Source organism: Mustela erminea, chromosome 3 (genome assembly GCF_009829155.1).
Source record: "Mustela erminea isolate mMusErm1 chromosome 3, mMusErm1.Pri, whole genome shotgun sequence".
Taxonomy (NCBI): domain Eukaryota; kingdom Metazoa; phylum Chordata; class Mammalia; order Carnivora; family Mustelidae; genus Mustela; species Mustela erminea.
Window position 1 is genome coordinate 153,842,422 of NC_045616.1, and position 63,520 is coordinate 153,905,941.

At 37.7% G+C, this 63,520-nt stretch overlaps 1 long non-coding RNA gene across 2 annotated transcripts; it reads left to right on the forward strand.

Annotated features, from left to right (window-relative positions):
- The first annotated feature begins 12,256 nt into the window (after window positions 1-12,256).
- On the forward strand, window positions 12,257-57,918 carry LOC116587067. 2 transcript variants are annotated; one of them, XR_004284292.1, is made up of 3 exons: window positions 12,257-12,378; window positions 13,053-13,149; window positions 57,864-57,918. It is a non-coding gene; the product is annotated as an uncharacterized LOC116587067 (long non-coding RNA). The 2 variants fall into 2 exon arrangements; XR_004284291.1 differs by lacking the exon at window positions 57,864-57,918 and adding an exon at window positions 36,969-37,223.
- The last annotated feature ends 5,602 nt before the right edge of the window (window positions 57,919-63,520 follow it).

Here is a 63,520-nt window from a genome sequence, read left to right on the forward strand (position 1 = left end):
AATTTTATTTCTTAATTATACATCAACAGAACTTAAAAAATAAAGTAGAAAAAGAAAATAAACCAAAAAAGGCTTATTGTAAAAAATTATGCTTACTCAAATTTATAAACTTTTCTAGATTTCTTTTATTCACTAAACGTGGGTTACAATTCATCATTAATGGCATCACTAATATACTTCTAATTATCTTAACTAGTTAACAAAGACTATGCATATCTTCACAAAATTAAAATGTCACTATAACAGATTAACTTTAAAACCAGTGCAGAATCTCTCATTTGTCTCTGCAGAACTCGAACAACTTGTCTTAGAGGATTCCAGCCACTGTGGGGCTCATCTCATCCACTGCCATTCCAGTCGTGGCTCTTCTTACCACAACAGTCTGTCTGTTGGATGGAATATGCATGCTTTCTACTGTTGTTTGTTATATAGAATTCACTGACACTTACACTAACAGCTCTATTTAGGAGAGCGAAACAGTTTAGGTACATAGATAATACAGTCTGTTCCCACAAAAGCAGGCATAGCTGAGAGGAAACTTCTCAGAGTTCTGATCATTATCTTCCTTAGTAGCCTAACAGGCAGAATTGTGTGCAGGGAGTGGTTAATCAGCTAGACTCAATGGCCCCAATGTGACTCGTTTACTCATTGAAATCACCTAAATTCTGGATAATGTTTTTAGTAATTATGTTAAGGTATAAATTTCAGAGACTAACAACATGATTTGCATTCAAAATTATGAAAAGCATGTTTCAGATGGTTATTTAATATTGAAAAAACCAGTAGGGTGGTAAATCCCACTCAAAAGAAAAGTTGGACAGATTACTGTAGTCATTAGAGTAAATAATGCTAGAATAAGATTGCTAGATGAGATACAAAACTGGGGGCGCCTGGGTGGCTTAGTGGGTTAAAGCCTCTTCCTTCGGCTCAGGTTATGATTCCAGGGTCCTGGGATCGAGCCCCACATCGGGCTCCCTGCTCAGCAGGGAGCCTGCTGCTTCCTCCCTCTCTCTACCTGCCTCTCTGCCTACTTGTGATCTCTCTCTGTCAAATAAATAAATAAAATCTTAAAAAAAAAAGATACAAAACTGGTTAATGTCCTATAGAGCAAGAAAATATAGCCTTTATTATCTTTTCTATCAGGTAGAAATTCTTTGCCTCTCTAAGCAGCCAAACTCATTTAAAAACTTATTAATCTTCTATAAGACTAACTTCATGTAGTTTTGGTCTGATAAATATTAATCAATAATTCAACTAATTGTACACTAGATGATTAGCTAATATCAGGCTGGGCCTATTTGACTATGTGTCATTGTAATATTGAAACCACATCAATTTTAGTCCTATATTCAAGTTTCAGATAACATTTTATTAACAATTATGATTTCTTGTAAGCTGTAACTGCACCGCCCCCCCCGCCTTTTTTCCTATTTAAAATTTTTTAGAGGCAGAACTAGATTTTCCGGAGAACCATCAAATTTTGAATTTCTGTGGTATCATCATGGATTGCTACATATAATTGTTTATAGCATCTTTGAAATAACTTTTATTTATTATTATTTTTGAAGATTTTATTTACTTATTTTCAAGAGGGAAAGAGAAAAATGAGCCGGGATCAGGGAGGGGCAGAGAGAGAAGAAGAAACAGACACCCCGCTGAGCAGGGTGACTGATGCCATGTGGGGCTCCACCCCAGGACCCTGAGATCATGACCTGAGCCAAAGTCAAGCGCTTAACTGACCGAGCTACCCAGGTGCCCCAGAAATAACTTATAAAAAAGATTGGCACATTTGTTAATTTTGGATTTACTTATTTTACATTAGCAGTAAGTAGAGTTATAGGAGATTGCTTACATTTTAGCTTAATTTTGAACTTTGCAATTTGAGTAGCTTTGGAAACTGGGATACTTTGCTGGGCCTAGAATTACAATTTAGAGATGGTCGAGTTCAAGGAAAGCTCTCTCTCTCTGAAAATGGATCATATTCTGGGACTCACATCAGAAAGATAGACTGTCTAGGTTGAAAACAATACTAAGAAAAGACAGTGTTAACACTTCCATCCCAGGTATCTATGTTTATAGCTATTTTTTTCAGTCTGTGAGCTTTGAAAAATATGATGAAATCTGAGCAAATCTGTAGTATAGGCATTAGTATTCTATTCAGGAAATTTTAGAGTTTTAAAAATATATATGTATAATTATGGGCTATATTTTGCTGGGTAATTTTTCAGCATGTTTACTATGGCTATGGTTTTAAGACCACATTCCAGGTTTGGAATGAATAAGTCATGGGAATGAAAGGCACAGCATAAGAAGTATAGTCAATGACACTGTAATAGCATTGTACTGGGGCAGATGGTAGCCGCACGTGTGTCAGCACAGCAGAATGGGTAGCCTTGTTGAATCTACTGTATTGTACACACCTGAAACTCATCAACATCGTGTGTCAACTATACTCAAATTAAAAAAAAAAAAAAAAAAGACCAAAAGAGAGCCTCAAATCCAGTGTGGCACACAATGGGGAATGGCATCACTGTTGAGAACAGAGGGAAATTGAGTAACAGTAGTTTTAGGAAGCAGTCCATGTTAAACATGTTGAATTGGAGCTATTGTTCTGGAGGAGAAGGAGGTCAGGGAGATGATCCAGTTCAAATGCTTCACAGTATGAGTGATAAACTGAAACTCAGTTTATTATATACATTTAGAGGCCCAGTTGCAGATAAGTATTCGCAAGTCATCAGCAGGTGGAGATAAAGCTTTGGATATGAATGAAATCACAGAGAGAAACTCTGTAGATGGAAAGTGAAAAAAGAAGTGAGACAGATCTTTGGCAAATATCTATATTTTTTAGATAGTAAGAAACCAGGAAAGAAAGAGAAGACAGAGAGTGTTAACATGTAGGATGAGAAAAAGGTCAGAGTTGTGTCTTAGAAGTGTTGAGTATTGTTGAGCATTAAGTATCTTTATATTGCAAAGTCAGAATAAAGGCCACTGACTTTTATTCATTAACTTATTTAGTTGATTTCTCACTCAAAAAGTATTTATTGGATTCTTTATAATGTGCCCAGTCCTCTGGTAGGTATTTAAGATATGATAATAAGCAAAAGGAAAGGTAAGATCCATGTCCCTACATGGCTTATAATAGTGTGGAAGAGAAAAACAGATATATATCAACTAATTGCGTGCACAAATATTTTGCAAGTGTAAAAAGTGCTAAGAGTAAATGATTCAGGTCACTAGGGTATGGGAGGACCGAGGTCAATGTGTGAGGGGCTGGGTGGTGGAGGACAGAGACTCAAGGAAGGTCTTCCTTTAGGTTCTGATCTTTTAACTGAGAGCTCAAGGATGAGTCTCAAGGATGAGTGGTTTGGAAGGAAAGAGACAGGATGGTAGCTTTAGAGATTATCAGAATATTTTTTGTTTTTTGTTTTGTTTTGTTTTGTTTTGAGTTGGAAAAGTCAAACACAGGAGACTTACCTCACTTGTAAGGACCTTTGAACTATTAAATTCTGCATTTTCCCAGCCTAGACCATTATAAGCCCCTTTGTGGGGACCCCAGTCACACTCACATAATTATTATGTGGTTGTAACCACAAGGGAATCTCACTTGGGATTGGTACAGGGGGCAGGAAGTGTTGCTTAAGTACACAACACCCCCAAGACCGTAGAGCCAACATCTGGCGAATCTACGCTTTACATAATGTTTCCAAGGCTTTAGCTCTTTTAAGGGCCTATAGCAGTCATCCACTGAAAGATATTGTTCATTAATCAAAAGCTAATTTAATACTTTCTTTTTTTGGTTGATCATTATTCTCTTCATTAGCATAGTTCTCAATACATGGTTGATTAGAAATAGGAAAGTCGAAAAATTACTCTACCCTATTAAAGTAACTTGCTTCTGACCACATTTAATGTGCATAATTCACAGGCATACTTTTTGCCTGTACAAAATGTAACTAAGATCAGGAAAAGTTCAACTCATTTATAGCAACAGATATTCAACACCCCCCACACTCAATTAAAACCGTAATTGTCATTTGGTAATTACAAGGACTCTATTTGAAAAAGCAGTTGACAAGCAACAAGATGAATGATCCAGAGGTACCATGATAAAGGAGCACCGGTAGGTGACAAATCCTTCCCTTTCTTTGAGTAACTAAGGCAAGGGCTCATTTTTCAAATATGACAGGATTGCTTAAATAGCTAGCATTTCTTTCTGGGATATTTGGGATGTCACAGTATGAGAAAAGACAATGAAAAAGCCATTTCATATTTTGAGTACTCTCTGCAAAAAGGAAAGATGCTTTGTAATGGGGTAGGTGAAGGAATTTGTTCCTCATTAAGGACATGAAATAAATACAATATTAGAACATTTTTCATAGGCAACAGGAGCTCTAGAATAGATGTTGCCAAAGATATCCATGTTGAAGATACCCCTTAAAAATGATAAAACGACATATAAATCTCTCCTTCCTTGAGCCAGATCACTGCAAAACTGGGGATATTTCAAATGTACAGAGGAAATTATTTAAATAAAACATAGTACCTTCTTTTTATTTCTTCAAATTCAACAGTAGTGCTATCATTTCTTTGTTCATTGGATTATCATACATTGAATTTTTCATGAGTAAGTCACACATTCACCCCTATGTATAAGCATTAAATAAAAGTGCAGTTATTTTGTATACTTTCTATCTTGTTTTATTAACTAAAGAAACTACAAAACACCCATGCTATGTGACTGTAATGACTTTGACAATAATTCTTTGAAATAGGTGATTTTAAAACTCTTAACTTAGCTGAAAAATCTTACACACTCACATGTCTAGATACCTGAGTCCTAAAGTTAAGAAGAAGGAAGTTGCTCTCAAACTACATGAAGTTAAACAAAGGAAGAAATTCATTATTAGGCAATTGAGAATAATGATATTTTGCCCAACAAGCTTAGAGTTACTATGTCTTTAACACATCAACTGATTCTTCAGAATTTTACATCCCCAAACATTTTCTCTTACCTAGCATTATTTTATTGGAAATAAAAAGAAGACAGGAAAAATGGAAAATAAAGCATCTATTTCTCTCCTCCTACCCGCTCCTCATTCTCTCCTACCCAGTTAATGGCCAAATGAAATGGCAGCTGTTGAGGGACATATCTGGAAGCAAAAAGGATTAAAGACTGCTGCAGGGAGGTGGGAAGCAGAAAGTCACGGGACATCCCAATTTTAAAATCTACCCCATTTAATTTGGACTTAAGATATCCTAACAACCATGTAATCATGCAGAGGATTTGCTTTACAACAAAATTGATTAGGGAATGATTATTTGGTTGCCTCGGGGGAAGGGTGCATGTAAGGATATATTTAGCAGCCAAGTGTGGGAAGGAGAGTAGTTATGTTTTTATGAATATGGACTTAGGTGCAGTGTCACCTTAGAGGGAAAAGCAGGCAGCGATGGAGGTGGAGATGAGAAACAGGTGCACAGCTGGGTATATGTGGGGCCTGGGAGCAGGTAACTGTCAGCTTTATCATTTCCTGGCCTGCCAAAGCTTTCCATGGATGACTTGGTTACTCCAAATGAATTTAATGGGAAAAGCAAGCATTTCATTTCTACATGTTAAGTGAGGCTTAGCAATGCTTGGAAGCTCTTACAAGATACTGGTTTAAATCACTATGGGCCTCAGATGGAATCCTGTTTATTTTTTCAAAAGTTAGTTTTGACAGAAATTGGGATCCTTCCTGAATGTGTGTGGGGTTGGTTCCATCAGTGGGAAGATCTAATAATATACATAGCAGAGGTGACTTATGTGTGATATCATTTCCACCAGCTCCACAGTATGACCTACCCCAGGTGATTACCTTCTTCAGTTTATTACCTACCACTATTACCTGTCTGACTCTGCCATGGCCTGGTCTGATACATGGGATATATTTGGGAGGCTAAAATTCTTTCAGAAAATTTGCTAAAGGAAAAGAAGTGATAAGAGGTATCTATTGTCGTAAAATACTGGCATTATGATTTGAAAGTCAAACCTTCCTAGCACAGGCAGCTAAATGATATTATTTGTCAAATACTGAGAATTCATCAAAAAATGTATTTTTATGGTTATAGAAGTGGTGGAGCTGCTCAGCCCCTTACATTAGATACCACCCAGCCATGGACTATTGCATTTAAATTCTAGAACTTGTGGATGGCATTCTAAGATTTTATGAGTGCCTTGGAATCTTAAATACTCTCTTTTTGAAAAAGCTAGTTTCAAATTACGTCCTCTGGCTGGTAGCTAAGGTATTGGGTTCTTTTTACTGCTCTAGTTATTTGTTGCTCTTATTGTTCAGGCATCCAAACGATGAATCAAAGCACAATTTTCAAGTTAAAAAGTGAACACGATTGTCATAGAAGTAGAAAATTATCATGTGTCCAAAATTATTTTGTTAATAAATAAGGGAGGTAGCAGGTTGTAAAGCTGATTCAAAGAACATATGAGGAATTGACTATGTATAGGTGTTTGAAAAGGAAAAGGTTGTTAAAATAATATTGTTTTAGGGGCGCCTGAGTGGCTCAGTGAGTTAAAGCCTCTGCCTTCAGCTCAGGTCGTGATCCCGGGGTCCTGGGATCGAGCCCCACATCGGGCTCTCTGCTCAGCGGGGAGCCTGCTTCCTCTTCTCTCTCTGCCTGCCTTCCTGCCTACTTGTGATCTCTGTCTGTCAAATGAATAAATAAAATCTTTAAAAAAAATAATATTGTTTTATAGGACTTTCTAATTCCTATATTTTTATAGGTTAATATTCTATAAGACAATAAAACCATTACTTCAGGGATTTTCTTTTCTGGTTCAGAGATAACATTTGCATGTCTACTGACAAAAATCTATAATTTAATAACCAACTTCATACATCTAGAACCTTAACAGAAGATTATAAGTGACACAAAGTAATATTCCCTTAGAAATGAAAATATCCCAGAGTGAAACTTAAAATACTTCATGACTGCTGTCTTTTCTTTACCTTATTTACAAGTTGTAGATACTTAAAAAACTATATACTTTTTGATGTAAAAGGAAGTGAAAATAAAAAAAAAAAACATCCAGAATGCTATTGTATACATTACTGCTCTGAACCCTTTACTCTTTACTGGCCTAGGATGTGTCAGGGCATAGAGACTGAGTTCATTCCTGCTGGTCAAATAATATCTACTTTGCATAAGATTCCTGGGTTTGCAGTATCTGAAACGCAATGGGAAATTTCAAGTCATCTGGCCCGTTTATTTGTTTATTGTACATAATATTAATTAGAAAGCTATAAATCATAGTATTTATGGAGTTATTGGAAAGTAGCTCACATGCAAATTTGTTATCTTTAATAATAATATGCTTTGATGTTCTGCTTTTTTCCCCAAAGACTTTTTTTGTCAGCTGACATCAAAGTGGTTAGGGTGACTACAGCAGTTATATTAGTGTATTAATTTAGAGCGATCATTTTGATATACTTTGTCCGACGCTACATTGCATTTTGTTCATCCAGTCAGCAAATATTTAATTACTAGTAAGTGTGGGATACTCGTTATACAGAAGAAGCAAAAATGAATTTATTCATACGATGAATATTGATTGAGTTCTTATTGTGTGCCGAGTCCTCTCCTGGAATATAATCCTGTGAGTATAACACAGTGGGCCCAAGAGGAAAGTATCCTTGCCTGCACATCAAACTTACATTGTCTTTAAATGAGGAGACTAACGAGAAAATAAGATAGGTATGAAGAGTGAATAGTCTGTTCTGTGGTGATGGAGGCAGGGCCAGATAGAGCAGGCAGAGAGCACGAACGGGCATGGACTCCCAACTTCTTCTTTGACTGCCCAAAGCTTTCAAGCCCATCATAACCTTCCCCCTCTGCCCCACACGCAGCCAAACTGACTGGAAACCGCTGTTTTGTCCCTTGGCACCTATGTTCCTGCCATTGCAGGAATGCTCTCTGGTGCCTCATCACTCAGCTATCACGAGGACACCTTCAGCCCGTCTCCTTTCCCTGCCATCTCAGGCCACTCTGATCTGCTTAGCAAACTGGCCCTGCTCTCCCCAGACAGCTGGGTCCCGTGAAGAATAAACCTGCTCTGTCTTCTCAGCACGCCTGTGGTGTTATCATTGTCAACATGGGAACGGATTTTGTGGGGGGGGGTGGATCCCAGTGCTGTGGACTGTGACCCCACTACAGGACAGGGAGTGCTGTTTAGAGAGAAGGGCTGCAGGAGACTTCAGCCGTTTTATGAAAATATTCCATTTTAGTGGAAGTAGGGTGTGAGTCATGGTACAAATGTCTGGAGAAAGGACAATTCTGTGACTTTAAGAAGTAGCAAGAAGGCCAGCGAGGCTGGAGGTGAGCGATCACAGAGGAGGAAGGGTTGGGGAGCAGAGGTACGTGGTGAGAAACAGGCCAGGTAAGAGCAGTAGACTATTGTGACTTGTCTTTGAGTGGGATGCAGAGACCCTCAAGAAAATTTGAGCCACCCCAAGGTTACATAGGATGAGATTATTTGAACTTCCAGTGTAACAGAGTCACCCTCTTGCTGTTTTCAGAATGGGAAAGGTTGTGTGTATGTGTGAGGAGGAAACACCCGAGAGGCAGGAGTGAAGGTTAGACCTGGCTGGGAGCAGTGGAAGAAGTAAGAGGCAGGTAGATTCTCTCCTGAAGGTGGATCTGCCCGTTAGCCTCAGGTATTCTGGAGTGTGGGTGTGAACCAGAGGTGTGAGGAGTAACAAGGTCTGTGGCCTACGCCAGTGGAAGAACAGATTGGGCATCGCATGCCTTGTAATGGGGAAGGGCGGTGAGCGCAAGGACAATCACAAAAAGTGATGTGTATTAAGTCCTTGGGAGAGGGATCAGTGTGGCCATAATGAGGAGGGATATTTTAAAATGTGAAAAAAATAAAACTAACACATTCCAGCCTTGATTTTTCAAGAGGAGAGAGAAGATGGAAAGACAGGAAAGTCTTCCAGGTCCAGAGAGGGCAGCCCTCCCTATGGTAATTCCCTGTGGCCTGAATGGTTTTACTCACTCCAAGACTATCATTCCGTCTGCTCCTGTCTGTAGCAGAAGTTTGTACATAAAACAATGTAAGTAGTTCCTTTTCTTCAAGTAAGGTTACCAACTATTCACAACTGAGGAATAGAGATTTATGGTGTCCGGTCAACCGATATGTATACATACACATATACATATACATAATATACAATATGTTTTATAATATTTAAAAATATATGTTATATAAATATAAATACATATATAATTATATTATATATAAATAAATATATATAAATATTACACACACACAGGCACACATACACACACACACACACAAAAGAGTGAGTGAGTGGATATCCACAAACACAAACTGGGAGCCATGAGAGGGAACTGAAATCTGCATAAGTTCTTTTTGCCTCTGACCTAGGTGGGACGGGTATCCTGTGGAAGCTGGAGCGCTTTGTCATAGAACTAAACACACACACACACAAATTATATATAGTTTATATATATTTATAATTTATAAAATTCATAAATTATATTTACAAATATAAAATTTATAAATTATATTTATGAAATTATATAAAATCTATAAATATATTTATGATTCATAAAATTTATTTTATAATTTATATATTTGTATGATTTATTTTACATATATCAAACAGATATATGATATATGTAAAATAAACCATACAAATACATGAATTAAGGTGTATGTGTATAAATTAATTTGTGGATTTAAGAATAGCTTGAAGAACATTTTAAATAGCTGGATTATTCCCAGTGAAACCTCAAAGATACATTCACTGTAATGTAATGTGAAATAAGCCCTAATTCATTTTTAAAAAGTCAATCATTCTGGTTATGGAATTTTTGAGCTGGAATTTGACTTTTTATCTGGCTGTTGTGGCATCTTGCAGACATAGATTCAGTTTAACAGACAACAAATCAGAGTTCACATGAATTGTCATTAAAACCTCTAACTATTGAACTGAAGATCTAGGAATGTGGTTTCTGTCGTTTAAAATCTTCATTTTGAATCTAGTCAGTAAACTGTGACAAATGATATTAAATATCAAGAAGTTACAATTCCCTAGATTATATAGGTGCTCAGGAGACTTTTAGTCTTTTCCTGATGAAGACTGCAGATCCCTCTGCCAATTGCATTTAATTATTCAGTGGATTTATTTAGGTTCTCTCTCTCTACCTATATAGACAACAAATATATGTATTTGTTGTTGTTAATGTCCACATTAGTTTCTCATTCATTGTCACCTGTTCGTGGTGTTCTAGAATCAGATAGTAGTGATGGTTGCATGACTCTGTGACTGTATTAAAAAATCTCTTGAACTGTATAGTTTAAAAGGTGAATTTTATGATTTTATGATATGTAAATTATGTTGAAAAAAGGCATGATGTGTATATTTAAAATCCTACTGATACAAATTCTCCGATGTTGTTGATAGCCTCTCAAGGAAATGTTTTGGATAGCATGGGGTATGTCTGAGGCTTTCTCAAATACTGTGAGCATATGGGAATTACCAGGACAGTGCTGAATGATGACCCTCATCACGTTAAGCATTAATGCTGGCTGCTCACTTTCTTTTCTAATGTTAGGGTCATAAATAGCTAATAGGTGTTCTATATCATCCTAATAGTAGAGTAGTGGTATGATTTACTAGTTTTGATCTCATGGTAGAATAATAAGTACCCAACTTAAACAGCTGTCCAAAAATGATATATGTCCACACTGTAATGGCCCTGTGAACATGGTAACACTATTTTGCCATCTAGTTGAAAACAGAATAAAGAAGGTATTAGTTATTTAGTAGAGGTCACATAACAATTTGATAGTGGAAGACCCATGGATCCTTTTTTCATGTACGTTGGTGACTTGTTGCCTGCCCATTTTATTAAAAAGAAATCCCATCAATTACTAGGATATTTCAATGTAGTTGTTGATAGACTACAGTTTACAAACCAGTAGCCCATAAGCTAGATGTATATTTGTTTCTTTGTGTCTTGAAAGTCTATGAACATAGGCAGACATTATGTAAGGTTCTTAGTTCAAGCTGGTTAGCACTCATTGTCTATGATCTGCCTATTGCAATGAAGGTTGTAATTCACCTTCCCACCAACTGCAGAGCTTCAGCCTGAGACCCCTGCTTTGGTAATCTTAGAGCCAAATGCCTCTTTGTGACACTAACTAAAATGACAATAACAGCCCATTCCAGAGTTTGCCTGCCTTTTCTTATGTAAAATAATTAGACTGATTGATTACTAGGGCAAATTTAAGTTCTCATAAGAGCAGCTTTGCTTTATTCTAACTTTGGTAAAATTCTGGGGAATTCACATTTTTTTAGCAACCATTCTGGTTTCCTCCCTGCAGTTTCCTCTTCTTATGGGAAGACTTTACACCGTTGTCTCTTGAACTCAGGGGTGGCTGTGTGAACTTGCTTTGTAGAAAGATGTTTGGACAAAAGAGATGTATGTCACTTTCAGCCAGAAACTTCATCATCCTGAATGCGATCTTTCCCTCTCCTCTTTCTTACAACCAGGGATAATTTCCAGGATCTTGAGAATTTCTCCTTTCAACCTTGAACTTCTCCCTTCTGTCCTACAATCCAGCCCTTGACCCGTCTGATTTCTGCTGTGTAAGGGGCTATTTCTGAGTTACTTGGCTGTCACCTCATTTTATGCTTGAGCTTCACCTTTGAATTTTCTAAGTAGGAGGGAAAAGATGTAAACCATCTTTTAAATGAAAATGAAAAGACGTGTCTGAGAGGTAGAAGGTTAACAGTGCCAAAAGATTAACTCAAGTTTTGCTGAAACTTGAACCCCATTTTCACTTCTTCCTTAGTTATTGGGATATGGGTATTACCCTTGAGGCATCTCAAAATATGTGCCATCAGCTATGTCGCTTCTGACCTCTTGCTTCGGAGGGCACCTATTGGAAATACATATATATGGATGCCGACTATTGGTTTTCCTGCAAGCTCATATTTCTCACTCTCTTTAAGCAACCATTGTGCCAAGCTCTGAGATATGAGTGGAGGAGATACCACCTCTCCCAACTTACCTGGCTTCTTGTCCTATCCACATCCAGAGCAGGGTGTCACTCTCTCCCTCTCCTTTCCTTCTCTCACTTCCTTCTGTGGCCCCCACAGGGAGTTATATCCTTTCACCTTTTTGTGCTAATTGGATATTTTTCTCCATTCAGTCTCATGCGGTTGGGTTCAGTTCTGCTTTCCTCAGCACTACTAACACTCCTAGGAGCTAGCTAAGCCTTCTCTCCAAGGCTGTTGTCCTTGAGTCTCGTGCTGGAGATTGAAGTCCCGGAAGGGAAGACAGGAAGGGAAGATGGAGGTATGGTGGGAAAGATAAAAGAATGAGTGGATATCCACAAACACAAACTTGGGGCCATGAGAGGGAACTGAAGCCTGCATAAGTTCTTTTTGCCTCTGACCTAGTGGAATGGGTATCCTGTGGAAGCTGGGGGGCTCTTTGTCATATAGAGCTAAAGACACACACTTGTCTGACAGGAGTCAGAGAAGCCAAAGTAGGAATCTGGGACAGATGGAGCTGTTGCGCACCTGTGGTGCCCTACCCCAGTGATGGGAGTCAGAGGGCAGGCAACAATGTGTGCAAGCTGAAAATGGCTGCCCCTTTCCTTCAGACTTTGTGCAAGTGTCTCTCTTGTGGCCCACTCCAGCATAGGATCAATTGGAGATCAATTAGAAGAGAGTCAACTTTAAAATTTTGCCTCTGATTATTTTGAGGCTTTGAGTCCGAGTAACTTGGAAAGTGGTAGAAGTTTTTGACAAAAAGAGGGAAGACAAGAAAAAGACTGGTTCAGAGATTGGTAAAAGTTGTCTGGAATCAGGTATGCAGCATTTGAGTTCCCATTAGTCTAGGGTAGATCTTTAAAAATAAACATTGTAAAACATACTGAGCATTCACTTTATTCCAGGAAGTACCTAAAATATTATACATTTATAATACCTTCTATGAGACAAATGCTGTTTCTCTTGGTTTTACAGATGAACACACCATTAGGCTTAAGAAACTTGCTCAAGATCACATAGTAAATAACTGGCAGAGCAGGACTGGAAACCAGACAAATCAACTCAGGAACTGGTGAGTTTTACCAGTGTGCAACACTGCCTTGTGTCTGCTGTGTGTCATTAGAGCTGCCTCCTTGATTTGTTGTCATGGAGATCAAACAGGCTTGATTTTAGTGAACTCTAGCAAGTCTCAGAGGCAAAGAATACCGTGGATAAAAAGTGAGGATGAATGTTTCACATCATATATAAGGGTATTGCTGGAAATTTCATCCTCATTGCTCATTGGGGTTTGTTTGTTTTCTAAGATGCTCACTAACAACTAGTATTTCACTGAAAAAAAAAAGTTTAAAAAGTGCTCTCGATAACAGAAGAATATGAGATAAACTGTGCAAGAACAGAGTAGAAATATGTGCCTCAAACCCATCTGGAAGTTTCCTCTTAAGAAAATCTTTTTCAATAAATATCAGGTTAGTTTTTCTGTATTGTATATATTATTGGCAGGAATTATCATAATTTCATAATTTAGACTTCTCTTTCTATATTAATTTCATACTTCGGTATAACAAACTCCCACAAATGTAGATTCTTTATAAAAACATGCACACACGTATTGATTATTGTCAGCATTCTGAAGGTCAGAAGTGCAGACTGGCTCAGACGGTTCTTTGTTTAGAGTCTCACAAGACCAGGATCAAGAAGTTAGACAGGTTGAACTCTGATATGGAGGCTGTAAGGAAAAAAAGAAATCTGTTTCCAGTATCATTCAGGTTGTTGGCAGAATTGAGTTTCTTGCAGTTACAGGGCTGTGGTCTTCATTTCTTTGCTGGTTGTCTGGCACGGGGTTGCTGTCAATTTCTAGAGGAACTAACTTGTCCTTACCCATGGTCCATCCCCTCCATCTGACTGGTGACAGTTCTTGTACTTCCTGTCTCACTGAATCCCTCTTGTGCCCCCAGACAGAGAAATCTGTGCTTTTAAAGAACTGGTATGATTAGATTAGGTCCCACTGGGATAATCTGTTTGTAATATAATCATGGGAATAATGCCAAGGCCTGAAGGTCATCAGAGCCATCTTAAAATTCTACTTACTACAAGTTTTATAATGTATGACCAGATAGAAGGACTCAAGCTAAGTAGGTTGGGATAAATCAAGGTATGTACTTATTGTAACTTATTAAATTAAATATAGCAATGAAATAGGTTGCACTTAATGTTACCATTAAGTGAAAATTTATCAACTCTCTCTAAGAAGCTTAACAGAATATATGATCTACTCTTTGTAATTTGATCAGGCACAAAAATGAATCATTCTTAATTCAGGAAGGTTGAAAAACTCTCCAAGTGAACTTTGTTTTAAGATTTCATGGCATATCCATCTGTAAACCTTTGCTTCATATCTTGCTCTCATGTGCTTCTCATAGGGCTTTCCCATTATTCTTGATGTGCTTTTTTCCTTAAATACCACCAACAGATAATATTGGTGGAAAGCCATGGTTGGAAGGTAGTTAAGATAGAATGCCACTATATATCCCTTTAAAATTCAGTTGTGGAGATGGTGGGAACTCAAAGGGCATTCTTAAAGAGCCAGGAAGTTAGAATCCAGAGGAAGAAATTATAGAAGATGTTGCAAGAAAGGGGGATTTCAACTGTCGGTGATAATATAATGTCCCTTTCCTTCATATAGGTACGTTTCCTCATCTTTGCATCTGTTTACATGTCAGTCCCAGCCATTTTGAAAGTGAAACAAGCAATAGTATCGGTCATTGTATAGAGGATAGAGTACCTAAAACATTTCACTGAAAGATGGGATTCCATATCCAGACCAGTTTAAGAAGTCTTCCACACACCCCATTTTTAAAATCTAGATTCTCATCCTTGTACCTGATTGGCTAATTGCCCTTCCATAGCTCTTACAAGGAATCTGTGACCACAAATGTGCTAATTATTTTAGGTAGCAAGGCATTCATTTTAAGCACACAAAAGTACGTAATGATTCTTCTCAAGAGCTCTTAGGGCTTTCTCTCAATTGCTTCACCAAGGTGAGTCCACTGAACAATTGTCTCAAATTTATACTGGACTCCACTCTACTAAAAATGACCTTGATTTTGTTCTATCTTACCTTTTCCTCATTCTCTCCTTTCTAGAGGCACCCTCCTTGAAGCTCCTTCCCACCAAATGATTATTGTTTTCCACTTCTTAAATGTATACTTTCATTCCGCTGATAGTAATTCATTTATCAAATTATGTTACTCATTGTCTTTTTAGATAGTCAACATTCCTTGTTATATTTAGTGGCACTCGTAGTGCTTCTAATTAGGAAATATTCCCTTCTCTATAATTATGGAAAAGAAAATAAAAGTGGTAATTTACTACATAGACAATGCCACAGGTAAGTCTTTTGGGCTTAAAACAATATTCTAAATTGTGCTCCTGAATCAAGCTTCCAGTCCTGAAAGCTACCCTAATCACACTAGATATGAGACTTAAAAAAAAAAAGTTGACATTTATCGTGACTCCCTTAGAGCTTTCCACATCTGGTAAGCAAGATATTGGCATTCTTTGTTAACGGAAGCAGCTGAAAAGTTGGTAGAAATAAGGAAATAACCCATTGGAAAAATGCAAGGGTCTGACATAGAGATGAAGAAAGACCTTCCTGGTGATGAATCAAGACCTAGGAAGGAACTGACCTTATGCTCCACTTGCTTACTGGTTCCCTGAGCACCAGTTGGCAGGTGACATGACTGGGCCACTCAGGTTGCATAACGGGAAAGAAGCCATGAATTTAGGGAACCCAATCTTTTTTTTTTTTTTTTTTTAAGAGAAAACAAATCTGTCTGACTTTTGCCTCTGAGAGAGACATTATCTTTATTGTATGGGATAGAAAACAAACCTCTCCTTTGCTCCTGATAGACATATATCTATTTTCTAAGCTTTTGCTGTACAAACACATATGTAAAGTTAGTCCAGAGCAAATGCCATCAGTGCTCATGAAATGCACAGAAATGTGACAGACCCATAGAGAATTGTCTTCCACAGATATGTTGTTGAGATTGGAAGAGACAGGTCTGAACAACGGCCTAAGGCCATTGATGCAGAAGTGCTGATGCACAGTTTCAAGCCAGCATTGGTGTCGCCTTGGAGTCTCACCTTTCCTTTCCTCTCTGCCTGCCCCCGTCAAATCGATCAGCTCTCAGGAAGTCTAATGGACTCTACCTTCAGAATACCTCTAAGAATATTTGTCTTCATCTATTGCCTGATCATGGTAATGTCATTTCTCCCCTGTGTTCCTATAATATGGAACAACCTCCTATACTTTTATTTCTTCTTTGTTCTTTCCTGCCCCTTTACAGTCTGTCTCCATGGAACAGTCAGAGTGGTCATAGTGATTACCTACATTCTTAAATCAGATCATGCATTTCCCTCTTTAAAGCCTTTCAGTTATTTCTCATTATACTTAGAATGAACTCAAACCACTTGGCACCCAGGGCCAACTTCATCAAGCTTTTCTCCTGGTCCTCCAAATGCTTTGACATGGATTTTACTTATCCTGGGCTGCTTTTCTGTGCTATCTGTGCATGTCTGGCTCCTGATTGTGTAGATTTCAGATCAAACATGTTCTCTTCTCCCTTCCCTCTATTTTCTCCATCACCAAGATCGCTACCTGTAGTGATCTATGTGGATACCTCTACAGAAACCCTGTTCATTAGGTTTATATGTCACTAGGTGCCACTATCTTATTTGCCTTATTTATTTATTTTTTTTCCTCATCCTCTCTTCCAGCCTTATTGTAGCTTTTTGAGATCAGGAACTTTGGCTTTTTTGATCAGTAATATTCTTAGCATTTAGAGCTCTGCCTAATATTGTCTACAAAATATTTGTTGTAGCAGTGTAGGACCATAGGGCTTTTAATATAGCCAAGGATACTGAGATTCTAGAACTTCTCTAGGTTCCTGTTCTGTGGTCACATAAGATGGATGAAGACTTTGTGCTGTGTAGTGTTGTTCCTAGCAGTGCTAGTGAGGTAGAAGCAATGTGTAAATTCTCTGAGTGGCATAAGGATTCTGCCCAAGCTCTGGCAGTCAGTCAGCCAAGGAGACTTACCGTAGCAACCTGGAAGGATGGTACCCATCAGGAATTGGAGAAAAATCACAGTTTTTAGAAAACCTAGTGAACCTCCCCTTGCAACAATGGTAACCCCATCCCTCCTCACCCAATACACATAGACTTTACTTAACAGACTTTTTAAAAAGAGCCGTTTCAAAGCAATACTGAGCAGAAGATAACGGAGATTTTTCCACAACCTCCGTCCCCACACATGCAATGCCTCACGCTGACACATCATTATCTCCTAGAGTCCATAGTTTACATTAGAATTCATTCTTGGAGTTGTACATCTATGGTTTTAGACAGATGTTTAATGACCTGTATCCATCATTATAGCATCATACAGAATATTTTCCCTGCCCTGAAATTCCTCTGTGCTCCTTTTATTTCCCTCTGCACTAACATGTGACTACCACCAATCTATGTACTACAGATCTATGTATCTAGTTTTGACTTTTCTACAATGTCCTATAATTGAAGTCATATAGTGTGTAGCCTTTTCAGACAGGCTTCCTTTGTTTAGTAATATGCATTTAAGATTCCTCCATGTGTTTTCATGGCTTGAGAGCTTATTTCTTTTTAGCACTGAATAATACTCATTTGTCTGGATACACCACAGTTTATTTATCCATTTGCCTACAGAAAGATATCTTGGTGGCTTCCAAGTTTTGGGAATTGTGAACAAAGCTGCCCTAAACATCTGTATGAAGATTTTTGTATGAACATAAGTTCTCGACCCCTTTGAATAAATGCCAAGGAGTTAGGAGTAACTTTGGTTTTGTATGAAACTACCAAACTGTCTTCCAAAGTGGCTGTACCATTTTGTATTCCGACCAGCAATGGATAAGAGTTCCTGTTGCTCCACATCCTCACCAACATTTGGTGTTGTGAGTGTTGTGGATTTTGACCATTGTAAACCTTAATTTTCTTTACTTTTCTTTTTTTTTTTTTCTGGTACACAGGACAGAATTTGGAGAATCTGAACTGCAGAATCTGAACTATTCTATTACTACTTTGAAACTATAGTTTGGTGGCCTGGAAATAACTGACTAAATTTTTGCCCATATACAAATTTGTGTAATTTATAGGTAATGGTGATGTTGTATTGGCATCCTATCTCCTCTGGTTTTATGCAATGTAGAAGGGGAAACCCAGCAGTAAGATAACTGAAAACTTAGGGTTCAATGTCAATTTTTAATAATACATTGATAAGTTTTACCTTTTTATAGTACTATTAACAAACCTTCATAGTTATCTTATAGTTTCAGTAACAATCCTGGTAAAGAATGATTTAGTTATTTTCAACAGGCAGGTGTTCAGCAAACTCTTTATCAGAGCATTATCTGATAAAGGACATTATAACATGACAAGGTGATGTTGGTATTGACTTTGATTTAGGTATCATTTGTTTCAAACCTGAGAAAACTTGGAATTAGAGATGGAGACAGGAAAACTAACTTCCCTGAAATGTGGAAGTTATTCCAGATTCACTGTGGAAAAGAGGGCCTCCTGGAGGATATTTCAAATCAGTAAATAACTTCACAATGAAGTGATATCCCAGGGTAATAAAAATTCTCCTCATAAATGTGATAGAGGTGATTTGGATGATTTTTGTACTATGTAACTGTGAGTTTCCAATCATGTTCTCATAATATTTATTTTATTGTGACTTAAAGTATTTTTTTTTTAAAGATTTTATTTATTTATTTGACAGAGAGAAATCACAAGTAGACGGAGAGGCAGGCAGAGAGAGAGACAGGAGGAAGCAGGCTCCCTGCTGAGCAGAGAGCCCGATGCGGAACTCGATCCCAGGACCCTGAGATCATGACCCGAGCCGAAGGCAGCGGCTTAACCCACTAAGCCACCCAGGGGCCCCTTACTGTGACTTAAAAGAACACTTATCTACTCTCTCATCTCTTAGTAACCTAGATTTCAGTCTTCATTAGGAAATTGCCACCACAGTTAGACCGTGGATTAGTTTTCAGGGCTGCCAAATCAAATGATCACAGACTGAGTGACTTAAGACAACAGAAAATTATTCTCTCGGTTCTGAAGAGCAAAAGGCTGAAATAAGGAGTTGATTCTTTCTGGATGCTATAAGGGAAAATCTGTCCCAGCAATGCTTGGTGGTCCCTGGCTTGTGGTTTCATAGCTCCAGTCTCTATCATTCCATGGGTTTCTTCCTCTGTATATCTCTGTGTCTCTAGTTCTGTCTCTTCTAAGATTACTCATCCTTGGATTTAAAGCCCACCAAGATAATCCTAGATGACCTCATCTCTAGATCCTTACATTAACTACATTTGCAAAAACTCCTATCCAAATAAGATTATATTCTGAGTTTCTGGGTGGACATGGATTTGAAGGGCCACCATTCAGTCCCTTGATGATGACAAACTATTTCAGAATGTCTGGAACAACACAGTGTTGCAGGAAAATTCCCCATTTCTATATGTAATTTAAATTTAAAAGAAAACACTTTTCAATAATGTAAAGATTATAAAATAAAGATAAAAAATCTTTGCAAGATCTCTAGGGAGAAAAATTTAGCTTGAAATGGATCAAGTAAGTGTTGTAAGGAAAAGACTTCAAGAAAAAGAGCCTAGGAAAAAGTTGTAGTAACTCTGAGTTAGGTAAAAGTTTTCTAAAATGTAAGAAACATAAACTGTAATGTAATTGATAACCTAAAACCTTTTATTCTTCAAAAGTCATTGCTTATCGCCAGGATTGCAGTGGTATTACTATGAAGGGGTAACATGAAAGGATTCATTGTGGTGAGGAAACTTTGTATATCTTGATTGTGTTGGAGGTTACAAAGATCCATACATGTGGTAACATCACAGAGAGCTATACCCATACATACACATGTATAGGCATAAACAAGTTTGTATAAATGCTGGTAAAATCTGAATAAAGTCTCTAGTTACTAATATTGTGCCAATATACTTTGATGAAGAAATGGGTAAAAGATTTGAATGCTTTACTTAAGAAGATATATGAATGGAAATTAAGCGCATGGAAAGGTATCCAAAATTATTAGTTATTAGGGAAATGCAAATTAAAACCACAGTGGTATATAACAACTAGAATGGCTAAAATTATGATGAAAAAATAAGTGTTGGGGAGAATGTGGAACATCTAGAATTCACATAAATTATGGTTGGACATGCAGAATGGTAAAATAGTTTTTTGCATTCTTATAAAATTAGACAGCATATAAACTACCAATTTTACTTCTAGATATATTTCTAAGATAAATTGCAATATATATTTATACAAAGATTTGGATTTGAATGTTAATAGCAGCTTTATTAACAAGAAGCAAGCCAAATGTCCTTCAACAGGTGAATGGTTAAACGGATTATAGTACATTTATTTGATGGCATACTGTGTAATAATAGTAATAACAAATACTAACTCATACCACTATGCAAAGTGAAAGAAGCCAGGTGTGGGAGACATAGTCCACATAGTGCCAGAGTTAATTTTTATGCAGTTATCTAAAAGGTAAACTGTAGGGATAAAAAGCAGGACAGAGATTGCCCAGGGCAGGGAGCAGATAGAGGAGACTGATTGCAGAAGGCTTGAGGAAATGTTTTAAGGTAATGAAAATGTTCTATATCATTGTATGACTACCGTGTGGTTACATAAGTATGTACATTTGTCAAAACTCAGCAACTTATGCCGTATAATTAGTGGATTTTATTTCTGTAAACCATAATTCAGTAAAGCTGCTTTCAAAATAGAAAAGGCAGAAAAAGATCACTGAATTGGATCAATGAAAACTTAGTGATTATTCAGTATGAAATTAGAAGAAATCAGAAGAAGATTGTAAGAAAATAATCCATGGAAAAAGACAATTAATAATAATCCATGAGATTTTTAGACTCTTCAAGTTAGTTTTATATTGTACTTTCTGTCCAAGTGGAGCTGATGCCTCTAACTTTACCTTCATCACAATGGCCTCTGGTTTCTAATGGTCTCTCCGTTGGCTCATATGTAAGCTCCAGCCTTTTCTATTCTGAAAAACATCTTCCACTCCATCGATGCCACACTCCTGTGATTCCTTGATGTTTCTCTTTACAGCCAAACTACTTGAAAATAAAGTTCTCTCTTCTTATTTTTGCTTTTCATTTTCTTCACTCCTCAACCTGCTGGAATTAGGGGTCACATTCCCCCATCACTCCAGTGACATCATTCCCTAAGTCTTTGCCAGTTCAACAGTTAACATCAGTTTTTTGCTTACTTCACTTCTCCACTGACACATTATTGTGGTTTTGTTTTTGCATGGAGTCAATGAACATTCCAAAGTTTTATCTCATCATTACCAAAGAAATAAAGACCCCAGGAAAAAACCACTCTATGGCAAAAAGATACCCGGTCATACCTAATTTATAATTTACTTTCCATAATTACAAAGGCTCTTATATTCTCTAGTATTCCAGGGAAAAGATACTGTGTTTCTGGAATTTAATGTTGTCTTGGATATTCAATCCTATTGATACTGAATATATTATTAAATCTGGAAATTTTTATTGAATTTGTAGTGATTTTATTTTGCTATCTATTTCTTGGATCAATACTTGAGCCCAGATGCGTAATTACTCATGCAATTACCAATAAAACCACTTTTTAACTTTCTCCCCTACTCCTAAACAAAATGGGCTTTTACAACTTATATTTAGAAACTTACTATTCCTGTTTCATTCTCATATTCCTGTTACCTTCTAATATTTTTGAAGTTTCATTTTTTCTTTGTTGCTGTTCCTCTCATCTGACTTATTTTGCCCACAGACCCACTACTGTGGGCCTCCTTAATAGCCGTATCTCTTCATACTCCTTCTTCCCTGATGAAGCTCTTCCCCATGATTATTTCTCTGTTTCTTCACATAATTGTTGGTGTTTCCTGTCGATGGAATAAGCCCTTCTTTTCTTCACACCATGGCACCATCCCCAAGCAATCTTTTCTTTTTTTTTTTTTAATTAAAGATTTTATTTATTTATTTGAGGGAGAATGAGTGAGAGAGCACGAGAGAGGAGAAGGTCAGAGGGAGAAGCAGTCTCCCCAAGGAGCTGGGAGCCCGATGCGGGACTCCATCCTGGAAGTCCGGGATCATGACCTGAACCCAAGGCAGTTGCTCAACCAACTGAGCCACCCAGGTGCCCCAAGCAATCTTTTCTATTGTCATTGGCTTTTAATGACTTATTTAATGTCAGTGATTCCAAGGTCTGGATCTTGTTTTTGGAATTTTAAATCCACATATGTCTGTGCCTACGGAATGGCACCTAACACCCATTTTAAGATGACAGCAAGGTGTTCAGAGAAATACCACCTACCAATGGAAGCAAATACCTAGAGCTTGATCTAAATACATGAATGAATTAAACATACTATTGAAAGTGAAAGAAGTAGGGTGCTATAGAAAAAATTCTATACTTCCATAGTTGATATAAAATTTGAAAATGCATTGCCAGGCATTATAGCTTGAAGATGAATAACTGTGGGGTAAAACTAACAACAGAAACAAAATGAAGAAATGATTAACACAAAGGTCAGACCAGTGACATTTAGTAGGGCTTCTGGTGTACGGCAACATCCTCTTCCTTGACTTATATACTTATATATTATGAATTCCCAAGTGATCACATCTTTTTCTATTGTGTGTAAGCACTTTGTTGCTTTTTTTTTTGTATGTATGTATTATGGATGCAATATAAAATGTTAAGCTAAAGCAGAGGAATGGGGTGAAAGGCAGTTCTATGCAAGCAAAAGCAAGAGGTTGTAGTAACAACTCAGGGAACACAAGCTGTTTTGACTGAGGTACTACAGGTAATGGGGTGGTGGGTCAGGTCACGACTTTATCAGCACAGAATGGAGCATCATTAATTATTTTTGCTAAGGTAAAAGAAATGATCAGACTTATACATTAAGGAATATCCTAGCAATAATTGAGATGATTGATTAGAGAGGAAAAGGTGGTAAGAAGCTAGAATAGAAGACATTTACAATATTGCCAGAAATAATGAGGATCCACTTCGGGGGGGCGGTTTCAGGACTGGGAATAGAAAAATGAAGCAAGGTGTAATAAAAGCATAAAAAGAAGTACGTTGATTAAATGTGCTGAACAAATAATGTTTTTCAAATACAATGAAACATTTAATTATGAATGCCAATTTAGTAAAAGTAGAAGTGACAAAATATTTATATATCCTTTGATTTAAGGAATAAGCTAACATTTGTAATTATTAATCTAACATTTATAATTATTAATCTTCTATGCAAGAAGACATAATTTATTGGTAATCTCAGAAACCTCGTATTATTTTGGTGGGATAAAAAAGATTGATGTGGTTGCCAAGGGTTGTGAGGAGGGATGAATAGGTGGAGCACAGGAGATTTTTAGGGCAGTGAAACTGTTCTATGAGACCGTAATGGTGCATACATTTATCAAAATCCATAGAATGTACAATAGAAAGTATGAACTCTAATGTAGACTATGGATTTCAGTTAATAATAGTGTGTCAACATTGGCTTATCAGTTGTAACAAATGTATCACATTCTTGCAAATGGTAATAGGGGAAACCACGGGAGGGCCAGAATCAGGGCGCAATATGAGAACTCTGTACTTTCTGTTCAGTTTTTATATAAATCTAAAACTGCTGTAAGAAAATAGAGTCTTCGAATTAAAAAACATTTAACTTTTTGTATCCATCAGGATAGGCTGGGTGATGCTGACATAAAACTCAGCCTTAAACATTTTAGTGCTTTGAAACACAGATATTTTTCATTGGTGTCAGACCACATGTAGCATGGTCATCTGGGCTCTCCTCTGCTTGTGTCCACATAGTACCCCAGAATAAGGAGCAGCCACCATCAAGAGCATTGTAAGACAGGTCAATAGAGTGAGGAATCCCACACTAGCTCCAGAGCTTCTACCCACAAATAGCACCTGCCACTCTGCTCACACATCATTGGATGAAACTAGCCCTTTGGCCACACCTGACTCCAAGAGATGTGCTGCTTTACAATTTTTCCAGGAGAACTTGGAACTCCTGATGAACTGGGTGGTGATTACTTCAGGCCACCCTCTGTTCTCTGGGTATTTGTTTCACTCTCTTTCCCACATGCAGAAATACACTTGTTCCCACCCCAAGGAAGACAATTGAAAATCCCTATCTGGTCATAGTGTCATTCTCCAAGTACAGGATCTTTGGACTGATATGCAGTTCTTCATATTAAGTGAGAATGTGGCTCCTCTTTATCCAGTGATCTGTGGACTAAAAAGGAAAATTACATTAAACCATGGGAGAATGAGTATGGGATTACTATAAAAACATTCAGATTCAGAGAGGGGGAGGGTATGACACCCGTAGTGGTGAGTCACTGACCCACACAGAACTTCTGAAATTCTTTGGACAGATGTGGTAAGCATTCCCTATGCTGGTCACTGATGTTAGGTGCTGTCTGAATGGACTTTGGTCTTCTTCCGTCTGGGAAAGTGGCCTCTATTGCTCATTGTCCATGACTCAGAAGACCCTTCCTTCCTGTCTCCTGATTTCTCTTTGAGTCATATTATTTCCTCTAGCTTTACTGAAATATAATCAATATATAACATTGCATAAGTTTAAAGTATCCAGTGTGATAATTTTATATACTTAACATGTTGCACAATAATTACTACAATGGAATTAGGTCACACCTCCATCATCTCATATAATTATATATTATATATACGTATCTTGTGATGAGAATGTTTAAGATCAGAGTGCCTGGGTGGCACAGTTCGTTGGGTGGCTGATGCTTGGTTTTGGCTCAGGTCATGATCTCAGGGTCATGATCAAGCCCTGTGTAGGGCTCAGTGCTCAATACGGAATCCACTTAGAACTCTCTCTCCCTCTCCCTCTACCCTTCCCTCCAACTCTCTCTCTCCCTCAAATAAAATCTTTTGAAAAAAGAGTGTTTAAGGTGTATTTTCTTAGCAACTTTCAAGTATAGAATACACTGTTGTCATAGTGACCATGCTGTACACTCGATGCCCAGAACTAATTCACCTTATAATGGAAAGTTTGTACCCTGCCAACAACTAACTCCCCATTTCCCCTACCCCCAGTCCCTGGCAACCACCATTTTCTGTTTCTGTGGGTTTGGCTTTTTTTTTAGATTTTACATGTAAATGATAGCATGCAGTATTTACTTTCTCTGACTTATTTCACTTAGCATAATGCCCTTAAGGTCCATCCATGTTGTCACCAATAACAAAACTTCCTTCTTACTTGTGGCTGAATAATATTCCATTATACATATTCTTTATTTACATATATTTCTCTGTTCATCCATACACGGACACTTAAGTTGTATCCATATCTTAGCTATTTTGAATAATGCTGCAGTGAATATAGCAGTGCAGATATCTCTTTGGGATTCTGCTTTCATTTCCTTTGGATATATACCCAGTTGTGAGATTGTTGAAACTTATGATTATTCTATTTTTAATTTTTTTAGGTTATCTCTGTGCCTCACATGGGGGTTGAGCTCATGGCCCCGAGATCAAGAGTTGCATGCTCTGTGACTGGGCCAGCCAGGTGTCCCTCTATTTCTAATTTTTTGAGACACCTCCATATTATTTTACATAGTGGCTACACCAATTTACATTCTCATCAAAAATGTACAAGAGTTCTTTTCTCCACATTCTCCACCAATACTTATTATCTCATGTCTTTTTGACAAGATCCATTCTAACAAGTGTGAGGTAATATCTCATTGCGGTTTGATTTTTCATTTCCCTGATAATTAGTAATACTAAACATCTTTTCATGTACCTCTTGGCCATTTGCATGTTTTCTTCAGAAAAATGTCTGCTCAGAACCTTTGCCCATTTTTAACTTTTCTTTCTATTGGTTTGTATGAATTTTTTATGTATTTTGAGTATTAACCAGTTTTTAGCTATATTGACTTGCAAATGGGTTCTTCCATTTCATATGTTGCCTTTCCATTCATTCAATAAAGTTGCCTTTAATTGTTTCTTCGCTGTGCAGAAGTTTTTAGTTTGATGTAATCTCATTTATATATTTTTGCTTTTGTGGTTGTTTGTACTTTTGGTGTCATACCCAAAAAGAATGTCAAGGGGCTTTCCCCCGTCATTTCTTCTAGGAATTTTAATGTTCATATGTTTACATTTTTAATTCATTTCTAGTTAATATTTGTGAGTGGTGTAAGATAGGGGCCAAATTTCATTCTTCCATATGTAATGATCCAGTTTCCAAACACCAGTTATTGAAGAGACTATCCTTTTTGTACTGAGTACGCCACTGTAAATATTAGCTGACTGTGTATGTGTGGGTTTCCCTCTCAGTTATCAGTTCTGTTCCATTTTTATGCTAGTACAATACCATTTCGAATACTATAGCTTTGTGATACAGTATGAAGTCAGGAAATGCGGTATTTCTGGGTTTGTTCTTTCTCAGGATTCCTTTGGCTATTCCTTTGCCTATTCTCTTGTGGTTCTATACAGATTTTAGGATTTTTTTTCTCTTTAAAAAATGCTGCTGGATTTTATTAAGTAGTACATTGAATTTATAGAGAAATGGCTTTGGAAAGAATGGACATTTTAGCAATATTAATTCTTCCAATTCATAAACATGGGATATCTGTCCACTTACTGTGTCTTCTTCAATTTCTTTAATCAATGTCTTAAACAGTTTTCAGTGACCAAATCTTTAACATCCTTGGTTAAATTTATTCCTAAATATGTTATTGTTTTTGATGCTATTATAAATGGAATTATTTTCTTTTCAAATATTTCATTATTAGTGTATAGAAATGCAACTGATTTCTGTATTTTTTTAATCTTGTAATTTGCTACATTAGCTTATTAGGTTTTTGGTCCAATCTTTAGGATTTCCTATATATGAGTTTATGTCATTTACAAACAGAGACATTTTTGCTTCTTCCTTTCTGATTTGGATACTTTTTTTTTTTTTTTTCCCCTTGCCTAACTGCTTACCTAGGCCTTCCAGTATTTTGTTGAACAGGTTGAACAGGGGCAGTATGATTGGACATGCTTTCCTTGATCCTGATCTTAGAGAAAAATCTTGTAACCTTTCATCTTTGAGTATGTTGTTAGTTATGGGCTTGTCATATATGTTCTTTTATTATGCTAAAGTACATTCCTTTTACTGAATATACAACTCTTTGAGAGATTTTTTTCTTGATGAAAGTATTTTGTCAAATGCTTTTTCTGCATTTATTAGATATGATCTTATGATCTTATCTTTATACCCACCTAAATTTCCTTATCATAGGGTCACTTGGTCACATCTTAGTGTTTTCTTCCAAACATGCTTTCTCATTTTTTGCAATATGAATAGGCTGAATTTTTCTCAAAATTTTAAGTTCTGTTTTCTTTTTTTATTAATAATTCTGTCTTATTTTTAAAAATTTTTTAAAGATTTTATTTATATTTGACAGAGGGGAGCTGATCACAAGTAGGCAGAGCGGCAGGCAGAGAGAAGGGGAAGCAGTCTTCCTGCTCAGCAGGGAGCCCGATGCGGGGCTTGATCCCAGGACCCTGAGATCATGACCTGGGCTGAAGGCAGAGGCTTAGCCCACTGAGCCACCCAAGTGCCCCAATAATTCTGTCTTTAAATTTTTTCTCTGTGCTCAGATTTTATGATAAGCATTCAAGAGAAACCGGGCAGTTTTTTCTATACTTTGCTCAGAAATTTCCTCAGCCAAATACTCAGTTGTATTACTTATAAGATCTACCTTCCACAAAACATAAGGACACAAACAAAATCCAGCCACGCTCATTGCCACTTTGTAACAAGAATTGCCTTTCCTTTGGTTTCCAAAAATATGTTCCTTATTTTCATTTGAAACCCCATTAGAAAGGCCTAATCATCCATCTTCCTACCAATATTCTGTTCATGACTCTTGCGAGAATCTATTTATTCCTTAACAAGACTGAGGTTTTTTCCTACAACTCTCCTCTTGTTCTGAGTCCTTAGCAGAATTGCTTTTAATGGCTTGTCCATGGCAATGGAGGGTTTTTCTAACATGTAACCTATATATCTGATAAGGGGCTAATATCCAGACTATATGACTAATTCCTACAACTTTCTAACAAAACCCAAATAACTCAATTAAAACATTGGGAGATGACATGAATAGATATTTCTTCAAAGAAGATACATAAATGGCCAAGAAATGTTAAAGACAGATGTACACCATCAATGCAACAATGAATAGGATGGCCACTACCAAAAAAAAAAGTAGAAAATAACAATTGTTAAAAAGATGAACTTTTGTATACTTTCAGAGGGAGTATAAAATGTGCAGTCACAATGGAGAGCAGTATGGAGGTTCATTAAAATTTAAAATCAGAGCTATGATGTAATCCAGTAATCTTCAATGTATGTATCCAAAAGAATGGCAATAGGATAATGAAGACAGATTTGCACATCCTTGTTCACTGGTACATTATTTGCAATAGACAAGAAATTGAAGTAACCTTAATATTCATCTATAGACTAATGGATAATTTAATGGATAAAATATGGTATATACATAACATGGAATATTATTTAGCTTTAAAAAAAAGAAGGAAATCCTGTTATATGCTACAGCATGAATGAAATTTGAGGACATTATGCTAAGCAAAATAAAGCACACAAGACAAATAATTACATGATTTCATTTATATGAAATCTCTGAAGTAAAAACTTTTAGAAATAGAGTGTAGAACAGTGGTTACCTGAAACCAAGGGAAGGGGGAGTGGGAATTGTTCAATGTGTACAGAATTTCAGCTCTGCAAGATGAAAAAGTTCTAGAGCTCTGTTGTTAACACTACTGGGCTGTACACTTAAAGATTGTTAAGATGGTAAATTTTTTGATATCTGTCTTACCACAATAAAAAAAGAATAAAAATTTGGCATAGTGTTGATTTCCTAAGGAAGAGGGTTTTGTTTTTGGTTATTGTTATTTTCTTTCTTTTTTTTTTTTTAAGATTTTATTTATTTATTTAACAGAGAGAGAGAGATCACAAGTAGGCAGACAGGCAGGCAGAGAGAAACGGGAAAGAAGGCTCCCTGCTGTGCAGAGAGCCTGATGTGGGGCTTGATCCAACCTGAGATCATGACCGGAGCTGAAGGCAGAGGCTTAACCCACTGAGCCACCCAGGCACCCTGTTATTTTCTTTCTTTTTTTCTTTTCTTTATTTCCTGGGAGAATTATTCCTCTTAACTGAAAATGGCTTAAAGTTACTTTATTCTTCTGAACTAAAGGACCTCGTACAATAGCTCATGAGTTAATTATTGTTGTTTGTTAATTTGAATTAAGCTGAACTATAAAACGAGAAACTTTACTGTCTTGTGATTATTTTGGTTTAATTGTTAATAATTTGAAGCACAGTCTTTTAAATTTTTTTCTGATCCCATTTCAACCTATTTCTCCACTACAAACAAACATAAGAACTAAACCATAAAGCTAATATATTTTTATTTACAGGTAATGGGTATATATGCATGGCTCTGGAGCAAAAATGATAAGATTCACAACCATATATACAGACTTAGACACCTACCAGTAGGCTGGTCCATGGAAGGATGAGTAATAGATTTTGCCTATGTTTACAAAAATTGCTCACATAAAGAACATGTCTCTTTCTAGCTTAATATCAGATGTTCTTTAAAACTGCAAAGCCAACACAATGTTGACTTCAATTTAGTAGTTATGCAATATGCTTATCAAAATTAATATTGTCTTTACAACTTGTAGTGGTAATACAAAAAAATAAGAAAATTTCCCATAAAATGGGCCATCTTCCTGGCTATTTAAAAAGCACTCTCTTGGAACAGACATTCCTAATATTTATGAATCATTTGTGACATAAATTGCATATATCTACCAGCTTTGTGAACCGAATTTGGTAACAATAGTAAAATAAATAACTGAAAGTAAAGACTTGCAAGCTAAGAGATCATCTTTAGAGTGCAAGGCTTGTTACTGCAGATGCTATTAAAATAGAAATCTTTCTGTAAGAACAACTGCAGGAACAAATTTGAGTCAATACTTTAACATATGCCGGCTAATTAAATTATATTTTGGAGTTTGCTTTAGATATGTCTGACTGCTGTCATTCTAATGTACAATGGATTTTAATAGATGCACTAAAAATACTATCCTAGATCAGATTCATTTTCAGGGCACCTGGGTGGCTCAGTCCATTAAGCATCCAACTCTTGATTTCAGCTCAGGTCATGATCTCAGGGTCATGAGATCCAAACCTGCATCTGGCCCCACGTTTGGTGTGGAGCCTACTTAAGATTCTCTGTCTCCCTCTGCTACTCCCTGCTCACCCCCCACCACCAATTAAATAAATAAATAAACTTTCAAATCCATTTTCCATTTACCTTCTGATTTTTCCTTTGGTAGAGATATTAAGATCACAATTTGGCAAAATAAGTTTTGTTTATTTGTATCAAAATTGTTCATTTGTATCAAAATTTAGGAACTTTGAGACTCTTTTCTTTTATTCAAGATAATATTTGTCTATAAAACATATTTATTTTAACATGTCTAGAGACTGTCTTTTAAGCCCATACCTCCGTAAGGCACAGATGGTTTAAAAAGTAAGTGAGTTTGCAAATAAAGTAGCACTTCTCTTTGATCTTCCACTGTATTGGGAGTTAAGCATGAGGGTAAGCATGAGGGCTGTTTTCTTATTTACCACTTCCATTTGTCTGTACAGTTTTTAAGCCTTTAATTTTATCCTCTGAGTTCAGATTTGCTGGATGAAATGTCTTGTTACAAAATATAAAGGGAATACAAATAGTGTTGGCACTTTTAATCTAGAAAAGGTAGAAAATTCTTATAACCAATTACTTGTACCATTTTTAATTGACTTATTATTTTTCTCTGCCATTAGTTTGATACTAAGAGCACCTAAACTGCACACAATGTAAGCCATTCAATCCACCTGAAATATATGGGTATATACAGGAGATGTAATTTTCACATTGTTACCTCCTGGTGTCTTGAAATCCACTAAATGATTTTTAAGATTCAAAAATTACTTTCAAAAGAGAACCAAAGTGTGGTCACTTGGAGCTGGTGTTCCTAGTGCAGTTCCTCTGCTTTGGCCCAAGTTGTTGGAGACAGTGAGAGGAAACACACAGATGACTTTCCAGTTCCCCCAAATGCCATTAGAATTTTCACTGTTTTAGACATATGATGGCAGTTACCTTTATAACAATGATTTAATCTGACGAGGACAATAGTAGTGTGCAAATGGCAAAATACCAGGAGCCTACTATTGATACATAGTCATTATAGACTCGGGGTAGATAAATATATAGGAATGAAATGTAACTGTTCGCATGATTTTAGTACATGTTTGGTTAGGGATTTTGACCAAAATAATTTCTACCTTTCCTCTGACCTGAGACCTACACACCTAGATGTTTTTGGTTCCCCATGGACTGTGGACATGGGATGAAGTCAGGTTTCAGTGCATTCTAACCCCACCTTATGGCTAAGCACATTTATCTTTGGATGAATCACAAAATAGCTTTTAAAAATCTAGATCAGTGTACAAAGCCTGATCTTATCTTATAACTATGCCCCACCACACATACACACCTTTTTTTAGTGAAAAGTGAATTCATCTTGAAGTCAATCAGACCTTAAATTGAATACCAGGTGCAATATTTACTACCCATATAATCTTGAGCATTGTGCTTTAATTTTACTGAGTCTCGTTTTCGCCAGTAATAAACCAAATGGGAGGAAACATAGCTTACAGGGCAGTGTAATTATTTTATGATGTAGAGTATGCAAGAGTGTCCAGTACAATATCTTTATGCAATAAACGCTTAATGGCCATTTCTGTTTCTCCTTTGCTTTCTTGCATCTAAATCATGATTGAGAACAGTGGTTATTGAGAGAGAAGACCATGAGTTAGTTATCATTTCAATTTTGTTAGATAACAGAAATTTAAAGAGATGGCAGAGTGCAGAGAAAAAAGGACTAGAAGAGTCATAGATTGGTGATTTTGGTCTACCTCTGCTATTACTTAAAAATTTAGCTATGGTATACTCTGAAAATCTGTATCTGCATAATGATAGTGCTCGCATTGATATTCCTAAGTTATCATCCAACTGGAGTATGTTTCACCTCTCGTGTAGTTCCTTGCAAATAAAAGCACAATTTAACTTGACCCGAGGTTTTCACTTCTAGTTAACTAATGAATCATCCAGTTATTAATTGGCTTAATAATAGACCATTTATTAGAATTCAAAAAGATATGTGTAAAATAATGGGTTAGTGACTGGAATTTTTTGTTTTGTAATTGCGTGTTAATTCTACTTGTTCATTGCACAGAAGATTTGATGTCAGGTATGTTTGCTTATTGACATCTTCTCCTAAGGAATTTCCCCTTATCGCATACTATCTCACTTCATTGTGTTTTGGTAATGTTCCTGCACTTACTCACCTTGGCTACAGTACCTTTTGGACTTTGTGGTTCTAAAAAATTTTTTTTTAAGATTTTATTTATTTATTTGACAGAGAGAGATCACAGTAGGCAGAGAGGCAGGCAGAGAGAGGGGAAGGGAAGCAGGCCCCATGTTGAGCAGAGAGCCCGATGTGGGACTCGATCCCAGGACCCTGAGATCATGACCCGAGCCGAAGGCAGTGGCTTAACCCATTGAGCCACCCAGGCACCCTGGACTTTGTGGTTCTAAAGGAAGAAGAATACAAATTTCTGTAATACAGCTCCTTGTTTCCTTCCTTTAACATTGATTAAAAATTCCTAGGGTTAATGAAGTAGAGTGGCAAACATTAAAAAAGCATAGGGATGAAAAACATTTTAAATGAAGCCCTAAATTATAAATCCGTAGCCTGGGAGATTTAATATTAAACATCAGTGAATTTTCCCTTTAGCTTTTTCTGACCGACTCTAATAGGGACCATTCTTTCATTTTATCACTTACTTCCTCATGTTGGGGAGATGTCATCATGTTCTATATTGCTCAGTGTGAAATTCTGGATAAATAGAGAACTTCACATGGACTTTGGTTTAGTAGGTTTGCTGAGACATAAAAGAGAAGAACCTTCTCTTTGAATGCTTCTATAATTGAGTAGCTATGCACTTGCCCCCTCAAGTCTCTCATATTGATAGCCCTTCATAAAGTGAACTTGTTATGATTGAAACTAAATAGTTCACATAATATGCAGATGTTAGCACTTACCCAGAATTATTAACTGCTCCTATGAAGACTAAAATTATATACTCAGTAAATACAGAAACATTAATTTATAATACCTTTGGTACCTTTGTACCTTTGTAACTAATATTTTCATTCAATGCCCTGTGTGAAATAATAATATGTAAAGTAAGTACAATTTATTTGCTTCCAGAGAAGCATTCTAAGGACCTTTTGAAGCCAGGAGTCCCATCTGCACTTCATAGATATGCAGTAATTTATTCCAGGGTTGTGTTCATGAAAATAAATGCAAATATCTTCTTCACTGTGCATTTTTAACCTTGAAACAAAAAGGAAATAAAACTGGTTCATCACGAGCCATAGGATTTGCTACTTTGAGCAATGTACATTCTGTCATATAATGAGATTGACTTTTAAATACTATGATAACACTTTGAAAAACAGAAATAAAGAGGAAAAGGTTGGACTTAGAGAGCTGCTGCAGAACATGAGGGACTCCTGAAGGAATAAGGAAGAGTGTAACTTGGCACACCTTCCTCTCCAACCAGCTCGATTTCTGAAGCCAAGGCTAATTGGGATCAATGATATCAACTTCAGAACAGCCCAAAGCACTCCAAATAAAACAAACAGTAGTCAGAGAGAAGATTCCAAAGGGATAAATGCTGTGTTAGGGCGAAGTCTTGAAGATTCTGAATCTTTTCCAGCCAGGATATTTGGCTTTGATTTTGAATTCTGTGCTTTTTCCATCTGCCAGGACTCTCAATATTGTACTTTAGCACTGCTGGGGTTGAAAATTCACTTCAATGAGCCTAATAGGTAATGAATAAAAATTATACCAAAATATATCAATTTGCCTTGAGTTAAGCTACTCAAGTAACTTAAAGCTACTGTTAGTGGTTAAAAGAATAAGACATTCCATAGGATGTTATAAACCCTGTGGTGATATGAGCAGTGTAATTCTGTTACTTTCAAGATAAAGAAATAAAAGAAGAACTTACTCATTTTGCACAGCCAGTTTTGTGGCGCCCCCAACCAACTCAATTACCTAGCCAGTATTAAAGGTCACAGGATATAAAGGTCTCAAATTCTGCAATAGGTCATCTGAAATCCCACCTAGAGCATTAGAAGGACAAAATTAATAGAAGAGAGAAAAATAGACCAAGAAAAACAACAATGAGAAAGTAGCTTTCCTATCTCACACCAAAAACAAAAAACCAAAAAACACCCTCAATGTTCTCCAGGGTGACTACAGACGGGCTTTTTCCTGGCAGTACCTGTCAAAACTGATAAATCTACCCTGGTAGAAAGACTGGTTAGTCCAAATTATGCCTTTCCTGTCTGCTGCCACCTAGTGGTAAATAAATAAATAAATAAATAAATAAATAAATGATTTCTTTAGTTCAAGCTTTCTCCTCCTCTGCTGAATTACGTAAACCTCAGTCAAGTGCTTGCGTTTTAAGACCCTAGTGTAAGTAAAGTAAGCAGTTTTGATCCGGTAAGAGTAATTGGAGCAAGAAAAAAGGAGAGATGCTTCCTCTGGAAGAAAGGGGCGGGTTGGTTGCAAAAACTAAAGACTGTTGGTTTTAAATGACAGCCTACCTGTTTTGCATTTCAAGGGTTCTTGCCAGACCATTGTTTTCTTTAGGTAAGTGCTTCTACTGTGAACATGCAGCTGAATGTGGTCTGCTGAAAAGAGATATATCAGCTTTAAGATGAGAGTTTAGTAACTTTACTTTGTTTTAAATTCCAGTTAGTAAATATACAGTGTTACATTAGTTTTAGGTGTACAGTATAGTAATTTAACAGTTGCGTCCATCACGCGTGTTCACAAGTGCACTCCTTCATCCCCACCGCCCATTTCAGCCATCCCGGCACCCATCTCTCTTCTGGTGACCATCAGATTGCAACAACATGGACGGAGCTAGAGAGTATCATGCTAAGTGAAGTCAGTCTGAGAAAGGCAAATACCATATGTTTTCACTCATGTGGAATTTAAGGAACAAACGAGCAAGGGGGAAAGTGAGAGAGGGAGTCAAAGCAAGGAACAGATTCTTAATTATAGAAATTATAGCAATTTGGTATTACTAGGACATACAACATGCGATCAGTGTACTTGTTCCTTGAATAAATATAGATGAGATCAGGTACTGGAGAGCTTTCCTTGTAAGATGTTTGCAGGACAGCCTCTGTAGAGGTTGTACACACAGGTGGAGGTCATGTGTGGTGTTTCCAGGTGAGTATTTCAACTGTAGCTAAAAAGTGTATGAAAACCTATTTGTTTTCATAAAACAATTTAAATTTAACCAAAACTTCACAGAATAAATTATTAGAAAAGGCTGCTGATATAGAGTAAAAATGAAATTTTAAAACAGAATCATGTTGTCTGAAACATGCTTCATGTTGTCTGAAAGTTAAATATGGGTATCTTGGGCTTAACTGAAGTTTATTTAAAAATCTTTTCTTATCTCGCATCAATATATGTCTGTGAGACTGAATTCTCTAGAATAGATGCTTTTAAAACAAAATAAAAATGGGGCTTATAAACATTATTACAGAAACATCTTGTTGTCAATCTAACTTAGAATATTTATGTAAAAAGCAAGAAACAAATTCATTTGTCACATCAAATATTAATATACATAGTGTTCATTCAAATGATATATATATATAGGTGTTTAATATGAACATTAGTACTTCAGTCATAACTTCTTGTTAATAGTGATTGTAGGGTGACAAAAAGTTTTGTGTAATAGCAATTCTTCTTTTAATTTCCCAGATGCCTATTTTAAATAAACAGAGCTTATGGCATTTAAATTATTTTCTTTTTCCCTATGGTATGTTTGTTCTACTTTTATTGAAATTTGTCTATGGACACTAATGTTAAAAATTGGGGAGCTTATTATTTGTATATTTTTAGATTTTGATCTTTATATTTATTACATTTTATAAAATTATTGGTTCACAATGAAAATTAGAAAAAAAACAAGCATAAAATATTCTTATAAAAACACAGTTCTTGGGGCGCCTGTGTGCCTAAGTCAAGCATCTGACTCTTGATCTCAGCTCAGGTCTCCATCTCAGGGTCATGAGTTTGAGCTCCACATTGAGCTCCACACTGGTTGGGAAGTCTACTTACAAACAAAAACAAGCAAACAAAAAAACCACCCACACTGTTCTAGCTGAATGTGCCAGATTGAACTGATATGTGGCAATTGGCTGGATAACGAAGACAGCCATCAGATAGCACCACTAATAACTAATGCTATTATTCATTTATGCCACCTCAATCATACGTTCCAGCAAACCAGAACATTCCAGGCATTCAGTTCATCTTCTGCTATATTGCTTTAACCAATGCATAACTTGGAGGGATTAATTCTCTTGTTTCACTGACATTTTGTTATGTTGAAAAATATTTGAAATTTATGAGCCATTGGTCTAGTGGGATTTGGAAAGCTTTATATAATAGAGAGATTAGGTACTTGGGGTAGTGAGATTTTTCCTGTAGGAAATCAAATTATTCAGAGACAGTCTAACCTTTATGGTTATTCGATCTTCCTTTCAGTGCATAAGAACCAACAGATTTGTCTATGCAAAGGCAAAGAATGGCTGCGTGGGTCCAGTGGATTTATTGTCACCTGGTGCATCTGTCCACCAGCAGCCCAGTGTTCTGGCCAATGGCACTGCTCCTCTAAGGCTGGCGTTGCCTCAAGGTGACTCTTTTCGGCATATATTACCTAGAGGGGTACACAGTTGAGGGCCCGTGCATCAGAGGAACTGAAGTACTACTCAGAAGAGGAGAGAGTCTGGAGGCACTACCACAGAGAAGGGTAGTTTTTTATAAAAAGATTTTATTTATTTGAGAGAGTGATCGAGAGGGAATGAAGGAGCAGGGGGAGGGGCAGATGGAGAGGGAGAAGCAGGCTCCCTGCTCAGCAGGCGACTCCTGGGAACTCGATCCCAGGGCACCAGGATCCTGACCTGAGCTGAAGGCAGATGCTTAACTGACTGAGCCACCCAGGCACCCCAAGAAGGGTGTTTTTAAAGGAGTATAGTACAAGAAAGTTTGGAGCCTGGGTGGCTGTTTGCGGAGGATGAACTCACGTCATCTGTGAACTATCAGAGAAACAGGAGATTCCTGCTCATAGTCGAGCGGATAAAACCATGGACTTGTCATGTTTACCTATTTTCTCTTCCTCCAATCCTGCTAAGATTGTTACCTAATCTTGCTAAGCCTACATTGTCTCAATTGGAAAACAGGGAAATTCTATACCTCCAAAGGTTGTGAGGCTAAAATGATAGAATTCCTGTGAATCATATTCTGTGTGTTCCATTAATGTGCCATAGCCAGGACTACTACACACTTGATCACAGGTTTGCTCGTGGTAGATGAGATGCTTATTCACTCAGGAATCTCCTGCGCATGATTTGGGAGTGCTTCTGGTTACAAGTAACAGGAAACTCAAATTAAAGTGCCTTAAACAATAGGAGTTTGTTTTCCTCACATAACATTAAATCTGGAGGCAGGCAGTTTCTGCATTAATTCAGATGCTTAGCAACACAGCGAGGTGTCCAACCTCTTTTTACTTTTTGCTTCTGTCACCTCTAGTGTGTTGACGTTTGCCAACATGCTTTTTGCCAACATGGTCACCAAATGGTGTTTTCATCTCCAGGATTATGTGCAATTGCCAGAAAGAAAAAAGAGAAAAAGAATAAAAGACCCTTATGCTGGAAGGCTTCGTGTTTTTTTTTTTTTTTTATGTGTGCAAGATGGAAAGCAGCTGAGAAACAGTTCTCTATGAATATTTCAGGTCTGCAATATCCAGACCTTCTGCACAAAAGGAGTTTTTGAAAAGCAAAGGTTTTGCAAGCTAGAGCCTCACAGACACCGCCCTCCTCACTCATACCTAGACACATTTGTTTAGTATAACAAGGGATTAACTTAGAGGCATTCCTTACCCTTTCCAGATAGGATCTGTTCACAGTCCAGAGTAAAGATAAGGTCTATCTATCTACTGATGAGCATGGCCAGATCGACTATCCTGCAGAAGCTCCAAGTCTCAAAATTTTAGAGTTCCTCTCTTGAGGTGCAACCAACTGCATATGCATGTAAATCTCTGGCTGCATTGCCCGTGGGAGGTGGAATGGGGGAACTGGGGCAAGGTGTCTCTCCAGCAGCTTCATTTTGACATGATTACTGTCTGACATATTTCTCTGCCCCAGAAGTCTTGTGCTTTTCTATCAGAAAATGTATACAAAACGTGGCAGGATAACCTGTTAGCTTGAAAATAGGCAAAATCTCAAACTCTTCATAGTTTTTGACTTAATAGGAATAAGTTTCCTCAGGAAATTTTTTCTTATATTAGATAGGAACACATGCCTAATCTTAGACAAATCAATGACAACAAAAAATTACATTATACAAGGAGTTTATCACAACCGTAATTTATCTCTTGGTCTTGCAGTAGCACTGTCTCTTCTGTACAAGGGAACTCAATCCCCCCCCCCCGGAAATATATATTTTAAAAAAGTATTTGTGTGTACGGTTGTGGGTAACCAACGTGTGAGAAGTAGATGGTGTACCTGCTGTCTACTCTAATCCAGAAGCCCATTAATGGTGTCCGTGTTTGTCAGCCCTGGGCACTAAATTCCTTCAAGTTAAGTAATTCTGTCTAATTTATACTAGAATATGCTTAAGAGCCTCTATAGATTCTTTTATATATAATGCTTAATACAGTTTGATTTAATGGATGAATTTATGTTAGCCAATTGCATCCTACTTCCTAAAAGTAATAAGTTGTATTCAATTAACTGAAATGCCTAAAGTAAACCAAAAGGAAGGGGAAATAATATATCTAATTCAATGAGTGGGAACAAGTTCTGTTTCTGGCCTGATTGATTCTGGAAGTTTCCTACATACTGGAAAAAAGTTCCGATAAATTACAATAATGCCATTTCATATAACTATTATCTTTCTTTAGTTTCAAGGTTGGTTTGGATGTTCCATCTCCACAAGCTACACAGGCACTTTAATATTGTAACTGTCAAATTCCTATATGATTTATAAACTGGTTGCTAAAACGTCAAGGATGTTGTCAAGGAAAATGTTCTATATTCTTTAAAAATGTATTTATAGTCAGAACTGAATAAATATGGGGGCATGTATTTATTCTTAGTGACTTTCTTGTCAAAATTTATTGGGCTTACTTGTCAGGTGAGCACTAATCTTATTGTCTGTGCTATAAAATCAACCTGGCATTGGAACACCAAGCTGTGCTCTTCTATTATTGTGTCACTATTGATAGTATACATTTCTGAAATTGAAAATTACTAGGCAATGTTAGTAATGAAGCAAACGATGCTATGTGAGACAACTCAATATAATACCTCTGCATGAATGAATTGCTGTCTAGACTATGATATAAATTAATTCTAAGTGAATCACCACAAAAGAAATACAATAGAGCAAGTAGCAAAATTATAATTATCTTCCCCATTAATAATAGCAAATATTCAGATAGATTTATAGCTAGGAAAGATTTTGAATGTTATTAATTTAATCTAACATGTTAGTCACAGATAAGTTAAATGGCTGATTGAGGCCACGCAACAGTAGCACTGCTACTGATGGTACCAGATTACCAACGTGGTATCTACAAGATACCCACCAGCCTGGGGTGGTTCTTGACTGAGTGAATTTCTGAGAATTAACCATTCATTATTTGTTGCTTTCATGCACTTGGTTATTGATGAAATTAGGAATTTGGCACATGTATGTGCAATATGAAATCTATTATAATCTGCCAGTCATTCTTAAGAAGTGAGTCTTGGCTAACTTAGCAAACTACTTTCCCTCAGTTTCTAATTGTGCTTCTCTATTCTGTAGTTCTCAAATGAGAAAGTATTTTCTTCACCAGATGGATCACCCTGATTTAGATAGGCGGGCCTATCTAAATCTCAAAACCACTGATATAATGCCTTTGACATTTAAATGGATCCCTACACAATGAAGTTGCAAAAATATGTTAGCAATTTCTATGTTTACTAATGGAAGAGATTGACAGTTATTGGATATCTTTTATGAAATAAGCAATTTGACAAACACTTTATAGATGGTATTTATTACATTCTTATAATGACCCTGTAGGACTGATATTACTAATGACCATTTGACAACTAAAGAAAATTGAGGTTTGGAAAACTTAAGTAATCTGCATCAAGTTTCTAAATATATATGTTAATGAATATTGAATAGAGATTCAAATTCAGGACTGCTGATCTTCAGTGTCCTTTCCATGAATGAATGATCATTTTTTTTTGAGATTTTATTTATCGATTTGACACAGAGAGAGAGAGATCACGAGTAGGCACAGCAGCAGGCAGAGAGGCGGGGGAAGCAGGCTCTGTGCTGAGCAGAGAACCCAATGTGGGGCTCGATCCCAGGACCCTGAGATCATGACCTGAGCTGAAGGCAGAGGCTTAACCCACTGAGCCACCCAGACACCCCCTCAGAATGATCACTTCTTTTTTTATATAGTAATATACTTTTTAAAAAATTTTTTATTTTTTATAAACATATATTTTTGTCTCCAGGGGTACAGGTCTATGAATCATCAGGTTTACACACTTCACAGCACTCACCAAAACACATACCCTCCCCAATGTCCATAATCCCACCCCCTTCTCCCAACCCCCCTCCCCCCAGCAACACTCAGTTTGTTTTGTGAGATTAAGAGTCACTTATGGTTTGTCTCCCTCCCAATTCCATCTTGTTTCATTGATTCTTCTTCTACCCACTTAAGCCCCCATGTTGCATCACCACTTCCTCATATCAGGGAGATCATATGATAGTTGTCTTTCTCTGCTTGACTTATTTCGCTAAGCATGATACGCTCTAGTTCCATCCATGTTGTCGCAAATGGCAAGATTTCATTTCTTTTGATGGCTGCATAGTATTCCACTGTGTATGCAGAAATGTCTGTTCATGTCCTCTGCCCATTTCTTGATTGGATTATTTGTTCTTTGGGTGTTGAGTTTGCTAAGTTCTTTATAGATTCTGGACACTAGTCCTTTATCTGATATGTCATTTGCAAATATCTTCTCCCATTCTGTCAGTTGTCTTTTGATTTTGTTAACTGTTTCCTTTGCTGTGCAAAAGCTTTTGATCTTGATGAAATCCCAATAGTTCATTTTTGCCCTTGCTTCCCTTGCCTTTGGCGTTGTTCCTAGGAAGATGTTGCTGCGGCTGAGGTCGAAGAGGTTGCTGCCTGTGTTCTCCTCAAGGATTTTGATGGATTCCTTTCGCACATTGAGGTCCTTCATCCATTTTGAGTCTATTTTTGTGTGTGGTCTAAGAAAATGGTCCAATTTCATTTTTCTACATGTGGCTGTCCAATTTTCCCAGCACCATTTATTGAAGAGGCTGTCTTTTTTCCATTGGACATTCTTTCCTGCTTTGTCGAAGATTAGTTGACTGTAGAGTTGAGGGTCTATTTCTGGACTCTCTATTCTGTTCCATTGATCTATGTGTCTGTTTTTGTGCCAGTACCATGCTGTCTTGATGATGACAGCTTTGTAATAGAATGATCACTTCTTAACACTAAAATATTTTCAATAGGAAAAGAGCTCTATCTGATAGGCTGCCATCAAGAGTATTGTTATGTATTGCCAACAATCAAAACTGTCAGTTGTTGTCACTGACAATTATTGTCAATAATACAAATTATTATGAGACATTATTAGATAATACAAATTATATTATTAAAAATTATTATATAATACAAATTATTGACAAAAATTGACAGTTATTGTTAATAATGCAAAACCTCCAAATTTATGAAGAAAATGTAACAAGAGGAACAGTCACCATTTTTCCTTAGAAAATGAGGTGCAGAAGCCTGGAATAGTGCTTAATCCTGGAATGTGCAAGGGAAAAAGAAACTTTACCCAAGTATCTTCAAATTACAGACAACTGCGGACACATGGTTGGGCAATTTAACGTGGAGATTAACTATCTAATGTGTAAGGCATAGCGTCTGAACATTTGGTAGCAGTGTCTTCATTAGACTGACTTCACTGCTCACATGCTAGATCATACACACTTGAGTCCCTTTATCAAGTGCCACTACAGTCATCCTGTGGCATGTGTTCCTGGGTTGGCAGAAGGATTCCTGTGGGATTGTCTTCAGCCTGATTGTGGCTGGGAGACGGATAAAACAATGGTTGTTCTTCCGTGTCAATTAAATTGTGGCTTCTGTGCGGAGGATGTCGTTTCAGGGGAGGCTTTTCTGACATAGAAGACAGTATTAAGTCCCTCACACTTTTGATCACTGCTGACCTGGTATATATTAGAAGTGTGACCTGGAGCTGAAGGGCTTGGTTTTCCCTCACCACGTCCTCTCCCAGAGCCATCCACTATCGTGTATACCCATAATTACCAAGCTCTTTGACCCATCAAGGGCCAGACTCCAAAGGAAAGTTAAATAGTTTGTTTTCTAACAATACCCTGGAAGCAGAATATAACTCTATAAAACATTTCATCCATGAAGGGCAATCATGGTTCCACTCACTGGAAAAAAAAAAAAAAACAACAGAGCATTGGTATCTCATCACATAAAGAACGATTATTGCATTTTGAAGGAAGGATTATATCCACCCTCTGGGGTTAGAGAACCCAACACGTAACTGTGAGCAACGTTTATATATGATTGAATCTGGCTGCTAATTGACTGGACAGTCAAAATTGCATGCAGTCAGGAAAAATGCCAACTTTAATCTTTCCAGAACTGCTTCAAAAGAGAATTAAGTGGAGAGCAATTTTTATCAGAATTAAGCCAATACTGCAGGTTTAAAGTGGAAAACCTAAAAGTGACAAGAGAAATGGGCAGGTATGTAAATGAACTTTTAAAATGATTACTCTGCAGTAGGCACTGTTATTGTCCCTATTTTATCTAATTGTTATAACAAATCTGTGAATTGGTTCTGTTTTGTTTGTCTTTTTTTAATTATCTTAAAGGAGGAAACTATCTCACAAGGTGAAAGAAGTGGCCTGAGCTTCCCCAGTGAGAATGTAGCTGAACTAGGTTTTACATTCAGATCTCTTTGTCACCAAATTCTACAATTTTTCATTTATCCCTTTTGTTGATATACATGAAATATCCTTTTTCATGTATTATATATCCTTCAGGATGTCAAGATAATGCAGAGAGAAATAAGACTTCCTAAAACTCTTCACAGAGCTCTATCTCAGTGTCCAAGAAAGGGGATAACCACCATCACAGACTTTGTGTGTGGTCCTACCAACAGGAGTTGTATACCACTGCCATCAGTCTCTCCTGGGGACTAATCAATGATGCAAATTCCTCTATACACCAGACCTCTGACCCAGATTCTCTGGAAATTCTCTGGAAACTGACTGCATGTTCAACAAGATTCCCGGGCAGTACCTGTGATCACATATTTAAGAACCACCTTTGTATGGAATGTGAGATTGTGGTTCAGCAGGCAAGGCAGACTCTCCTTGTCTCCAGAATAAATACCACTAACACTAGTACAAATACCAGTACTCCTGTCACATGGGGTATAGCAGACAGCCTCACAGAGAACTACATGAGCATCTATTAGGTGTTATTTAAAAGACCACAGGATATTTTCAGAGGTATTTAAATATATTTTAAAATGTCAAAATATCTTTCTCTCTGCTGAACAAAGTAGTAAAGTCTCTGCACCAGAGAGTTACCTTCATCATCATCATCACGGTCATCGTTGTTGCTGTTAGTCTTGAAGGGTTTGTTTGAAATTCAGCTGCTCTTACATGAGATTCTGCTTGTGCAGTATTTGAAAGCACAGACTTCTGTAATTCCGTATTTGAAAACAAATGTGTCCCCTCTTACAGTGTGGTGAGCAATCAGCCAATTTGGGAACCACAGCAACAGTACCGCAAGACCAGCGAGCCGCTGGTCTGGTCAGACAGCATACTGCCAGGAAGCGAAAGCAGGGAAGGGACAAGGGAATACTTCTTACAGGCAGAGAACAAAACAGGCAGGCATACATCAAAGCCAAGTTTTGTGTTCTTCATGGTTTTGTCCCAGTCCAGATCCTACTGTCTACAGGAGACTCACTCACGTCTACCGTCGGTCCTAGGCGATAAATCCTTCACCTACTTCTAAGAAAACTCTTGCACACAAGTGTAGGATATTTTTCTTGGAAGAAATGCTATAAGAAACTCATGGTTTCCTCTATACAAAGGGAGAGGGATTTAAACACATCATCACAAAAATGGTCTCTTACTTGACCACCAGCTATTCACAGGGACTTAAGTGATTTCTAAAAAGAATCATGCCTTTTAATTTCTTGCTGATGGTGACAGTGGTGCATATTCTATGTAATGTATAAATAAGGGATAAATACCAACATATTTACTTATATAATTAAACATTTTATATATTGTATTATGTATATAACATATAAATATGTGTAAAGTATCCTTCTGAACTTAAGCAACTGGAAATATCTGTACAATTATTTTTCAAATATGTTTGCTAACTAATTAGGTATTTCCAATGTTTCTCATTGAGAGTCACATCAAGATTAAATATTGTTTCCTTACCACAGTGTTCTTGATTATAGCTGAGATATACAGAAAATTATAAAGTATTTAAATAAATAGTTTTAGAACTATATGTTTAAATAAGCAATAGTGTTAGAACAATCCAGTAGATTTTATTATTTGTTTGGTTTTCTTTTCAGACGACTAAGTATGACTGAGTATGAGCAAAATTAAAATTATGTAAGAATCAAACACAGTTCTTCCACTGAAGGGCTATACAGAGTTTATTGGATTTGACAGATTATTTTCCAAGCTGATTTAGTGTCTACTGGACAGGTAATACACCTATACTAAATATAGGCTGTAATGTGTTTTCCTATGAAATATGTTTGACAAAGGAAGAGATAAAGTGTTAGGTTAGATGATATGGGAAGAAGAATTTTAGTGGGGGGGAACGTATCCTGGGCATGCGAATAGATAAAACAAAGAGAAAGGAAAGGTATTAGACCCTTACAAACCCATTTCATAAGAGTGCTTTTGTATTGATGAGAGAATATACCTGTCTCTCATATATCTGCTCCAAAGGAATGCTCATGTGGTCAACAAAACCAGCATTTTTCATCAGTCACAACATCTGCGTTAGTATGACTGCACTAAGTTGTGCTGCAGTAACATACAATCCCCAAATCTTAGTGCCATGAAAAAATCCTGTTTTATTTCTCTCTAGCTCTGTGTTTCCATCATGGGTCGGCAGGTGGCTCCACTATGCGTCATCCATGCTTTCACTCTGGGGACTAAGGTGATGGACTCTTTTTGTACCTTTGCTAGATTCTGCAACATAGGGAAAGAGACCTGAAGGTCATGCACTGGCAACGCAATCCATGGCTTAAAGAAGTTTTCTTCTCATAACTTTTTGGTCAGAATTGGTCACATTACTCCACCCAAGAAGGGAACCAGTAATTGAAATGCTTCCATGCGCCTGGGTGGGAAGGAATAAAATATTTGCAAAATTCGTGACTAATATGACATTTAACTCGTTTGTTACTGCCTTCTAAGAAACTAGGGCCATTGACTTATTATGAAATCATTAAATAAGGGAAATATTCTTTGGCCAAACTTTCTTTTTACAAAAACCTGTTCCTTAATTGTAACTTTAAAATCCCATTACTGTGCTGAAAACTTTTGGAAAAACAAAAAGAAAAGTAAATTTATTATGCTGATTGGACATGTATACATGCCCATGGTGGAGTGATGTGCCAAGTGTCTGAAAAAAAAAAGTTTTACATTTTGAAGTGTCATATCCTTTTTAATGAGAGAGCAAAGCCATCTGGCCTGACTCTTATTGCCAAAAACTTATTAATTAAAAACATTTAAGTAGTAATTATGATTATTTCTACAATAGAGGATTTAGAAATTTTGTTAAGGTCACTTATCATCCACAAATAATCACTGTCTATTTTCTGTAACAAATATCATACATATGTGTCCACATTCGAAAGCAGAGTACGACAGTGGGGCTTTATCTATGCAACACCACACAAAAATTTTCCTTCATGGAATTCATTTAGTTAGTACCAAAAAAATATTGTATGTTTTTACCTTAAAAACAACTATATTACTTATCCATTTTAACTGAAAATTGACACTCCCACAGAGCACACACACATGTCCATTTATTTATATAACCAGAAAGAGAGTAAGGCAGAGAGCGGACAAAGGGAGAGAGGATGGCAGGAACAGACCAAGTAACAGACTGAAATATTAATATAGTGAATGTAATACTTTATAATTCCTCACCAGTGTGCTTTCTTGATCTTGAACAAGTCATTTTTAATGTTTTCTCCTCTGTAAACTCAGTAGTTAGAGCTTTCACATAAAATACGATGTGAGGAAGTATGTTAATACTGAAACAACAATTAGCTTATAGCAACTGTATAATACTCTAAGAATTAATGAAAAAGCTCAAATTGAGTGACAGAACAAGAATTAGTTAGCTGCATTTGCTTTTGACATATAATTGAAATGTCAAATAGGAGTATAAGATATCAGAAATTATACCCAATCAACAAAATAGCTTATTTGCTGACTCTACTGCAAGAAAGGGCAAGTTGGCATTTCTCCCAGATCCCCCACTTTGTGACTTCTTTTCTTTTTTTTTTTTTTTTTTTAAGATTGATTTATTTAGGGGTGCCTGGGTGGCTCAGTGGGTAAAAACCTCTGTCTCGGCTCAGGTCATGATCCCAGGGTCCTGGGATCAAGCCCCACATTGGGCTCTCTGCTCAGCGGGGAGCCTGCCTCCTTTCCTCTCTCTGCCTGCCTCTCTGCCTACTTGTGATCTCTGTGTGTCAAATAAATAAAATCTTTAAAAAAAAAATTATTTATTTATTTATTTGACAGACAGAGATTACAAGTAGGCAGAGAGGCAGGCAGAGAGAGAGTAGAGGAGAAAGCAGGCTCCCCACCAAGCAGAGAGCCCCATGTAAGGCTCATCCCAGGACCCTGGGATCATGACCTGAGTCAAAGGCAGAGGCTTTAACCCACTGAGCCACCTAGGTGCCCCGAGGACTTATTTTCTGAACTGGAAGTGAAAAGGCTATGTTAGAGAATCAGGTTTCTTGTTCACTAGTTTCCACTTCCCTACTTTCACACACACACACACACACACACACACACACACACCCCAACAAACATACAGATCAAATTACTGAATTGGTCTTTTAGCAAAACCACAGCCCTTTGTTGTAAAAGTAGACAACTGTCTCTCTTGTTCATCTTGTCAGTCTTATTTTTTAAATGGCTTCTCTTAGAATTATATTCCAAATTTACTTTGTCAGTTCCAAAATAGCACACACCTAGTACTGAACTAGCATGAGTCCAAGTTTAGAAGAAAAATCTACATCTATATGACATAAACTCTCCAGAGCTGAATTCCAAGTTATCACTAAATAAATAAGGTAATTCCTTCTTAAAAAAGATAGCACTCGATAAGAACCTTGATAAGAATCATGGAGGAAGTTTCAAGGGTCAGATATTTAAGGATGTCTCAATAATGATATGATGAAGGCAGGAAAATCTAGCAAATCACTTATGGTCCAGTCTGGTCAAGAGATTGAAATAGAAAAATTAAAAAGAACCACACTAAAGTTGAGTTGTGTGTTTAGGAGTTTGTTTTCATGGGATTGGTAATAGGGAGCTACGGTACATTTTGGAAAGGTGAGTAACTTGATTAAAACTCTTCGTACTGCTTTGTGTACCTTAACCAATGAATTCTTAGTCGAATGAGTGTAGGGACTATGCTGCTTTTGATTATAGATCTGTGTGTGTTATATGTCACAGGGCATGGCATGTTATGTAAGAGGCTTTTAATTCGGATTTGTTGAATGCTGAATGAAGGAAGACTATTTTAATGGTTGTATGGGAGATTGATTAAGATGGTGGAGATAGAAATGAGGACAACTCATGGAATACTGGAGACCATGGACTACTGGAGACATGTTTTGAATAGGAAGGACATAGTGAAGTATGGGCGATGACTTTGTCCAAAACCGGGTTGAGTATGATAGCTACTAGCTGCACAAGGCTGAATTTCAATGCAGTAAAATTAAATAAAACTTAAAATTCTACTTCTACGCCTTAGTTACACCAGATGATTTCAATTGCTTGATAGTTACCCTTGATTAATGGCCACCATATTGGACAGCACAGATAGAGGACATTTTCATCATGGCTGTAATTTCCACTGGACAGTGCTGGTCTAGATTACACTTTGGGAGGAATCAGCCCTCTTGTAAGACAGTCCATTACTTACAACTACTTCTTGTTTAATGTATCATGTCCTTTGAAAAAAAATATTGCTAGAGTATGCTGCTGAAGCAAAGTGAAAGCATTTTAGACATCCATGAAGGACAGAAGCAAGTGAAAATATCCCCTTTTTGAAATGGTAAAACAAGGACACCAACCTAACATGCTGGTTCCATTTGGATTAAGGATGATCTCCTAGAATGAACATATTATATGTAAACATCTTTTCCTAAATTTCTTTTATGGTACATGAAGTTGCACCTACTCACATATTGAAGATTATTAAGAAGATAACAGTTATCTTTTACATTAGGCCAAAATGCTGTCAATTTCAGAGGAAACATCAGTTATATTGATACACTTTGATAGAAACAAAAAAATATTTAATAATAGTAGTTTGATAAATTTTTCCTGGTTTTACTGGTTTATTCTTTGAGAAAAGCAGTTAAATAGGCAAGGAAGAATGACATATTCTTGTGAGGTGTCTGTCTTGTCAGTAATCCGGCCTCGGATAGGCTGAGAGCCATAATCACAGGCCCCTCAGGGCTTTGGGTACTGAAGTCAAGTCACTACAGGGCTAGATCTGCATTTCAACAAGGTTATGTTTTGGCAGGGTATGTGGTGGAAACCTGCAATTTGATAGCATATATGGATGGTTTTTGTGGGAAATAAAGAGAATATGAGTCCAGGTGTATTCATTCTTATATACACATAATCCCATTTTTTATGGCCATTTCTGACTCTTACAGAGAGAAGCAAAACTATAGTACTAGTTGCAACTTATTTTTCCTCAGACCATCTACTTCCAGACCAAATTCTCAACATGCCAGAACCACACTCCACTTAAACTGTAAGGAAATAGCTTCCTTCTTATTTTTTACTTAATGAAAAAAAAAAAAAAAGGAGGGAAGAAAATATTTGCCTTGTAAAAAGATATAATTGGGGGAGATATTTTTTAAATAAAAAAGTTATAAACAGATCATAATAGCATATTCAGTCTGAAAGGATGATCAGTTAGATTTGAAAATTTCTAGCTATCCAGATTAAGATTCCATTTTACTCATCACCTTCAGAGATAGATACCTAACTCTTATATTCACTCTTATGTAGGACTTGAGGAGCTATAATTCAATTTCTAAGCATGTATCAGCATAGTAAATCATATTACACAAAGCCTTTCTTCTATTTGATAAACATTTTTGTGATTCCTCTGTGCTATGCGGTAGGCAATTCAAAAATGACACAGCAGGTAAATTGGAAGGTCTGATAAACAAATTCTGGTCCATTTGATGTCCAAGCATGAACTCCCAGTCCCTAAGCCGTACCACCTGGCTTGGGGTTATGATCATGATGCTGAAGGTTTAGAGATATCTGGGTTTCAGCAGCCCCCGCTGTTTCCTAGGCTTGGAGCCTTAGCTAACTTATTCTACTTTACTAAGACTTATTTTCTCATCTGTAACATGGTAATAATCATAGTATCTGCCTCAGACCATTATTGTTTTGAATAAGTTAATCCATAGTTAGCATTGGGATCTACCTGAATATTGTTTTCCAGGAAGTAATTTCTCCTATTTTCTTCTAATTAGCATTATTTACCACATATAAAAAAATGTTATTGAGTTTCTGTCATTTGCTACCTTAAATTCATAACAGATATGGATGGGAAGGTGTTCACATGTGAAAAATTAACCCCAACAAAAAAGGATATAAAAATAGACTGCACTGGGGGTGGTGCATCAACAATGACACTTGGAACACTGAAAAAAAGAACGACTGAAGTGCAACATGATGTTACAGGCTTTGAGGTCTTCGTGGCTAGAATGCTGCAGACAGCATCCAGGAGGATGAGAGACTTAAGCTTGGCTTGGGAAGTTTCAGTAAGGAAGGAAGAGTATGGAGACATTCTGCTAGAAGGGTTCGAAGTGAGAAGAGACCCTGAGATCCTCTTATGTTCAGGAAGCCACCACTGATAATGCCCTTGATAACTTCTCATCTCAGGAAAGACTTAATTGATTTCCTATTTCAGAATCTCCAAGGGAAAACTAAGAGGAGAAAAATGATCACATCTAACCAGGCAAATTCAAGTAATACCACTCTTTGCATGCACAGATGGCAGGTCCGTTTCCACCAGTTCACACCTAATTCTTAGAAGATGAGTGTTTGAGAAGAACTCATTACATATTCCCTCCATCTCAGTTCTGTACTTGGTCACGTGTCACACTTCCTGTAATGAATGAGCCACAAGGACACCCAGCCCATGGAGTGACAGTAAAGAATGCAGAGGTATCCTGTCTTGGTGTAGGGCAATATCATGAAACTCAATGGTATGGACTGACCCTATTAAAGATAGCGGTAACTGGCGTTTCATTAGGCTCTTTATAGTTTATAAGGTATTTTCTAAGAAGAGTTCTAACACCTCTATCTATATAATCCTACAGTTAGAAACAGAGGTCTTTGGGTTTCTAACTTCACATACCTTCTCTTGTACAGTAACCACTTATAAATTAGAGATCCATAAATGGGAACTTGGTGATGAGTTCAGAACCTTGAGAATTTTGGCAGGTGTGGGGTGGAAAGATAGAAAAAGGGTAGTTGAACATGACACGCTGAAGGGATGGCTGATGTGGGTGGTCTGCCTTCCTTTACAACCTGCATTTGTATAAATAGCCTATGTCATCTCTATAGAGGGAGGTTCCAGAGAAGACAATAGAGCAACTGTGGGATCCCGTGAAGATGATTTCTCCCGCATGTTTAGTTTGGCAGAAGATAAGCTGTACAGTTGCGTTCGTGATTCAAGTCTACTGCTGCATATATATTTAAATTTGGCTATTGCCTTTTCTCAGTTAAAAAGAGTGATGTGTCAGCTTTAGGAAGGCTGCACTGGGAGTAGGAATTTTTAGAGTGTTCCACAATAAACCCAATTTATGCTCAGCCATTTCAGGTTTTGAGTGTATGTGACTGTTGACCAAAGTTTCCTATGGAAAATAGGGAGGAAAAAAAAAAAGATGAAGTGATTGCACTGTTGGTGAGCTTCATAACATGTTCCAAATTGGAAAAACCTTTTAGAGTTCACAAAGATTATGCTTGCCATTTATTTATTTTTTAAAAGATTTTATTTATTTATTTATTTGAGAGAAAGCAAGCGTGAGTTGGGGGAGAGACAGAGGGAGAGGGAGAAGCAGACTCCCTGTTGAGCAGGGAGCCTGATGCAGTGTTCACTTCCAGGACCCTGAAATTCTGATTTGAGCTGAAGGTAGACATTTAACTGACTGAGCCACCCAGGTGTCCCTATGCTTGCTATTTATTGAGCAATTGCTACATGCCAGGCACTGTGTGTGCTACCATTATCCTATGCGGTAGATATTTTTAATATCCATTTTAGATAAGAGGGAATTGAGGCATAAAGTTTAATGCAAGTATTCAAGTTCACACAATTAATGAACACAGAACCAGAGATGAACTCCTTTCCCCTCTTAGCTTCAAATGGAATTGAAGATCTAGTTTAAAAGTGGAACTAAAAGGATTGGAAGATGAACCAGTTTTGGGGTACAAAAGATGAGAAAGTAAAAAATGACAAGAATACTCTTTAGCTTGAAAACTAGAGTTACTATCTCCTGAGTTGGGGGATGATTGGGAAGGTGTACCTGAAAATAAACAATTCATATTGCATTTCAGGTGCTTATTAAATATTAAATGGAGATGTCATATAGGAATTTGGCTTTAGGACTTCTGAATTTGAGGGAAAGTTCAAGGCTGAGCTTATAAATTTGGGTGTCATCAATTTTTAAAATTTACTTCTATCCAGAGGACTTTCTGCTGTGATAGGAGGAGTAGTTGAGGAGGGTCTGAGGACTGAGTATATGATACTCCACCTTTGGAAGTTCATGAAGTATTATGGATTGAATTGCATCCACCTACCAAATTCATGATGCTCAAGCCTTAACCCCTAAAGTGACTGTATTTGAAGTTGGGGCCTTTAAGGAGATAATGAAAGATAAATGAGGTTATAAGGGTTGGACCCTAATCCAGTAAGACTGGTGTCCTAAGAAAAGCAAGAGACACCAGTTTGTTTGCCTCCATGTAAGGAGTTAAGTGAGAAGATGGCCGTCTACAAACCAGGAGGGGGCTCAGGAAAAACCAAACTGGTGACACCTTGATCTTGTATTTCCCAACTCTGCAACTGGGAGAAAAAGATTGTGTTGTATAAGCCTCCCAGTCTGTGTTATTTTGTTGTGGTGATCCTAGCCCATTACTACATGAAGAGAGCTCTTGGTCCAACAAGAATGACACAGAAGCAGCCTCCAGTGAGGTGGAGTGAAAACTGCCCAGGGGTGATGGTGATGTCCAAGCAGTGTCAAATGCTGTGATCAAGAGGCTCTTAAAATTGCTCTCAGCTCGGCTAAAGTTCAGACAGGCTTTTTCCTGACTCTAGGCCTTTGACTTCCCTTTTCTTAAAGCATTTACTTTAGAAAACTTGCCATTGTTAATTCTTTCTCTGTCTCTTTGAAAGGAACATCTTTTGAAAAACTTCTAGCCACTATCACAACCCAAGAATGTCATCCTTAGGGACCTAGGAACTATACCTTTGAAGCATCATCATTAAGGAAGTTGGTGCTCCTGACTCCCAATTGCTTTGGGAGGATAGGAGCATGACTTCCATTAGGTGCCAATTAGCAAGTGCGGATGGTCTAATCACAGAGAGAAAACATCTGTGAACTTGGGAATAATGCAGCGTGTTCAACACATCCCACTGATCAACTTTAAGCCTACCTTCCTCCATTATTTTTAGCTCACCTCAGTTATTAAAATTTCTCCCACCTTTTGTTTCAATAGAGTTGAGTTGACCTCTCCTTTCTTTTACAATATTCTTTTTTTCTTCTTTTCGCCCCAATATGCTTGAATAAAGTTTTCAGTCCTTGTTCAAGTTTTCCTGGTACGATTTTTGCTTAGTCAGGACCAATAAGCTGAGGATTGAGACCTGATCACTGAAATCTCAATGTGGATATCATTTGTGGTTTATAGCTTTAGGTTTAAAAATTTAATGAATAAAATATTTTCAGAATACCAGTAGATGATTGATATGAAGAAATTAGTTCACTGGTTTCAATGACAATATCTCTTTAGTTTGTGATTAATGGCTTGTGCTGTAAATAGCCACTTCTTTTTGATACGCTTATAGATTTAAGCTATTTCAAAATACTGAAAAATAGCATAAGCTATTTAAATATTTAAGTATGCATTTGGTTATTCAAACACAAATAGCTACATTCTTTTTTAAGATTTTATTTATTTATTTGCCAGAGAGTGGCAGGCAAAGGGAGAAGCAGACTCCCTGCTGTGCAAGGAGCCCATTGCAGGACTGGATCATGACCTGGGATCATGACCTGAGCTAAAGGCAGACATTTAACTGACTGAACCACCCAGGCATTCCCAGTTTTTAAGGTTAAAGGTGGAAACCTACTTAAGGTGAAATAAATGTTATAGACCATGAAATCTGCCACACTATCTCGTTGAAGGAGTTATCTTTTATTTTTTTAATTTTTTTTTTTAAATTTGACAGACAGAGATCACAAATAGGCAGAGAAGCAGGCAGAAAGAGAGGATGAAGTAGGCTCCACACTGAGCAGAGAGCCTGATACAGGACTCGATCCTAGGACACTGGGATCATGACCTGGGCTGAAGGCAGAGGCTTTAACCTACTGAGCCACCCAGGTGCCCCTGAAGGAGCGATCTTTATGACATTTGATTGGCATCCTCTGAAGCCTCTGAGGAAAATTCTATTTCTTTTTCTTGTTAATGCTTTCTTTATCATTTGGTTGTTTAATGCAAATATGCTTGGCTATGGTTTTGGTGAACAATTTAGGCCAGATTGACATGTGAGTGTCAAAGAAGTGGAGGTTTTCAAAACTCAGTGCTTGGCTTCTGGGTTTGCAAACAGCTCATTAAGCAGTATCTAAAATTACTTTCACTGTTTGGAAAATGACTGTTATCTTGTACTGTACTCAGAAGTGACAATTGCTAATCATGGAAATATTTTAGCTTAATGAAGTAAAAAATAAAGTAGTTGGCTCCTTACCTTCATACCCTTTTTTTCCTCCCTACTACTTTGATGTCCTAACCTACTTGAGAATTTTCTCTCTTGTTTTTAGACTGAAATAGTCCAAGAGATATTCGTTAGGAAATTCACAAGAATGCATATAAATTAAACATATGCAAATTACTTTTTCTTTTCAGATACTAAATTCATCCTTTCTTTTCTTGTGTCAAAAGAAGTACAGAATTATTAAAGAAAAGTATGGAATGCATAAAAGCAAGGAAAAAAAGGGGAAAACAATCAAAATGCCCTGAGCCACAGATAAATTGTTGACAAGGTGCTGTGGTGTTCAAGCCAAGATGGCGGCGGAATTCCATCTTGTGGATCTCCTCCTGCTCCCGGTGCATAATGATGGTGGCAGAAATTTAAAAGAGAACATTCAAAAAGACATATGTATTCAATAAGATCAATACAAACCACGTTGTGTAACAGAAATAAAAAATTCTTACTTGGAAAACATTGTGCATAGCTGATTCTTTGAGATCCCCGAGCACTGAGAGTTTGGCATTCTTGGGAAAATAAGATTAAGAGCTCCTTTGGTCAAGTCTCAGTGCTTGGAACCAGTCTCTGGAGCAGGGCTCTCTCAGTCCTAAGGTGACATAGTCTGTGACCAGAAAATAAAAGGAAATAACAAAATAGCATATGTTTAAGTAAAGCTGCTCTCTGGCTTAGTGGCTTGATCCCACTATGCTCAGTAACACCAGAGTACAAGGGTCCTTGGCCATCCAAAACTGGGGCCATGGGGAGTAGAGAGAAAAGGAGAGGAAGAGAGAGGGACCGAGAGAGAGAGAGATCTTTTGTCACCCAATGTGAGTCTTACCTTCATAAAAAATATCAGTAACATATAAGATAAAATAAAGCAGAGACAAAACAGGAGAGTAGGTGAATATAAAAATGACCAATAAGAAATATTAGAAAGGGAAATATAGTCATTTATTTTTAAAAGATGTTATTTATTTGAGAGAGTGAGTGAGAGAGTGAGAGCCCATGAGCAGGGGGAGAGGGAGAGGGAAGAGCAGACTCCCCTGATGAGCAGGGAGCCCAGTGCAGCGGGCCTGACAGCGGACTCGGGATCATGACCTCAGCTAAAGGCAGACACTTACCTGACTGAGCCACCCAGGCACCCCAGAAATACATTAATTTAAATAACATTTAATAGATTGATGAACTTCAAGCTGGATAAAACCAATGATAGAATAAATGAATGATATAATATTTAATAATTAGCTAAGAATTTAGTAAGCGGAAAAAAATCACACACACACATGCATACACACACACTTACACAACTGCACACACATTTAGAAAGCTAATATTAGGCAGCAGAGAGAACAGAAATTAAAGTTTCAATATTTATATAATTGGAATCCTAAAAGAAGAGAAGAAATGACAGAACCAGTATTCGTTCAAACTGAAGAATTGTTTAAAATTTAAAAAGAAATAAGTGGGTCATCTAGAAAGTGCATTTCAAATTTCATGTAGTTAAAAAAAAATCCCCACCTGGATAAATTGTATTAAAACTTCAAATTTCCCCAAAAAATAAAAAAATAAAAAAAATTCAAACATCCAAGTAAGGACTGACCATACAAAAAAAAACAAAGATATTTCCTAGTGATCCTGATAAAACTTTCATCAACAACAACAAAAGTTGTTAGAAGACAGTAACATATTGTCTTCAAAGTACTCAAAGCATATTAGACATTTATACCAGTTAGCATTCAGTAGAAGGGCACACCAGACGCATCACAGAAGCTGGAAGATGAAGACAGTTTGTCATTCACAAACCCTTGGAATTATTACTCTTTTTAAAATAGATTCCTTGCCCATTTATCACTGTAACTTATTAGAATATGTTTATCATATTTGTATATTATAGTACACCATACTATTTTTTTCACCTGCTTTTCCCACTAGAATATTAGACCCACAAGTACAAGGACTTCACATATTTAGTTTGTTGCTGGATTTCTGTCCTTTGACAATAGGCACTTGAAAATATTTGAATTGTTTAAATGGAACAACCTATGAGATAGTTTTCCTTAGACCAATTCCGTAAAAGAAATGAGATTTCAACTACATAAGTGCTTCCTTTATTGCTAATATTTCTATAATTTTAGTTTAATTTATTATCTTCTACTTATTTAATTAATATAATAAGATTTTATATCCTTTTCTACTTCTAATGCCTTCCATGCTAGTCTATTATTGATTTTATATTGGGATGCATAATAACCTAGACTTAACAACTCATGTCTCTGTTAAATTTCTGCATGATAATGTATTTTAAACTACAGTTTAGCATAGAGGTTGAAAAATCAGAAGTATCACTGAACTCTAACAATAAGATAAGAATTGCTGAAAATACTTTCTAGCTAGAGAAGTGACTGCTGTTGTGGCAGGTGATGAGGGTGACCAGAGAGATGGTGTGGGCACCTGTGCCCTTTTATGAGCAAACTGAGAGGACCTAGCAAGGACAAGTGAGCATACTTTAGGTCTGTATAGTTTCTAGTTTCCTGAAGACACTGTCACTGGCCCCACTAGGCGCCCGAGTGATTCTGCCATTGAAATATTGTTTCATCCTTCTTAGAGGGAATCTTTCAATCCTGGGAATTGTTGGAGTGTTTGAGATAAATAGTGTAGTCTTCGGTGATTTTTAAAAAATAGGTTGTAATATTGCTTTTGTGTCTTCTTGCTAAGCTAAAATGGTTTATTTTGTCTGAAATGTATTTTTATTATAGCAAATCTCCTAGTAACCTGAAAACCAGGTGGTAGAAGATGAGGCTTAAAGCTTTCATTTAACTCTAATTGCTCAAGGCAGTTGGTATTTATCAAAAAAATATGACCTTGCCTGACAGCTAATTCACAGTGAGATGGGAAATTTGTAGAATAGCAGACTGTACCAGTAAGTATTTTCCAGAGGTACAGAACCAGTAAGATTTTATATACATATCTATAAAATAAAGTCATTATGGAAGTCCTTCTTCTGTCCGCTCAATTATTCCCATTCTTCTCCTCAGGTAACATACCATGAGTGAACTTCCTGTCTCCCTGTGGTTTGCTGGAGCCATATAAGTAGTTCTGACCCATGAGGTGTCCTTCTAGGACATGTATTTAATTGCCAATGCAGGAGCATTCAGGAAAAAAAAAAAAAGTGATCTTTGTCATGTAGTGGCAAATTATTTGGTAAAAATGTTGCCTGAATAAACTTGGGATGCATATAATAAACAGGAAGCATTAGTGGAAGAGTCTGGAGAGCAGATTGTTATTAGATAAGTTTGTCATTCTACTTGAAAAGGCAGTAAAAGAAAGATAACCTAATTGGCTGGTTTGCCAGCAGAAGTAAAGAAAATAGAGAGTGTAGATATTCAGCCACTTATAGATTTGGAACAAGTAACTGCTTTCCTACCCCAAACAATAAAAGACAAAAAAAAAAAGTTCTTTGAGCAACAAAATTAAATGAAACCACTGTCTAAACGCAAGAATCAAATTAAAGATTCAGCTTTCAAATCCATTGTTCAACCATTGAATGACTTAGGTGCACCTCATTAAGCCTTTTTGTTGGACAAAATGACTTATGGGAAAGAGACCAGAGAGTGCCTCCCTCCTGGAAACCTATTAGGCTCCAGGTAGTAGCAGTTATATCCAGAGAGACGAGGAGTAAAAATCTTAGGGGGGGAAAAAAAACTATGGGTGTGACTATTGGAACACGCTGGTAACAAGAATAAAATAGGTCAGACTCCAAGTATTTGAGATAGATTGGCAAAGAAAAGACCTAGTTTACATTTTAGTTTTGGACGTTGAACAACCTTGAACTCTCATATTTACATTGGAGGAAAACAATCTGAGCAGGTGCTCAATCCAAAAAGAGAGCATCGTCGCAGTGAGGACGTACCACTCAGATCACCAGAGGCAGGAATCATGAGGACCAGTGACTCCAACGGCCCCTCCCAAACCACGATCATGTCTGTGCTGATGCTGCTCTACCTGCGGGCTGCCTCCGTTAATAACTGAATAAGAGCAGGCTCATTCCTGGGAGATGTGGGACTCCTCTGATAGGCAGCTTTGGCTTGGGGGCTCACTGATGTCCTAAGAGGTCTTCAGAATTGCCCTGAATTTTAAGATGCATCGGCCCTTCTTCCTTCCGTCCATCTCTCCTCCATTTCTTCTTTTTTTTTTCCTTTCTTTGGGGTCAGACCTGCATCTGATATGAAGTTTCCCCAGCCTCTCTTACTTAGCACCTCCTCCACTGTCTCCCACAGGCATTTCTCCAGATAAATTTTTACATGTCTAGTAGTCTCTTGACATCTGCTTTTCAGAGGACGCAGATGGTCACAAAGGGCATGTTCTCCCACACCCTATTCAGAGTAGCCTAAGAGGGTAACAAAGGACCTTCCAGAGGTTGCATGCAAAGGGACAAATAGAAAACAGTGGTCCGGGGACCTCCTCCTGGAGAGCAAAACCAGCTCATAAAGATGAACATTTCCCTTCCCTTAGAAATTTCTGCCCAGCTCCAGGAACTCAACTGCTCAGTATCTCATGTTCTTTCCACTTTCTAAAGAAGACAGTTTAATGCCGACACCCTGTTCCTGACCCCCAACTGCTTATAAGGTGGGTTGTTGACGAATAACTTGTCACTTGAGTATGTAGTTTGTAAGGTTAAGGGGACGCCTGGGTGGCTCAGTTGGTTGGGCGGCTGCCTTCGGCTCAGGTCATGATCCCAGCCTCCTGGGATGGAGTCCCACATCGGGCTCCTTGCTCGGCAGGGAGCCTGCTTCTCCCTCTGCCTCTGCCTGCCACTCTATCTGCCTGTGCTCACTCTCTCTGTCAAATAAATAAATAAAATCTTAAAAAAAAAAAAAAAAAAAAAGCAGCTGAATCCAGTCTGTAATCACAAAATAAAACCAAAACAAAACAAAACAAAAAACTATAAACACAAACCAACACCAAAACCAAAACCAAACAAAAAAAACAAAACCCAAAAACTGTATTGATCAGAAATTGTCAGGAGACAAAAACACACCAGTTATTTAACAGAGAATTAAAATCAAGCAGGAAACACTGTAGGTGAAAAGGCAGAAAGGTAACACTAAAGCTGTCACAAAGGGCGTATCAGATGGAAGCAGCGAGCACGAGCACGTGGAGGGGTTGGAAACCGAAGGGAAGAGTCAGCATTGTTGCGGAGCAGGATTCCAAGCTGGGGTCCAGCCCACCCCCCCACTAGTACGTTTGGAGGAAGAGCTGTCAGGAGATGGAGAGCAAACCTCACGGGCATGGCACTCAGCTCGGTTCCCTGCTTCTGTTGGCTCTGAGGGGACAAAGTGAGTGTTTTCTTTGGGGACTGTTGACAGTTACAAGCCATTATCAGCTGCTGTTACTGGAGTACCCGCACTGGTGTACGACAGCCCTGTTACGGGGGGTGAAAAGCTATCTGTAAAGGAGTAAAGTTTCAAATGTGATTTTATTTTACATGTCAAGGTTTCCAGAACAAACTCGGCGTGCCGGCCACACTGCCTTTACTCCAGACCCACGCTGTCTGGGGGAACTTGGATTCCATCTAGGCAAAGCCGAGCAGCAAATCTCCATCAGCTAGAAGTAGGAATCTCAGTGAATCTCTTTCTGCTTTTCAAAAGGGCGTGCTGCAGGTGATTATTTTGCTTGAGTCCTTAGGGATCCTTAGGGATGTTCTATGGAAGTAAGTAACAGGCCCCTTCTCGATGCTGAGTCTGAAGTACGGGACTGTTCCCAGGGAGCCCCTCAGCAAACTGGTGCTTTACCCCACGGGCTGTGAGAGTCCCAACTAAAGTTTCATGATTTCCAGTTTGAGAAACCGTGAGCTCGATTACTTTAAGAGAAAGTATGGATGGCAATTAGATGGCGGGCAGTTTGCGGCAAGAGTCAGACTTTTAAAGACAAGGATTCACTTGCTAATGATTTAACTTTACCTTTGTAGAGGTGTGTTAGATTTTCAGACATTTTGAGGAGACTTTTTTTTTTCCTCCCCAGAGCATAGGAAAAGAGTTTACTATCACCATTTCACAGGGTTTGTAAGTAGAAAGCAAGGGCGGGGGGACCCCCCCAAACCCCTTAGTCTTCTACCCTGGAGGCTGGTGCCTATCCCACACCACTACGCTCATTAGCTCTACATGTGGCCTCTTTGTTACGGACGTGTGTGGCATCTTGTGGCCATGTGCATGAAATCCATTATAATAAAAGAGCATATCATTATTCGCGAAGCTTTATATATTAATAATTCAGACAAAGGTACAAAATATTTCTTTTTTTAAAGATTTTATTTATTTCTTTGAGAGAGAGGGAGGATAAGCAGGGCAGGGGGGAGCAGAGGGAGAGGGAGAAGCTGGCTCCCTGCTGAGCAGGGAGGTGGTTGTGGGGCTGGGCTGGGACCATGATCTGAGGAGACGCCCAACCAAATGAGCCAACCAAGTGCCCAATGGTACAACCTATTTCTGTACTTGTTTTAATCAGACTCATTTCCTATCCTTTTTAAAATTTAAGTCGACCCCACGCCTAGCATGGAGCCCATTCCAGGGCTTGAACTCACAATCCTGAGATCAAGACTTGAGCTGAGATTAAGAATTGGACGCTTAACCTAATGAGCCACCCAGGGGCCCGTCACTTTTGAACCGTGTATCCATTTTTTGGTGAATATTTTATCTCCCTTATTGGATTTACTAGATATTTTTCTCCTTCTTTGCCTTACCCTCTGCTTGCAGCTTAGGCTTACTCCTAATGAGAAAGGAGAGAACCTGTGGTCTCCCTGATTCTTTGGGGGGGAGACAAGGGTGGGGTGCTTCATCTCCTTAAAGCTTTCAGTCATTCATAGGTTCTTCACCGTGATGGGACACAGGCAATGAGGGATGTCCACTTCAGTAGCATAAAGACGATGTGCTAACAAAGCTAACAAAGACACTGTCCTTTCTACTCTTGTACTCAAAGTCCCCTTCCCTCTATAGAATGAAGGACAACAAAAATCTTGTTTTGCTATGACCACCTTCCAATATTTGTCTTATATCCTCTTCCTGTGCCAACCCCATCCCCACTCTGAAAACACACACACACACACGTATTTGCAAGTAGTTAGGACCTGCTGTAGTTTGGAGTGGTGTTGGGGCTCAGAGCCACGGCTAGGAAAGAGTCCTTGAGACGCTGTTGGTGCAAAATAATGGTTTTATTAAAATACAGGGGCGGGACCCATGGACAGAAAGAACTACTGCTCTTGGACTGTGAGGAGGAGCTGATTATACCTTAGGCTTGGGGGAAGGAAAGACAAAGGGAAATTCTGGAAGGATTTTCATATGCTGAAGAGGACTCCCAGGATATTGGAGGGCTGAGGGTTGTATCGCCATCGCAGCCCCCACCATAGCGGACATTAACCTTTGGATAGCTGGGAATTTCCTGGAAGAAATTATGCTCTGCCCGCCTCAAGTATTTATCAATGGGCCGTAGGTTCAAAGGACACTGGATTTTATCTACGTTTCCTTCTCTCTTTGTTTCCCACACCAAGACTTACAGCTCACAAAGAGCATAAAAGCAGCATTGAATGTTATAGCTTCATATTAACCTGGGCCTCTAACAGCAAGGGCAAGAAGACAGACAGGTGATCTGATCAGATTTGAGCAGATAGGTGACTGGAAAATCAAACAAACCCAAACTCTCCTATATATCTAAAAGCCCCAGAGGTTGTGAGTTAGCAGCCTCATCTCCACACAGAAAGTACAACATATTATCTTATCTGATCTTACGGGCAATATGTTTAATGTAAAATATTAGGTATTTTGGATTGCAAGTTATGATGAGGAATCACCTTCTGGCTGCAGAACGTACATCAATCAGCAAAACAGCCCTCGAGTTGCCTGAGCGGCCCTACAATCAGAGTAAATAAAGGCCCTGTACTTTGTCCAGCAATCTGAAAATCAGGTCTGTGAACAGCGTGATGACAGCACCCAGAAAGCCTCCAGAGAGCTGGAATACCATCTGAGCACTAACAGTATTAGCGTTTTAGTAACAAATGAATGATATGCAGAGAAGCCAGTTTCAAAGGATACGCTTAGGTCTTCAGAGGACTCTACTGTGAGCGCCATTGGGATGATCTCCCTTTCAAATGCCTCCCTAGCCTTTGATTTGCCAACTGGGCTTTGACTCAGAGCAGTATCAGTCTATAAAAGCCCAGAGGTTTGCTTTCCATTGGAGGAGTGTGTAAAGGAAGTGCAAGAGGGAAGCTGAAATCATAAAAGGAAAGCACTCCCACGTGTCATGGGATTGCTGAAACTGAAGGCACGACATTCATCAGAGCCCTGCCCCCTCCCTCCGAAAAGGCCACAACAGATAGGAGACAAAGGAGAACCTGCCCTTCACTTCCCCCAGTGCTTGCCCTTTATCAGTGTCTTAGTCCGAGTTCTCCAAATGCCACAAGGAAGGTTAAGGAGGCCTCTCGTGAAAATGCAAAATAGCTCTTAGCTGGGAGGTATTTCGTGGTGGAAAGATAGAAAGCAGGCCACGAAGAAGTTAGTTTTAAAAACCTTTCAACAGAAGGTAAGGAAGGATCCTTGAATTTTCCTCTCTGTAATAGGGAGTAGCATAATTTAATTATAGAATTCTAAGTTGCGTCATTTGTTTTCAGGATTTATGACTTGATCTTTGAGGCGTCCATGGCATG